This window comes from Ambystoma mexicanum, chromosome 1p (assembly GCF_040938575.1).
Source record: "Ambystoma mexicanum isolate Mex_15411 chromosome 1p, UKY_AmexF1_1, whole genome shotgun sequence".
NCBI lineage: Eukaryota > Metazoa > Chordata > Amphibia > Caudata > Ambystomatidae > Ambystoma > Ambystoma mexicanum.
The window spans coordinates 813,380,524-813,452,612 of NC_090921.1; positions in this window are offsets into that span (position 1 = coordinate 813,380,524).

The following is a 72,089-nucleotide window of genomic DNA, read 5'->3' on the forward strand; positions in this document are numbered from 1 at the left end:
GACGAGAAAAACCTGCGTCTGTGTCCTCTGTGGGGTGGGTGGGTGTTCCCCGTCTCCCAAGCAGGGGCTCACGCTTCACAACAATGGCGACGAGGTGGTCAGCCTAAATGGACCTCACGCGCTCAGGCAAGAAAGTAATTCCTGACACACCTCGATGAAGGTGATGCGATCAGGTTTTCACTCTGCTTGCTGAGCAACAACATTGCAGCGAGGCACGTTCTGGACCGCTTACTGTCTCAGAGATAGCGGCTCTTAACAAGAGTGCTTGTGCGACTCCAGGGGCAATTTTCGGAATGCCAGTTGGGCATCATATATATTTCCTACGTGGTGGCTGCACGTGACGTGCTCCCATACAAAGAACAGCACGCACATTAAGGAAAAGGTGATTTTGGAAGGCAGAGTGTTGTGTCTGCATTTGAGTGCCTACAAGTAATTGGTGGGGTAGTGTCATCTAAATGTGCCAGGAAGAAGAAATGAAAGTGCTAGCCCCAGGCACACACGCTAAAAAATTAATAAAAAGGGACACATGCGAGATGAGAAATTAGGAAAAGGAAAATAAAGTGATACTGGATTGCGGCTTCCTGCCACGTGGGGGTGCCTGTGCACCCAGTACGGATAGACAATCTACCCTCAGGAGCTGGACCCTCATAATGGATTGGGAACCAGGGCAATGTGCCAGATGGGGTGGCAGGAAATGCGCCAGCTGCTGTGGTTGCTGTCGGAGAGGCGCAAGGGTCCCTAGCGCTAATGCTTGAATTTAACATATCAGGAGCACCGGCCAGCCTGGGTCCGAGATGGAGACTAGGGTTAGAGTGCCTGGAAATGTACTTATGTTTATGTTTATTGAATTTATATAGCGCTTTAAGCCAAAGCGCTTTACAATATAACAACAGGTACAAAAGTGAGAGAAGCATATTTACAAACATGAACAGGTCATTAGAACAACAAGTAGAACTATTTACAAGGGGGGGAGAGGGTAGAGGGAGTGTAGAGCAAGGGGTAGGTGAAGGGAGTTATGGTGTAGAATTTGAGGTAGGGGCAGGGGAAGGAAGGGGGGCAGGGGAAGGGAATGGGAGTGATCTGGTGTCCTCATTGCCCTTAAGTAGTATTTGTTACCAATTTAAGGTCAGAAGGGGAAGGAGAGAGGATGGGGGAGGGAGGGGAGAGGGAAAATGAGGGGGAGTGATCTGGTGTCCTTATTGCCCTTAAGTAGTATTTGTTACGAATTTAAGGTCAGAGGGGAAGGAGAGAGGATGGAAAGGAGGGGGCAAGGGTAGGAGGGGAGGGGGGCCACGTGAGAAGTAAACAATGAAGCCACAATGTCAACCCTAATATATGCAGCCGGCCCAGCAGTGCATAACATTTTCAAGACTCTGAGGCCGGTCGATGACTCGTATCAAGATGTCAAGGCATGTCTGACTGAACACTTCATGCCATTAGCTAAACTAGACTTTGAGAGAATTGTGATGTGTGCTGCAAAATAAAAGGATGATGAGTCATTGGACAGTTTACATAGCCGCCTCAGACATTTAGCATTCACGTGTGCTTGAGACAATGAGAAAAGCATGATATGGCACCAGCTAATTCATGGGTGCAGCTCTGGAAAGATGAGGTGACAGGTGTTGAGGGAACCAGGCGTGTATGCCCAAAATGGGACATTCATATGAGCTGGCCGACGCAAGGGCATCAAAGATGGATGCAGCAATTTGCACGCTGAAACTTGAGTAGGTGTGCAGCCAACAAGGAACAAGGCCGTTCAAGAGCAATACGAGCCTTTGGAAAGCAAAAGGGCCGGAGCTCCCGTCACTGTGTTTAAGGTTTGGGTACGACCTCCCACATGCCTGGAATGTCCCACAAAGAAGAGCACATACGGAAGGTGCGGGCACTGGATCATTTTGCCCTGATGTGCAGAGATCCAGTGCCCGTAGTCACAACGAGGGGCCCCGGAAAGCTGAGTGCTCTTAGACAGAGGCGTCCCCAAAGGATGGCCCAGGTGGACCAGTAAGACGATCTGGATTGTCAAGAGGTGGAAGAAGATGATGATGTGTAGTGTTTTTCATCTCAAGTGTTTGTGCGTTGAAGTCGAGGAAACGCAGGCAGCCGAAGTGAGTGGTCAGTGTGAATGGAGCCAGGTGAATGGAACAGAAGTTCAGCTCTCCTGGCCTGCGCGTCCCCCCCTCTCTTCCTGCCACCATCTGCACTTTCCACCCACAACTCAGGCTCCGCTTCCCCTGCCTTGCACCTCCTTCCCCTCTCTTCCTGTCTGCACATGTGCTTTCCCCATGTTCTTGGGTCTTTCTCCCCCTCTACTCCTTCCCCCTTCAGGTCTCCCCTAATTGTGTGTGTGACTGGCGGAGCTTGTAGGCTGACGTTGGAGGCAGTCTGCGGTAGTCACTGTGTGTTTCCAGTCTGTCCTCTAGCTCTACTGGAAGCTGTGGGTGGAGACAATCTATAAAATCCACCCTATACCGCAGAGCAGACGCAGAGTTTGGAGGCTGGGGTTGGAGGCAGTCTGCGGTAGTCACTGTGTGTTTCCAGTCTGTCCTCTAGCTCTACTGGAAGCTGTGGGTGGAGACAGTCTATAAAATCCACCCTATACCGCGCAGCGGACCCAGAGTTTGGAGGCTGAGGTTGGAGGCAGTCTGCGGTAGTCACTGTGTGTTTCCACTCTGTCCTCTAGCTCTACTGGAAGCTGTGGGTGGAGACAATCTATAAAATCCACCCTATACCGCGGAGCGGACGCAGAATTAGGAGGCTGAGGTTGGAGGCAGTCCGCGGTAGTCCGCGGCGGTCCGGGGCAGTGGGTGCCCCTTTAAGAAATGGAGGATGCTGGACGGCGTCTCCGGAGTCAGCATTCAAGCCGAGAGGACTCTGGTTTGGATTTAAGGAGCCCTTTGAAAAATCCACCTTGCCATCGTCGCGCCATTTCAGCAACATCGCTGAGAAAACAGCAATTTGCAGGTATGGATTAACTTGGTTCTAGACCCTTAACAACGAACATAAATGGCACTGCTATTCCTCCCATGCACAACCCCCCACCATGCTAAGCATGGCAACAAACAAAACAAGTAAAATCTACAACCGCGACAACTCACGCGGTGGATATTGGCGCTAAAGAAATTTCCGAATCCCCCCTTAAATCCCCCTAAGACTTTTGTGCCCCACTTACCGGTCGAGGGAAAAGGTGAGGAGGAGGGGCCAGGCGGCGGGTGTGCTGTGGAGGAGCCGATGAGGTCGGTGGGGTCACCGCGACTCCTAGAGGGCGGGGAAGCATCCTGGAAGGTGGCCGGGCACGATGCGGGGGCGGGCCTGGGACTGACCCCCGCGGAGGCTGAACTTGAATGGGGAGGGGTGGAGGGAGGACCGCCGTCGGTCGGGGCAGGTGAGGCGCATGCACAGCGGGTGAGCCTCCCGGGAGCCGAGGAGAAGGAGGTGGGGAGGGTGGTCCCCGCTCCAGTCACTGCTGATCCGCCCAATGCTAATCAAGAAGACACAAACAGCGATGATTAGATGGATATTCCTAAAACGGCACCAATAATGCCCATAGAAAACCCAAAAACACCAATAAGTATTTCTATAGAAATCCATCCCTTGATGACAGGACCGGATCTGATGAGTCCAGACAACGAGATCTCTCTCGATGAATCTGTAACACAAGAAAATAAGAACTATTCAGAGGAAAAGAAAAAGGAAACAGTAAATTCAGAAACGGGGAACATAATTGAAGAAAACAATCCTGTTAAAACATACGCCCCACCTGTGTGTAACGAATTACAGTCTGTCTGTGGTGCGACACCAATTTTGAAAACCCCAGAAAAAAATAACACTAAAAAAAAAACATTCACAAAAACAAAGGGGAAGTACAACAAAGACATTGTCATTGATCGGGAAAGCGACCCAGAAAAAGAACACAAGTTCACAAAACAAAAGAGTGATACGCAAGATAGTCCCCAGACTAAAAACGAAGACCGGTTCTGTGAGCTCAGTGGCTAGATTCTTTCAAAAATCAATGACTAGAGAACAACTGCAAATAGATGAATTGTCGGATGCGGACTTGTTGGAAGGAGCTGTCTCGCCTATAAACCATAGTTCACAAGGATCAAGTTTTGTGTGGTCAGGAATGAGAATGGATACCCCACGAGCAGTTTTAAAAGCAGGAATTCGTTACTTTAAAGATACGGAATTACAAGCGGTTTTAGACATTTGGGCTGCGCCTGTGCAAAATAACCAACAACCAGAGAAAATAAAATGATCTGTCGCGAGGGGAAAGTAATACAAAGGATTCCTCATATGAGATCCTCCATGTGGACATTGAGCCAAAAAATATACCAACAAAAACGACTCGGGAAAGGGAATACCAGGTAGAAAAACCATCAAGGAGCAACTACTTTGGACCGAGTGCAACGACCTGTTCTCTGTTGCGATCGCCTTCACGAAATAGAAGATCCTCTAACTTGACTATCAACAATGAGAAATAAACACCAATACGAAATAGAAGATCCTCAATTCTGACCTCTAATAACGAGAAAGAATCGCCAACAAACAAATCAGACATTTTTGCTGTAATGTCAGCGATAACAATTGCCCTGGCTCCATTCTGCAAATTATATTAATCCATCTATGACACTCTAAAGGATCAGACAACTCTGTTAGCTATGCTCCACACGAAAATGATTCATGTAGAAGGGTACATCTCTGCGTTGGACATGAGGGGAGGAGGGTCCGGCACAGTCAATAGTACAGTAAGCAATACAAATGGAGAATAAAGGAACCAATATGTTTTGGACGCAGAAAAGCATACACAGCAAAAAACCTCAGTTGCATCACAGACCGAGGAGAAATCAAAAACGGTCTCAAATAAGTTGGTCAGAGATGAAGGACAAATGAAATAGAAACGGCTAGAGAAAAACAGCGCTCCAGTGAACGCTCGTGAAGAACCCAAGAAAGTCTCCCCACCAAAATCACAAAAACAACAGGGGACCAAACAGCAAACTCCAATAGAGTAACAATCAGCTAACGGTTGCGTGGTTATGACCTTGGAAGAAGATGCCCTGAGTGTGACTACTGCTGTAGGCGGAGGGGAAACAGAGCACCAAACCAAGGCTTTAAGGGGGAAAGCTCTAGAGACCCCCGAGCCAAAAACCATTGACCTACAAAGTAAGGAACAAACAGCATACCCACTCTTTGCAAATGAAAAGAGACATACAAAAAAAGTAGGAAACAGTGTGGTAATAATTGAACCCCACCGAATAAACTCAGATACCAGAAAGAATCCAAAAAATAAACAAAGCAAAGAAATTCAGACTAAAGAACAGATAAGAAGTAGAACAGTGGTTTTGCGAGATTTAGAGCCACTTGATGTAGAAAAAACAGGACACAATGCATCTCAAAATAAACTACAAATGGTGAGTGAAGATTTAGATCGTTGCGACCCCAACGGCCCCCCCACGCTCTGAACGAGCAACGTGGGTTCATTTTTACACTTTGCCTGCTTCTGGCACTATATTTCTGTGATTCCTCCCCCGACCATGCCAAATTGGCCAAATCTTAATTTGGGGCCCTGAATACCACAGATCAGCCTAGTTGCTCCACTTGCTGCCATTCCCCACAACGTGCTTAATGGCCGCCGCCTTGGTCAACACTCAGCACCTACATGGAGCCTAGCAGTGTCCGCAGCCTGTGAATGGCTGCATCTACAAGCACCCGCCCTCCAGCTCACCGATAGGCGGTAGCCGAAGGGCAAGCCAAAGGGCCTGTCTGCGTCTGTCCGCGTCGGGCAGCATAGGAGAGGAGCCTAGTATCTACTTCCTGTAAGTACCCATCCGCACAACTTCTTGGGGACATATAATCTGTCTACAACGACCACTGCCTACAAATGTACTAAGGCCCACCGTGCATAACCCTGGGAATACTAAGCATTCTAATATACACTTGTTGTCTCTCACTGTCTCACCCTCATGCTGGCTGCTTCATGTCCGCTCGGATGTCCCATTCTCAAGGAGGGATTGCAGTGCACTCCCAAACAAAACTATACGATTCCGGCATCGTATAGCTTCACATTACCTGCTGCACATCTTGACCACTACGACGGAACTATGCCATTGATTTGTAGTATGCAACATGTGCATTTCCCATATCATGCTCACTGTGCTCATCTGCATCATTGTTACCTCTTGTCATGCTTGCATGCGTTTTACCCGAACCATACCCAACAGTATTGAAAATGCTCCTACCTGCTTACATAGTGCACTCCAGCCCATATTAGGATCTCCGAACCTAGATAGTTGGAATATTCGCTCATGTCTGCTCATATACCGCATTCCAGTCCATATTGTGATTTTGATCTTAATGTGATTTTGTATTTAGTTTGGCATTGCTCTTGCTGTTACCTGGGTTCATGCCTTTGGACAGTGCACTTTAGCCTTCTTTGGGAACTCTGATACCCAGAAGGACTTAACTGCTATAACTACTCTTGTTTGTTGGTATACTGCACTTTAGGCCATATTGTGTTTATGATTTCAGTGTCATTTCAAAATTTAGTTGGACACTACAGTTGCTCTTACCTGTGCTCATGCCTTTTGGACAGTGCATTTTAGCCTTCTTTGGGAACTCTGAACCTAGAAGGACCTAGCTGCTATAATTACGCTTGTCTGTTTGTATATTGCACTCTAGATCATATTGTGATTTTAAATGGTTTAGATGGTGTTAGGGGAAATTAGCCTTAACAGAGAATTCTCCCTAACACTCACCCACCCCCCAGACTAAGGGCCAGGAGGATTTAATCCACTCCTGGATGAATCTCATACCTCTAGTCGATGACATACATCCTAGAGAGACCATCAGCATTTTGGTGGTGACACCCTGACCTGTGCTCAATGGTGAAATCAAACCCTTGAAGGCAGATTGACCATCTCAATAGTTTTGTATTTTCCCCCTTCATTTGCATCAACCATCTCAAGGGTTGGTGGTCAGTCTGAATGACAAAAGTAGAACCATACAAGTATGGCCTAAACTTCTTCAGAGCCCACACAATGGCAAAACACTCTCTTTCAATTGTTGCCCACCTTGTCTCAGGATCCTTCAGCTTTCTACTGATGAAGCAAATGGGGTGCTCCCTACCTTTCCCATCCAGTTGGCTAAGGACTGCACCTATACCTACATTTGAAGCATCTGTCTGTACAATGAAAGTTTGGTGGTAGTCATGAGCTCTCAGTACTGGAGCTTGGCAAAGATCTTTCTTCAGGTTTTCAAAGGCCTGATTGCACTCCTCATTCCATCTGACCTTCTTAGGGAATTTCGGAGAGGAGATCACATTCAGTGGAGAAGCTATGGTCCCATAGTTCTCAATGAAATTCCCGTAGTACCCAGTAAGGCATAAGAATGCTCTTGCCCGGGTTTGAGTAGTAGGTGTTGTCCTATTTTGCACAGCTTCAATCTTACTGAGCAAAGGCCTTATTTCTCCACCTCCTACCTCATGCCCAAGGTAGACCACTTTAGTCTGTCCAATCTTGCATTTACTTGCCTTTATGGTCAGATTGGCCTTCTCAAGAGCCTGCAAAACATGCCCTAGGTGGTTAACATGCTCTTCCCAGGAGTGGCTGAAAACTGCAATGTCATTCAAGTATGCCATGCAGAAGTCCTCCATCCCAGCCAGAACCTGATTTACCATGCTTTGGAATGTAACAGGTGCATTTTTCAGTCCAGAAGGCATAACCTTAAATTGGTCTAAGCCAACTGGGGTAGAAAATGCAGTTTCCTCCTTGGCATGGTCTGTCAGGGCTATTTGCCAATAGCCTGACGTCAGGTCAAATGTGCTGAGGAACTTGGCTGAACCAAGTCTACCCACCAACTCATCTGTCCTTGGCAAAGGGTGGACATCAATCTTAGTGACTGCATTAAGAGCTCTATAGTCCACATAGAATCTCAATTCTTTGGATCCTGCCTTTGGTACTAACACAACTGGGCTAGACCATGTACTAGTAGAGGGCTCTATTACCCCGAGGTCAAGCATCTTGCTGACCTCCCCTTTGATGTGGGTCCTTACATTCTCTAATATTCTGTATCCTCTGCTTTTGACTAGCAGACAGTCACCAGTGAGTATATCATGCTGGCCCCAAGGGGTCAAGCCTGGTGAAAGTGAGAACAGGGAGGCAAACTGATTTAACATAGATTTGCACTCCTCTTGTTGCTCAGGTGTCAGATTTGAAGAGAGATTCCCTCCTTCAATGTTTTCATCCAAGTATCACATAGTCAGTCACTCTGGCTGGCTTGGGGGAAGGAGCACTCTCCAACCCCTCCTTAATCAGGGCCAATGGACCTCTGACTGGATGGCCATAATGAAGTTCAAAGGGATAATAACATACTCCCTCCTGAGAGTCTTCTCTATAAGCAAAGAGAAGGCATGGCAGTAGAAGGTCCCACTTTTTCTTAAGGGGTTCTTCTAAAGCACCTATCATGCTCTTCATGGTTCTGTTGAACCTTTCTACTAACCCATATGTCTGAGGGTGGTTTGCGGTTGAGAACTTGTAAGTAACTCCACAGGTTTTCCACATGGCCTTCATGTAGTGGGACATACAATTTGACCCCCTGTCAGAGATTACTTCCTTAGGAATCCCAACCCTGGTAAAAATACCAAGGAGGGCCTTAGCCACAGCCTGAGCTGTAACAGTCCTCATATGAATTGCCTCAGGGTATCTAGTAGCATGGTCTACTACAACAAGGATAAACCTGTTGCCTGAGGAGGTTGGAGGTTCAAGGGGACCAACAATGTCAATCCCTACCCTCTCAACCGGACTCCCACTACTGGGAGAGGCACTAAAGGTGCCACATTCTTGGAACCAACACTATCAGAGGTTTGGCAGGTGTGGCAGCTCTTGCAAAACCTATCCACCTCAGCCCCCATTTTTGGCCAATAAAAGTAGAGTGAGAGCCTTTCCTTGGTCTTCTTGAAACTCAAATGACCAGCCAAAGGAATCTCATGGTCTAGTTGCAAGAACTGTAGCCTGTTTTCTTGAGGCACTACAAGTCGCTTGTAGTCTCCAGGTGCAGACGTGTCGGTTCACTGTAGAAGAGGCCATCTTCCCAGTGCAACCTATACTTCCCAGGCTCTTGCCCATCAGCCTGAGAAGCTGCCTGGTGGCGAAGACCTTCCAGAGTTGGACATTCTCTTTGTCCCTTACTGAAGTCTGCCCTGTTGGGTCCACCTTCTGCCAGTAAAGACTGCAGCTCAGGATGGTCAACAGGATCCAGATCTCCAATAAGTTCTTGGCCTTTTACTAGCTCTTCTTCAGAGTCTTGTTCAACCACGCAGGATTGTACCTCCCTCTCAGCCTCAGCTGGAGGTGGAGTTACAGGTGTAACTTTGGACAACCTAGGGGAAGTCCTTGTTGGAAGCACTGGAGTGCTTGCTGCTGGCTTCTTCTTAGAAGTCTTGTGTTGCCCCTTTGCTTCTATTGGTTTAGAGACTGCAGTAAGTAGCTCCAGTGGAGAAGGAGTGATATCTTTCTTCATCATCTCCAGAGAAGAACCTCTCATGGTTTTCTCTCTTGCAGGTCTGGGTAGCTCCTGTAACCTTTTACTAGGAGGTCTGGGGGTGTGGGACACTACTCCAAGAGTTTTCAGGTCATTTCCCTACAGAACCCTTCCTGGTACCTCACATTTTACACTGACAGGTATCTTCACAGTCATATCATTGCACTGGATGAGAACTGGTAATTGGGGAAGCATCTGCACAGGCCCTCCAGCTAACCTGGTGAGGCGTTTGGGTGCCTTAGCAACATCCTCTGCCTTGGAAAATGATTCATCCACCACAGTTATGCTGGCCCCAGTGTCCCTAATGGCAGGAGTCTCCTGACCATTCACCTGGACACTGTCCTTATAATACTCTTTAGTATTATCTGGGATAGATTTATACACATCTAAATTATGTTGTTCCCACAACCCCAGGGACACTAAAGAAACTCTGGGTGAGACTCCAATGGGATCATGAGCCAGTAGTAGAAAGTTTCCGCTGGCCATTTGTACTTCCTCTTCTGGAGCGAAGGCTAAGGAGACAGTGTGGACCCCTGATGGTTTACCCTTACATCTGGGATCCCCTTTCACATGGTCAGTAGAGCTACAAACATAGCATTTACCAAATGCTTTTTGGAATGGTGGCTTGTTCTGGCCTCCTTCTGGTTTGGCACCAGAAGGTACACTAGCCTGATTTGGTTTCCCTTGTGGCTTACCCTTATTGTTTTATTTGGGGCCCTCTTTGGGATTGGAATTATTAGAATTCTCTTTGGAGTCCTTTTTAGGCTGTTTCCCCTCATCCTTTTTCTGAGTGTCACCAGAGTCCTTGTGAGTAGCCCTGTTGGCCACCCACAAGTCAGCAGCCTTAGCTAGCTTCCTGGAATCTAATTCCTTTGAATCAGCCAAGTGCTGTCTGAGCTGAGGAGAGCAGGCATCATAAATTGACTCCAACATCAAAAGATTCTTCATTCCCTCATAAGTGTTCACCCTGTAACCCTTAATACATCCCTCTAAGTTCTTCAAACTTTCACTCACCCAGGTAGCCCAAGGGGTTCCATCATTCTTTTTGAGGGTCCTAAACCTCTTAAGGTACTGGGAAGGGGTCTTCCCAAATCTAGCTATTAAAGCTAGCTTCTCACATTCATAATCCTTCTTATCCACCTCCCCCAATTCCATTACCACATCAGATGCAACAGGGGGAGCTTAGAGAACAACCAAGGAAGTAACTCATTCCCTGAGATATCTTGGAGCCCATGATTATACTCAAACATAGCCAACCAATCTAACACATCCAACTTAGGCTCATACATACCCACAATCTCTTTAGGCATCCGGGGTCTTTTGGGACTGGAACTCCTAGAGGATCCGGAGAGAGATTCATCTCTAGCTCATGCTTGAGCTCCATTTCTCTGAGCCTTAGTTCTTGGTTTAGTTCTTGGTGCCTTTGTTCTGCTTGAGCATTACGTCTCTTAAACTTCAATTCAAGCTTCATTTTCTCTAGCTAAATACATTGAGGACTAAATGTGGGACCTGGCAAAGGTCCAGTAGATACAGCTGGTAGAGCAGACAGAGGCCCAGGGGGGACAACTACAACAGCCTCACCCTCCTCTTCTGACTCTGCCTCAAGATGATCAATACTTTGATCAATATCAATATCATCACTGTTATCTACATTTTCTGGGAGAGTAGGCTCCTCTGAACCGCTACCCAGACTTTGGTTTGCTAACAATCTTTCTATTAGCTCCATTTTCTTGCCTTTAGACAGGAGATTCTTATGCTTACAGAGAACTCTTAAACAATCAGCAGTTTTTGTAGCAAGGGACTCTTGACTATAACTTTCCATAATTGACAGGTTAGAAAATAAACTTTTTAGTGCTAAGCTTTGTGGTTAGTTGCACTAAGGTATCTAAAAGCACACTAAAATGTATACTCAATACAAATCCCACCGCTGTACACCAGTGTTAGGCAGAAACCTGTGCAGTTCCCTTAGGGACCACTGCAAAAAGTTTATGACCACAGGAGTAAGCAGTAAACCCAATTGGTAGCATTCTGCACCACCCAGATTTACCTGGTAGCTGTGGCTGAGCAGTCAGACTTCTATCAAGAAGAGTTAGGCAGTCTATAGAGTATACACAATAGGGCTAAAAATACAGTAGAACAAGCAAACACTGACCCGAGCTTTGGTATAAAAGTATATAATTATTTATTTAAAAACACACTTATAAAAATACACTGGCACTAATATATCAAGCAAGTTCAAACACAGTCACTATAATATATACACCTCCCTAGTTAATTATTCGACAAGTTGTATTGCTCTCTTCTGAAAAGTGCACGGAACTACCATAAATCACCAATGCAATTATAGAGCAAATACTTCAACCCAAAAAAAAACAGACACACAATAACTCACAGCCACACACGCTTTAGAAAATAATCAGCTCTTTACGGCTATTTATTCAAAGATTACAAGTACATAGAAATAACTCATAAAACTAACATGGACATAGATGACAGAAAAAATAAAGAAGTCAAAGAAAGAATACATCACTGTGAGCGTATTATCATTCTTCATCTCGCCCATTTACGGCTGGAAGACCCCGAGGACAGCCAGGACGAGAGTGCCACAGCTCACAGGAAGGCCAGACGGAGCATCCTTCTCTGGCTGAAGTCTCACCTGACCCCTCCAGGTTTCTGCCTATATAGGCACTCCAAAAAAAGGAGTTAATTCTCGAACCTTCTGGAATTGCACCTGCGCAGTTGAGGGACAGCCGTCGGTTGCAACATGGCTCCGAGCACTCCCAGAATGCATTGTGCTCCCACGCCATTTTGAACTAAGCATAAATTGAGCAGGACACAAGTCTAGGTTAAGACACCACTTATTAGCAAAACAGAGGTGAGCGAGTAACCTTAGATGGCACTCCAATAATTTGTTTAAAAGGGGAGAGAAAGGGCAGAGTATGGAAATAACACAGTACCAACACTTTTAAGAAACCACAGCAAGTCAAGAAAGGCAGGGTCTACTGTAGAGCGAAAAGTTCATAGGCCAGACCCACTCTTGGAGAGAGCAAGGCAGAATGTGCGCAAGATCACACAGTGGAAATGCACTCAAAGGGCCTCATCACGACCTCGGCGGTAACGGTAACGCTATTAGCGCGGGGGCTATTAGCACGACCACCATAGCCCCCGGCGCTAATAGCGCGGGATCACGACTTGGGCGGACTTGGAAGTTCCCATTCCCCATTGAGCCCATTCGGGAATGCCCCATTCCCCATTGGGCTCAATGGGGAATGTTCGCGCTCTTACCGCCGGCGGATTTCCCGCCGGCGTTAATAGCGCGAATTTTCGGCGGATTTCCCCCCAGCTAAGAGCTGGGCGAAATCCGCCGAAACCCTGATTCGGCGGACCCTTAAATCCGGCGGTAATAGCGCTACCGCCGGATTTAAGGGTTACCGCCGAGGTCGTGATGAGGCCCAAAGTCTTTGCAGAAAAGTCAAAAAGAGATTGGATCAGTTCAGAAAGGCAAAGATAGCAAGTCTGAGGTCAACCCAGTTGGAAGGTCAAGGATTTACGGGACACCTTGGACAATCCGTTGCAAGGGAGACCAGGCGGGACACAGTACCTGAAATGGTGAGAAAGCTCCAGCGGTGGCAGTTGTTCCTGGCAGCGGGTGTAAGTCGTGGCTTCGACCAGAGGAGGAGATGATCTCGACGAGGAAGAAAGACGGAGGTCGTTGCACTGCCAGGGAAGATACCAGCCGCGGAGTTACCGATTAAAAGGTACAACCCTTTTATTCGCGGTTAGTGGTGAAGCGTGGCTATCCGGCTGCCGGGGTGCTTGGCACGGGTTAGGGAGAATTCTCTGTTAAGGCTAATTTCCCAAACCTAGTGATCCCCCAGCAGCTTTGCTGGATTTTTGGGGTTTATTTTTTTCTCCTGCTAAGAGTGAGACTCTTTTTCTCCCACTCTTAGGCATGATTTGAGTATGTCCTTTGACTGTGAATGTGTTTACTTCGGCTAACCAGCCCTTGCTCTTCGCCCAGTCACATTTACGTACTATTGCCTGTACCTTTACTCTGCATCACCACTCGACATGATTGCCCTTCGCCACAGAGTTATTCTAATACCGTGGACATGCTGCCCCCGCTTCTGGCAAGCATTCTCCTTTCCATCTTAGCCATCACATGGTCCTTAGCTAAGGCATACTGTGCAACGCCCATCAGCAACAACTGCACCCCCTGCAACATCTCCTGTACATACTCTACCATAATGCATCACAGTATATCACCAACGCCCAACCCATGCACATACACACACTCCTCTAACCCTTACCTTAACAATCCCACACTATGGCTCAAACATTTCGCAACAAAGCCTACGCCCAACCAACCATGCACACTTCCACTTAGGAATGCTAGACTCAGATCCAGACCTCCTCTAATTCCCTGTGCCCAACACCATCACACCAACACCCCCTCTGCCTCGATTCAGGCCGAGCCTAAACCGCCCACAACTGCACCTAAAGAACTTAACAGAGCTCTTATCAACGCCAGATCCCTCACTGCTCACACCCTCAACATCTCGGACCTCATCACCACCCAGATCCTCGATTTCATTGCCATCACAGAAACATGATTAGACGCTGCTTCTGGCCCGCTCTTATCCCTCGCCCTTCCTGATGGATACTCTATCCTCACAAAACGACCGCATATCCAACCTATCCAAAGGTGGTGGTGTTGCCTTCATACATAGGGACAATATTAATATGAGACTGATCGCTAACACTCACTGTAGCTCCACTGAATCTTTATCAGTGAAACTGTCACTCTCACCTACTAACAAAGCGTCACTTCATCTCATTTACAGACCACCTCGTCCCCTCTCCTCCTTTACAGAAGACATTACGACTATCCTGTCCAACAACACTAAGCCAAATTCACAGGTGCTGCTACTAGGGCACCTGAATCTGGGATTGTCTGACCCTAAGGATCTCATGGCTACAGAAATTGCAAGCATTGTGTCTAACCTAGGTTTCCAACAACGCAACCTTGAACCCACACATAACAAAGGCAGAACGCTTGACTGGATCATAGACATGAATTGTAATACTACGATAAGCTCTAACACAGCATGTGCCTGGTCGGTCCGACCACCACATCATTATTTTCCATCTACCAGCCACCTTTCCCAGCACTAAACCCACCATAGCTCCCTCTATTCCCACCAGGAATAAAAAGGACATCACTAGGGACAAGCTACTCCCGCTCATCCTATCCATTTTAAACAACTGTGCCACAGCCGGTAATGACCCCATGGTCCTAGTAGACTTGTTCAACCAAACACTGCTCAAAGCTATTGACACCATAGCACCACTTAAACTCAGGAAAGCTAAACAACGAGCTCATCTGAATTCGTGGTTCACTCCACAACTCAGAGCTCTGCGTAAAGTAAAACGTAAGGCGGAATCACTCTGGAAAAGTCTCCCTTGTGCCTCTTACAAAGACAACCTCTTCATCACATCCCTTAACTACAAGGAAACGAGCATACAGGCAAAAAAATAAACTTACAACCTACGTATCTCACAAGCTGAATCCAATACAATGGAGCTATTCAAAATTCTCAAAGAATTAGAATCCCCTTCACCCATACCAGATAGCTGCAACAAAGATAGCACCTGGTGCAATAGTATCCAAAATGCTCTCCTTTCCAAAATAACCACCTTACAAGCCAAAATCAATGCCAAACAAAATTCTCTCCTCTCCAAATCACTCGCACCTCAAACCTCCACCACCTTCTCCCAGCCTCCATTTAGCTTCCTCCCTCTCACTATCCCTGAGGTTGAAAAAATTATCAGTAACCTTAAACCCTCCAACTGCCAAGGGGACTCCTGTCCGGCACCTATCATTAAGGAATCTGCACACGACCTTGCTCCCTTCATTACCACATTCATCAACTCTTCATTTCAATCCGTAATTGTCCCCAACAACCTGAAGGACACATGGGTCATCCCACTGCTGAAGAAACCCAGTCTTGATCCATCCATACCGACCAACTTCAGACCAATCACTACGGTCCCGTTCCTAATAAAACTCTTAGATGGAGCGGCCTACCTACAGATACAGAAGTATCTGGAGACTAACAATTTACTTGGCACAAGACAATCTGGTTTCAGACCCAGGCATGGGACAGAAACAGCTCTATTAGATCTGAAAACTCAAATAGAGGATTTAAAAGACAATGGCAAACTAGCCTTGCTACTACTTTTGGACCTCTCTGCAGCTTTCGATTTGGTCAATCACCAGATCCTTTGCCAACACTTGAAATCTGCTGCCCACTTTTTGGAAAATGCCACTAACTGGATCAGATCCTTCCTTGACAATAGACTCCTGAGAGTATTCTCACCCACGGCATCTGCGACCCCTTTGCTGGTGTTACTCACCGCTCCATAAATAGGTCAGGAAGGTAGATAGTTGACCTTGGAGACAATATGTACACAGGAATCGATATTCAGCCTCCAATTCCAGCTCCCCTGAGTTCAAGACTCAGGCTTCCTCAAGAGAGGGGCTCTTCTTTACAACGTACCTCTCTGCTGTTTCTATTGGAACAGGCAGAGATGTCAGTTGAATAAAAGAGCGGGGAGAACACACACCGCCAATACCAAAGCTGCAAAGGAATACAAAGATATTAGACAGTGCTGAGAAAACAAGTAAGCAATCAAGCACAGTATGGGACAGGAAATACCTGGGCTGGGATTGGAGTAGAACTTTCCCCGGAATGGACCTACAAGTAAAGAAGTAAACCCAAATGAGTGAATTAATCTAATGGATTCTTCCTATAGAGAGTTTTAGCCAAAACTACAGACCTGAATTGTGGGACTCTCAAGGGTTAACAATTTCCAGGATTGGAGAAAACGACAGGAAAAAATAATAAACAGGGAAGTTAGTACAGGATAGTAAACCCGGGCGTCACGAGGGTCGCGCTAGAGCCCGGTTGGTGCAGGATCAGGAGAGCATCAATATGCACTTTGAAAATAAGTTTGTTGAGTGTAGTAGTTCAATGAATGTCCCAAAGCCAGTAGAGAGGAATACCAACAGAGCAGTAGGTAAATAGTCAAAGATGGCGCTGGCCGAAATAGAAGAAAAGTTGGTTACCTGAAACACACACTTCCCAAACGAGGGTTGGAGCAACTGAAGTGTTCCGAGTAACTGCTGACGACTGAGCTGCAAAGACAGCAGGAGCAGGGAAGAACAATCCAAGTAATATCCCGTGTCAAATACCAGAAGATCATGACAATGATAAGGGCGTAGAGAAGGCAGTCCAGGAACAGTCCGGGTCGATACCGTAGCGGTCTAAGAAGTGCCAATGGAATAGGAGACGTAACAATCCAAAAGTTCGGGCGAGGGTCGGAACCAGAAGATCAAGTTGGAATTTCGTGACAAGATTTCACGAAGGAAAACGGACGTAACCGCAAATAGTAAGGAACACTAATTAGCAGCAACAAGCCTGCTGGAAGATGGCAGTTTTAAACCCGTAAGAGGGGCGTGCTTTGTTGTACGTCCTTCACGTACGAGACGTGTCAGCTGACAGGGGTTCCGCCGTAGCTTGTACAGACGCAATGGCAACCTGTATCTGCTCCAGAAAGGAGCCTGTGAATGGGACGTACGCCGCAGGGTAGTTTTTCTCTGCCGAAGCGTAACAGCATCCTCCCCCAAAGACACCGGCAACCCCCGGGCGGAATGAAAAGATCAGGGCAATGCAAGTTGGACAAAGGTTCCCAGGTACGATCCTCAGGCCCGAAACCCTTCCAATCCACCAGATAGAACACCGTACCCTTAGAGACTTTGCAGTCCAAAATGCGTGAGACCTCATACTCCTCTTCGCCGTCCACCAAAATCGGTAAAGGACGCGACGGTAGACGAGTAGACGGGACAAAGGGTTTGATCAGAGAGACGTGAAAAACTGGGTGAATGCGCCAAGAACGTGGCAATGACAACTTGACCGCTGCAGGGTTAATAACATCAGAAATGGTAAAGGGCCCCACAAATTTAGGCAGAAGAGAGCGTTTACCAGCAATCCGTAAGTTACGGGATGACAACCACACCTTCATGTCAATCCGATAGACTGGTGCCGGCGAACGATGAGCATCCGCGTACTTCTTTGCACGATCTTGAGCCCGAAGCAAGTGACAGCGAACATCCCGATTAACTTGGTCCAGATCTCTTACGCAATCTCTTGCGGCCGGGTTGGTATCCGGCAAGGTCGGATCAAATAGGAGTACCCTAGGGTGACAACCATACAAGGCAAAGAAGGGACACCCCCGTGGACATATGCATAGAATTATTGTATGCAAACTTGGCATAAGGGAATGAAGTGAACCATGACTGTTGAAACTAAAGACATAAACAGCGTAGGAACTGTTCGAAAGTAGCATTGGTTCTTTCAGTCTGCCCATCAGTCTGAGGATGATATGCCGAGGAATACCTATCCTCAAATACCTAGAGAAGCCGTAAGAGTCTTCCAGAATCGTGAGGTAAATTGCGTCCCACGATTGGAAACAATGACAGATGGCAAGCCAAAGAAACGAAATACGTTCGTCATGAACAATCTTGCCAGACCAGGAGCTGAGGGCAAACCGGAACAAGGAATGAACAAAGCAAATTTTGTGAAGTAGTCCACAATCACCCAAATGGTGTTGTGCCCCTGGATGTCAGGCAAGTCAACAATGAAATCCATCAACACCATCTGCCAAGGTTTGTATGGGATTGGCAGGGGCTGTAACAAACCCACAGGTTTGGCTCTAGAGGTCCTACATTGGGTGCAAACGGCACAAATTATGATGTAATCCTTTACGTTGCGTGCCATGGAAGGCCACCAAGCCCAACGACGTTACGCCTCGAGGGTTTTCTGACTTCCTGGATGTGCTGCAACCAGAGGATCATGGGACCACTGGAGAGCCAAGGTCCGGGCCTGACCCGGTGGAATAAAGATGCATCCTTGAATAAATGGCAAACCTTGAACTAGTTCCAGGTTGAAATCAGCAATTTCCGTTGGATGGGTTGAGACCCAATCAATGATGATTGAACGTAAAGACGGTTGAACAGAACATCCACAAACAACTTTGTTAGGTAGGAGAGGTAATGCTTCATTACGCTGGAACTAGTTCCCCGCATGGAGGCGGGAGAGAGAGTCGGCTGACACTTGGGCCTTGGCAGGACGGTAGGTGATAACAAACTGATATTGTGAAAAAAATAAGTGCCACCGCGCCTGCCTGGCAGTAAGACATTTCATTGATTTGAAAGCTAACAGGCTTCTGTGGTCCGAGTATACTGTTACTGGATGTTTTGCCCCCAAGAGGTGATGTCTCCATTCCAAAAAAGGGAATCTGATGGCTAGGAATTCATGTTCCGTAACGGGATAATTCCTCTCGTAAGGTGTCAACTTGCGAGAGAAGTAGGCAACGGGATGTATATCGCCGGAAAGAGGACAATGTTGAGACAAGACAGCACCAACTGCATAACCTGAGGCATCAGCCTCCACAAAAAACGGGAGATCAGGATTGGGATGTTTGAGGACAGGCGCGGAAGTGAAAGCGGCTTTTAACTGGTCAAAAGCCTTTTGGGTTTCAGATGACCAAACATATGGCACCTTGGCACTGGTCAGAGAGGTAAGAGGCGCAGAAATCTCTGAAAAGCCGTTGATAAAACACCTATACAAATTTGCGAAACCCAGAAATGATTGTAGTGATTTGATAGTTTTGGGCTGTAGCCATTCCAAAATGGCACTGATTTTAGATTGACTCATACGAACCCCACTGCTAGTGAGATCGTAACCCAAGAATTCCACCTCTGAGGTGGAAGATGCAAGATGCAAAGATGCATTTTTCATCTTTTACGGATAAATTGTGATCCCTCAGCCGTTGGAGCACCGTTTTGACATGTAGTACATGGTCCGTCTGGTTTTGCGAATAGATCAGAATATCATCCAGGTAAACTACCACGTACTGATCAAGGATGTCATAGAATATATCATTCATAAATGCCTGGAAGGTGGCCGGTGCGTTACAGAGCCCAAAGGGCATCACCAAGTACTTAAATAAACCATAACGTGTCTTGAATGCAGTTTTCCACTCATCCCCCCTTTTCATACGGATTAAATTGTAGGCCCCTCTGAGATCAAGTTTAGTGAATATTTTTGAGGAACCTAACTGATCAAGGAGAACAGAGATCAGGGGAAGGGGGTACTGGTTTTTTATGTTAGCTGCATTCAAGGCACGATAGTCAATACAAGGACGTAAATCCCCTTCTTTGTTTGGAACAAAAAAGAGCGGGGACGCAACTGGGGATTTTGAAGGACGAATAAACCCCATGGCAATAGCCTTGTCTATGTGCTCTTTGAGTACTGCATCTTCCTTGAGAGTGAGTGAATACACCCTTCCAGCAGGTATATTTATCCCTGGTATCAAGTCTATCGGACAATCATAGGCCGGATGTGGAGGTAGAGATTCTGCCATACCGTTGTCAAATACGTCTAAATATTCTGCATAATGATAAGGAATCATGGACGCGATGTTGTTTGAAATTGCTCCAATATGCATGGTAGAAGATACCAATGCCCTGGCGGGGCTATCCTGGCTGATTCCAGGCAAGGAAGTGCATAGACTATTGCAAACGTTGGAAGGAAACTGGATCTGTTATGTAGACCAATCAATGACATGGTTGTGGAACTGCAGCCATGGAATACCCAGGATGACTTTGTAGGCCGGAGCTTTGATAATATCGAATTATATCTTTTCTGTATGGCCTTCATCAGTGCTCATATGCAATGGAACCGTCTGATGAGTTACCTTTCCAGAGACAAGGATCGAACCGTCCACCGGATTAACAGTTTCAGTATGGTTTTGCGAATTAGCGGTATGCCTGACATAGAGGCAAAGCATTGGTCAACATAGTTACCGGTTGCTCCCAAATCTATCACTGCCATTGCCTGAAACGAACGATCTTGGTTCAAAGAAAACATAACAGGAAGGGGGACCAGCTGAACCGGATTCTGTATCTGAGAGTCCAAAGGTGGTCCTCCCGACGTAGGGACTCCATCTACTGTCGGGATTTGGCGTTCCCCGCCTTTCTCTTAGGTTTTTGGGACATTCGGGCAGCAGATGATCAGAGGCTCCACAATACATGCAAAGATTGTGCGATCTGCGGTATTCTCTTTGAGCAGGCGTGAGTGGACCCCTAACCACACCGATCAGCATAGGTTCTGATGCAGGAAGTGTCAAGGATGAAGCATCCGCAGGGGCTGAGGAGAATAGAGCAGGTTTCTTCTCTCCGCGCCTTTCAGCTTTACGGGCATCAATCTGAAGGACCAAATCAAGCATTTCGCCGAATGCTGTGGGAACCACTGGGACAGTGGAGAGAATGTCCTTTAGTTCATCAGAGAGACCTTAATAGAAGACTGCAGTCTTCTTTTCTTCGGGCCAATCCGTTTCCGCTGCCAGCTGATTAAAGCGAGCCAGATAAACCAATAGAGAATTGTTCCCTTGTCCATGCTTCAACAGTTCCAAGTCGGTAGCTTGAATAGTATAATGCGTATCAAATACTTTACTCATCATACCTAAAAGGGCATCGCAATTGTAGAGAACAATTGAAGAGAACATCACTATTTGATTCTAACAATGGATTTGCCCAGGCAGCAGCGGTGCCACCCAAATGTGACAAAACAAAAGCCGCCTTAGTCGTGGAAGTAGGGAACGAAGCAGGACGACACAAGAAGTGCAACTTGCACTGATTAATGAAGGTCCTGTATTGTTTAGGATCACCAAGGAAGCGCCCCGGGGGAGCCAGAGGAAACTGGGTGGTAAGCATGATAGAATTTGATTCCTGTGCGTTAGCTGGAAAGCCGGACCCCGAAGTAGTAGCACCAGTGCCTGAGGCTGGGGTAGTTACCAAGGCCTGGATAGCATCCATACATTGACATAATGCCTCTTGTGCATTGGTCAAGTCGGTTCGTAGATCCGTGACCATTTGCACAATCTGATTCAACGCATCACTGGTCTCCGTGGACATTATTAGGCTCCTAATTATGTTACTCACCGCTCCGTAAATAGGTCAGGAAGGTAGATAGTTGACCTTGGAGACGATATATACACAGGAATCGATATTCAGCCTCCAATTCCAGCTGCCCTGAGTTCAAGACTCAGGCTTCCTCAAGATCCCTTCCTTACAACGTACCTCTGTGCTGTTTCTATTGGAACAGGCAGAGATGTCAGTTGAATAAAAGAGCGGGGAGAACACACACCGCGAATACCAAAACTGCAAAGGAATACAAGGATATTAGACAGTGCTGAGAAAACAAGTAAGCAATCAAGCACAGTATGGGACAGGAAATACCTAGGCAGGGATTGGAGTGGAACTTTCCCTGAATGGACCTACAAGTAAAGAAGCAAACCCAAATGAGTGAATTAATCTAATGGATTCTTCCTATAGAGAGTTTTAGCCAAAACAACAGACCTGAATTGTGGGACTCTCAAGGGTGGACGATTTCCAGGATTGGAGAAAACAACAGGAAAAAATAATAAACAGGGAAGTTAGTAGAGGGAAGTAAACCCGGGCGGCACAAGGGTCGCGCTAAAGCCGGGTTGGTGCAGTATCAGGAGAGCGTCAATATGCACTTTGAAAATAAGTTTGTTGAGTGTAGTAGTTCAATGAATGTCCCAAATCCAGTAGAGAGGAATACCAACAGAGCAGTAGGTAAATAGTCAAAGATGGCGCTGGCCGAAATAGAAGAAAAGTTGGTTACCTGAAACACACGCTTCCCAAACGAGGGTTGGAGCAACTGAAGTGTTCCGAGTAACTGCTGACGACTGAGTTGCAAAGACAGCAGGAGTAGGGAAGAACAATCCAAGTAATGTTCCGTGTCAAATACCAGAAGTTCACGACAATGATAAGGGCATAGAGAAGGCAGTGCAGGGACAGTCCGGGTCGATACCGTAGCGGTCTAAGAAGTGCCAGTGGAATAGGAGACGTAACAATCCAAAAGTTGGGCGAGAGTCAGAACCAGAAGATCAAGTTGGAATTTCGTGACAAGATTTCACGAAGGAAAACAGACGTAACCGCAAATAGTAAGAAACACTAATTACCAGCAACAAGCCCGCTGGAAGACGGCAGTTTTAAACCCGTAAGAGGGGCGTGCCTTGTTGTACGTCCTTCACGTACAAGACGTGTCAGCTGACATAGGTTCCGCCGTAGCTTGTACAGACGCCATGGCAACCTGTATCTGCTCCACAAAGGAGCCTGTGAATGGGACGTACGCCGCAGGGTAGTTTTTCTTTGCCGAAGTGTAACAGCTGGTCCCATGCGGAGTACCTCAAGGGTCGTGTGTATCTCCCACGCTCTACAATGTTTTTACCAAACCATTGTTCAATGTGCTTGACTATCTGGGTGTTACCTACACAAACTACGCAGATGACACCCAGATACTCATCCCCATCACTGGTGACTACATTGCAGATGCCAAAGCTCTGAACGAAGTATACCAAGTTGCCCAAGCCTGGATGGCTCACCACGAGCTCTGTCCTAATGACGACAAGACAGAGCTCCTCATCCTTGGCACCCAACAAAAACTTAGCAAACTGGACCCATCCTTCAGCACCTTCAACATCGACGGCAACTCCATCAAAGTGGCCAAAGAGACCAAAACCTTAGGTATCTACCTCGATTCCACACTGTCCTTAAATCGTCAAATTAATGCAGTTGCTGCAGCCTCGGCCTACACTTGTAAGCTGATTACAGCCTGCCGCCCATTCCTCTCTACCCAGAACTGCATCATTTTCGCTAGGACGCTGGTGATGTCAGAACTTGATTATTGTAACGCACTTTACCAGGGTACCAACCAACGTAACCTTAACAAATTGCAGAGCGCCCAAAACAATGCAATCAGAGCAGCCCTCAATATTCCCAGATCAGCGCACATATCTGACACTAGGAAGAGCCTACACTGGCTCTCGGTTCCCCAAAGAATCTCGCTCAAATCACTGACTCTCACTCACAAATGTGTCAACCATCAGGCCCCTATATACTTAACTTCCCGCTTCTCTCAGTACATTCCCGCACGGACTCTAAGATCTGCCCAAGCACAATCGCTTACTACTCCTAAATACAACTTACAGACTGCCAGAGGCGTTAGTTTCCCAGTCCTTGCCTCCAAACTCTGGAACTCTGTGCCACTGACCATCAGAACTATCCCGTCCGCTACACTCTTCAAACTCAAAGCCAAGCTTTGGCTTTCCTCTACTTCCTACCTACTCCCAGCCTAGCCTTCTGCTCTACTACTCCCGTTCTACTCGCACTTCTTTGCATGAAAAGTTAACTCTGTATCTGCTTTTATGCTTATTGTGACCTGCGACCTAAGTTATGCACCTGTGAAGTTAATCTTTCCTGTAACTGTATCAATGCCATTATTGTACCCTGCGCCTTTAAGATATGCGCCTGGTTGCCCTCGGGCCTAGCGTGCTATACAAATAAATAAAATACAAATACAAATTAGAGGACAGTATAGACCTTATGGACCTCTCGGTGTACTCAGCTGGAAACTCAGACACAGAAACCCTATAAACCGTCAAAAAATCAGGTACTTCGATAAAAGAGCCGACAGTAAAAATCCAAGAAAATGCTGACATTGAGCAAACAAGTCCATACCTTACTCTGAAAGAAAGGTGGGAGAAACTGGCAAAAAGTTCACCGAAAAGAAAAATGGTCAAAACGCTTTCCATAGGAAGAGAGCAAAGGGAGACCTATTCCAGAGAGAAAGCACCAGACCTACGGGATACGAAACAGAGGAGTAGATCACCCCGTACAAAACGAAATATGAAAATCCAGGCCTGGGAGGAGGTCAAGTCAGCAAATAACCAAAAAAAAGAACTTAAGAGGAAAGTCTCACTGGAATCAAGTCAAGAACAAAATTCAAGAAAGAAAAGAAGTAATGATCAAGACATTGGAAAAGACACTCACATCCCGTATAGCAAAAAGATGGGTAGTGAAAGGTTTTTTAAACTGGAGCGCGTGGGTGATACCCGGGACCATCTGATCTTGAACAGAAAAAACATAATGGCTCCAATCAAGTGTATCCCCAATTTGAGGCAGATTAATTCAGAAGACATCAGATTTGTAGAATTTAGTTCTACAGGTAAAAGAGACTGTGTTTATCTACATAATCCCTTCTCCTATAATTAGGTCAATGATAACAAAGGAACAGGAAAGTTTCCAAATGATGGGTTATGATTTATGTGAGTGCCACATAAGAGGTGATAAAATACAGCATGAGAAACGACAACAGGAACCACAAGATAACACACAGCCGAAACAAGGGAATACATCGGCCCGTAACTATGAGCCGCCAGTGAGATCAATTAAAATGGCAATACAAAAAGAGACAGAGACGGCGAACGTGAAGCGAACAGGCACCTCAGATAGGTCGCGTCAAAAAAGTAGTCCCAAATGAAGACGAAATGGAGGAAATTCCATACTTGGATCCCTTGAATATTGGAAGATATCCAAAGGGACCTCTCCAGAGCTTAACAATTACATTTGCACAAGAAGCCCCAGACAAGGACAACGAACAAACAACTATGAAAAACCCTAAGGAGGGAGAAAAAGGTGAACTTTCCAGATGGTCATGGATTTCGAAAGCACTAGTAAGAAAGAGCTACCATGCACAGAAGCGACGGACAGAAGTAAGGAAGTTCGGGTCAATGCAGCTAAAGATCCAGGGAAAGATACCATTGTAATGGGAAGTTGGAACACCAGAGGTTTTAGCCACCTCCTGGCTATAAGTGATGTCAATTTAGGGGACTTTGACATCTTATGTCTCCAAGAGACATGGCTAACCAAAAAGCCATTTCTGGAGGGTTATGAAACCTATCTTTCCCCAGCGACCCGCCCCGAACGAGGCCGTCCATCATCAGGCCTGTTGATCGCCATTAGATCCGGAGTGGGAATACAATACATAAAAACTGTGACATCAAATACCCATTTCCAAGTATCCTGTTTAAAATGGACAAAGCAAACTTCAGAAAACAACAAAGATACCTTAAAGGACGAAACAGTGATTCTGATAAATACATATTGGAATCCTGCAGTTTTCAAAAACAAGGATTACTTGGAACAGGCGGATAACATTCTGGAAAAAATACATCTGGAATGGGCTCCGAAATTCATCATTTTATGTGGAGACTTTAACGCGGTCTGCCCCAAATTTAAAAGTTCAGAAAGAACAAAGAAAAAGTCCCACTAAATATGGTCCGAGGACATTTATGGAAGGCGGCGATGACTTCTTGGGACCTACAAAGCCTAGAAACATCAATACCTAGACACAGTCCATCAATCCCGACCTGGGAAAGAAATAATCAGAGTGCAAATCTAGACCACATATTTGTCTCACACGAGATGCTGAAGATGGTAATCGATTTTGATGTTGTGAGAACAATTAACAGTGACCACAACCTCTTAAAGGTAAAATGGACTTGTATAAAGAACACCAGACCAAATATGGCAGCAGAGATCGAGACATGTAAGGGAAGAACAAAGCTGAGTTTGTCAGCAAATGCAGTGGTAGAACTAACTAATACATATATTAGCATTTGCAGGATAAAGCAGCAAATGGGCCCGAAAAATAACAAAGATAATATTGACTATCAACCTCTGCTAAAAGCCTACGAAAAGAAAAGAAATGTTTGGCCAAATCGTGAGATAAAAATCCACCTCCACGAATTCAACAAATGTATAGTGGAAGAAAGAAAAAAATTAAGGAAACTAAAATGACAAGCAAAAAAAACAGATACCCCTGAGTTTGAGAAACAGGTAAAAGCTGCAGAGAGGATATATAAAAGCTGGGTATGACATCAAAGAGTGACTATTAACCAAGCAGACGCAGTTGCAATGCTAAAGACAGTGTGCAGTAGAAAAACAAGAGACGTTTGGACCCTTATTAGGACAACGTCAGGGATCCAAAATAACCCGATAAACAACTTTGTGGGAGAAGAAGCTTGGATGAAGCATTTTACAAATCTCTTTAAGAAAGTCGGATGCTACAATCAGCTAACCAGAGGTGTCAAACACACCATGGATGACAACCTGGGATCTGGAAGATATCAAGCGGAAACTCGTTCGTTTGAACAATTCAAGGGCCCTGGGCCCGGATGGCATCACAAACGCAGACCTAAAAGAATATCAGGTAGAATGGGCGGACTTCATTTACGAGGTAATGAAAAACTGCACAGAAACTAGATCCATTCCCACCTCATGGACAACAGCATCTATTGTACCAATCTATAAACACGGACCCAGAGACGAACCTAAGAACTATCGTCCAATAGCACTCCTTGATGTTGTTGGGAATGTGTTTGGATTGTTGCTGTTGGAAAATTTTCAAAAATGGGCAAGGACTTCTGGCAACGAAGACCCACTTCAATCTGGCTTCGTGAAGGATGCGGGAACGGCACCAAACATCCTTCTGTTAAGCGTTTTAAAAAGTAAGATCCATGAAGGAAGCCCAAAAATCCACCTGGCATTTGTTGACCGGGTCCAAGCTTTTGACCAGGTCAACCGCGAAATTCTATGGGAAAAACTAAGAACAAGAAGGTGTCCGGAAAGTATCTTGGAACCTATCAGAGTCCTCCATCAAGACACTTCCATCAGGGGACGTCTAAATCGAGAAGAGATGCTATCAGAACAAGTCCCTACGTCCAGAGGAGTAAAGCAAGGGTACCCCTTTGCCCCGACACTTTTCAACTCATACCTTTGGGATATCCAAGAATGTGAATCGGAGATCCGCTCATTTCCACCGACAGTAGGAAAAACTAATCTCTCAAAACTGCTATATGCGGATGACCTTATTTTATTGGACTATAGCCAAATTGGCCTCCAGTGCCAAGTAAACGAACTGGCGTATATAAAGAAGAACAATCTGGAAATAAATAAGGTTAAAACTAAAGTCATGACTATGGAGAAACAAAACCCCCATACTAAGAACTTTAGATGGACCCTGGAGGGGGAGAAGATTGAACAAGTGAAGGAATTTAAATACTTGGGGGTAATAGTAAGTAACAACAAACAAGAGTGCCCAATGCAAAACCATCTTTTGGATAGAGCAAGGAAGCTGGCAAGTCAGGCCAAAGCAATAGACGGAAGATTCTGTCGATTTACAGCAATTCCTTCTGATACAATTCTATAAGGGCAAGGTGGTCCCCTCCTTAATCTATGGGGCGGACGCCATGTTGATGATACCGCGAGAATTCTGGAAACGCATCGAAGGTCTCGTCTGGAGAAAAACTCTGAACTTACCAGTGTCAACACCAGCAACGACTGTTCGTCAGGAATTGTGTTTACAATCATTGGAGTCGATGGTTACTAGAAACACAAATATGCTATATATAAAGATCATAATTAGCAATTGTCCAAACGTAATAACCATCATCCATACACAAATCAAAGATCAAAAAAGTAATCTGTTGTTGACCTGCGTGAAAGAGAATCAAAAACTCTTGGAATATATGGACAGATCTGAGGAAGAACTCATTCAAAATCCAAATAAAGTAAAACAAAAACTGTGGGAACGAGATTGGATACAGACGACTTCCTTACAAAACAGAAGTAAACTAATAACTCACCAGCCACCAACAACAAGGAGCCTAGATGACTTTCCGATCTACTTAAAAAAGTTCCCTAACAAATCTCTGAGAAATATCTTCTTGCGATTTCGAATGAATCTCTTGCCAACAAATGAGATCAGAGCGATAAGAAAAATAACATTGGATAACAGCTCTCGCTTTTGCAAAAGAAAGATCAAAGCGAGACTCTTCGACATCTACTGCTGTTATGTTCAACGCTGACGAAATTGAGAACCATGCTCCTGGGGCATATATTTAAAGAGTCGACAACATGTGGAGAAGAGGATTGGTGGCATTGATTAATAGAGGGGGATAAAACCTCATATGTGATAGCGGTCTCCCAATTCTTCATGAACTTGAAACTGCAGGACTACAATTAAGACCAGATTGAGAGTTTTACATTTTGAAGTAAACTAAATCCAAGCTGAAGCCTTGTTTTCTTTCTTTTTCTTCTTTAAACTTTGTGAAGTCTGTGAGAACCTTCAGCTGGAATTGACGGACGAGCGAGGGGAAAGGGTTAACAAGGTTCATTTTCTTGTAAAAAATGTCTTTGTAAATTGAATCAAGTAAATAAAAAATAAAAAAGTGTGACTATTTATTGTATACTTGCTGTATTGTGTGCATTCTCTTCTTCTCCTCTAGGTCCCCCAGGGTTACTAGTGTTCTGCGTATTCTCTACTATATTGCATTTCCCCTCTCACTCATGTGCCCCCCCCCAGTTGTCTCCAGTGTTTAATGCATATATTTGCACTGTCTCCTTCTCGTTAGGTCCTCCCCCCTAACTGTGAGCATTGTGGTTCTGTTATCTGTGCTCACTGTACACTTCCTCCTCTTGTGCCTTCCCCTTTGTGTTCCCCTAGTGTGTGAACCCCCTCCCTCTCCTGATTGTGCTGCCTTCTCTTTTTCTTCGCCTCATACCCCTCCATTGTGCTCTCTGTCTCCCCTATCTTCTCTAACTGCTACCCTATCTCCTATTCTATCCCTTTCACTAAGTCTGGTAGAAAGAAGCTCAAAAGGGACATGCTGGTTTCCAAACCAGGCATCCATATCACTGATACCTACACAAGCGCTTCCTCCAGACAGACCCTCACTGACATCCTCTTTGTCGTTCCATCTCCAGGCCTATGGACCCCACATATGGTCTTTGTTCTCTCCCCTTTGTCCTCCTCTCCAATTAATGGTGGCACTCAGTGGGAGGTCCTCTTGGCCCCCTTCCACTCCTCCAAGACATACATGTTTATCTGAATGGCACTGTCTTGATCTTGGGCCCTCTTCCTTTTCGATAGACGCTGCCCGCGTCTTATCAACTTCCTTCCTTCTCCTGCTACCTCTCTGGCTCCTTCGCCACCTTTCTCTTCCGCCACCTCTCTGGCACCCTCCTCTGCTTCTCTGGCTGCTCTGCCTCCTCCTTCCTCTGCCACCCCACTGGCACCCTGTTCTTCTTCCTCTCTGACTACTGTGTCATCTCCTTGTTCCTCCCCTGCCCACTCTTGCGCACCTCTAACACCTCTGCAGGGCGTACCTCATGACTATCCCTCTGCGGAAGTCTTTCAAATGTTCCAATCTGCTCCAAATTGTGACCCTTAACTGTCGCTCTGCTGTCAAATACTCCTCTGACATCTGCCGACTGCTTGAAGAACTTGATCTGGATGTTCTCGGTCTCACTGAGACAAGGGTTCACAGCCAGCTCTGTCACAAGTTTCGACACTCTCCTCCCTGATGGCTACAAGATCCTCTCTGAACCCAGAACCAATCATCCAGGAGGTGGAGTAGCTCTGATCTTCCCGAAGTGGATCCCTGCTTCTGTCATTCCCACACAGGCCTACTCCTGCTTTGAATGCCTGGTCTGCAGGCTCTCTATCTCTCCTGGCTTCTCTCTTACTGTGGCCACCATCTACAGGTCACCTGGCCAGGTCGCCCTCTTCCTATCCGAGTTGGGCGACCTCTCCTCCTCCCTCCTTGTCTCTATCTCTCAACTTCTCCTCCTCTGAGACCACAACATCCACTTGGATGCCTCTAGCCTCTGGGCTCTTTCTCAATCTCAGCGTCTCTCTATTCTTCCCTCTTGCCAGACACACTCTGCCGGGCACACCCTTGATGTTCTTATCTCGTCAGACATCCCCCTTTCCAAACCTATAACCACTCCTCTCTCATGGACTGACCACTTTCTTCTCGCCTCTCACCTGTCGCTCTCTGTCCCTCAGGCAAAGCTGACCCCAACACTGCCACCCACCTTCTCGGTCACCAGGCCCATGAAGCGTGTATCAGTGGAGGCCTTTGCTGCTACTTTCACTCCACCTCCTTCACCTGTGGTTGACTCACACTCTGACACAGCCCTCTCCAACCTGCATCTTGCAATCTCTAACACTCTTGATGTCCTTTCCCATGTCATGAGGATCTATCTGAAGCCCACATATAAGTGCAATTCTGGGTATGATTCCGACTTTGCCACCCTTAAACACAAGTGTAGGGTGGCTGGGAGGAAGGGAAGGGCATCAGGCTCATCCTGCGACGAACTGGCCTGCCGCCTGCTCCAAAGGCAATATAGACTTTCTGTCCGGTCCAAGAAGAGAGGCTACATCCAATCCTGCATCTATGTGGCCTCTAACAACTGAGCGGAACTCTTCAAAATCTGCAAGGAACTGGTCAATCGTACTGCAGTCTTGTCATGATTTCTGCCCCTCGTGTCCCCAGCCCTCCAAGATGTCAGGCTGGTGCCTGGCCACGATCACCTACATGGCCCTCAAGGGCCTCTCCATCCCTCCAAAGACCCACTTGGAGTCAGACTTGGCGCTTGTGGCACCAGACTCACTCACTCCCATAGGATAACATTGGGGATTGGACTTGTAGTGCATTGATGGGGACAAGATGGATGCCCCCACATATTTCGGTTCCCAGAACTTCATGTGCATGTGCAGTCTAGTCTTTTGGGTGTGGTTCAGCCCAGAGACACCTGGGATACCCAGAGACTATTTAAGCCACGCCCAGGCTGAGAAACATGCTTTGTGTTTTCTGCACCTGCAGCGTGACACTCACCGTGTTCGGATCGGTCTCCAGAAGGCCTGCATCTTTCTTCTGCGCTCAGCTCCTGCAAGAAAAAGAACACTGTTAGGAAGAGCCTAACCTTGCGGCGCTTCTGCCCATCATTCATCGCTCCTTCTGTTTTGCTGGCATCTTCGGCAGTGTCATTCCCATCCCGGCACGCCGTTTCCTAAGGAAAAGGGAAAAGAACAGAAAAAAGGCATTAGTAAGCATTCAGCAAATCTTTGCTTATTTTTAAAGACTGTACGAGCTTCAAACACTTACCTGAATCCCAGCCGCTCTGGGAGAACTCTGTCTCCGGAACTTCTCATCCATCTGCAAGAGGGAAAAGACATTCCAGGTTAGCGTGGAAACATCTAGAGGCGCTGCATACCGCGCTTACTTAACCCATTTGTTCTTCATAACCGGCATCCACGCTGAAAACGTTGTGGCACCTAAAAGACACATGAAAAGAACTCAGTTCAATACAAATACAAAAGGGGTGCATCGCACATCGCGCTCTCACTCACCTTCAGCGCTACTCATCTCAGCAGCACGCCACCATCCCCGGACGCCGGCCATCATCTAAGGAAGGAAAGGAACGAAGTTAGAGAACTATTCAAAAGACTCATTATACTTACCTGTCGGACTCTTGCCAGTGAAGTAACTACGCAGCAACGAGCCCGCATCAATCAACACGCCCCTGCTCTGAAAGCAGGCCGGAGAGCACAATATCCAAGAAAACAAGGTGAGCTGTGGATCAAAGGGAAGGGTTGGACCCCGGGGAAGAAGGGGTTTAAGCACCCAGAGACAATAGGGAGTTAAGCTCTACCAATCCTGTGTTTCAGGCCCAGTCTCCAGTCGAATAGCCTCCAGGGAAGGGTTCAAGGTCGTAAGAGGTCAGAACAGGCTGAGTGACGTCCCCGTGGATACATGGTGAGCGTTACAAGTCTCCTCTCCTGTTCCCTCCCAGGCCCTTTGCACGCCACTGGCGTCTTACTTCACCGCTATATCTCAGGACATCCTGTCCACTCTCTCCTCTTACTCTCCCTCTACCACTCCCGGCCCCTCTCCAGCCGTCTCTCCTCCTCCTCCTTTCTCCTCCTTCCCCATGTTCACTCCCAACAATGTTTCTAGACAAGTCTGATCTATGAAAGTCTCATCAAAGCAGGTGCTCCACTGCTCCGGCAAAACCATGAAGGACCACATCAACACCCTTGCTCCAGCCTTGGCCTATTTCTGATATCACTCTTTTGCCAGTGGAACCTTCCCTTCCCCCTAAAGCACTCCCTTGTTCACCCCCTCCTCTATGGCAAACTACCACCCTATCTCTATCACTCATTTCCTGGGAAAACCCCTGCAAAAGCTGCCCATTTCCCTGCTTACTCTCCATACTGAATATGTTGGTTGTCTCCATGACCACCAGTCTGGCCTTATAGCAGCCAAAAGCACAGAAACCTCTCTCCTGAACACCTGCTCTCAAATCTCAACTCTAACCTTCCTTCTGTCCTCATTCTTCTTGATCCAGCCTCTGCTTTCGATATGGTCAACCACACCATCCTGATCAATCGTCTTTCTGACAACCTCGGCATTATGGGTCAGGCTCTAGCATGGCTTACCTCCTTTCTAACCGATCGACCCTGCCACGTCCAACTTGGGTCCTTTCTCTCTCCCCCCTTGTTCTCTTCATGTGGTGTTCCTCAGGGTTCTAACCTCTCGTCCTGGCTCTTCAACCATTACTTGGCTCCTCTGGCCCACCTAATCTGAACCTTCTGTTCTAACTTTCAGTGCTGTGCAGATGACACTCAGCTCTCCGTCAGGCTCCCCTCAGCCTCCTCTGATCTCTCGCTCATTCCTGAGTGTCTATCCGCGATTCAGGAATGGTGTGCCTCCAACGATCTCTGCCTTAACAATGGTAAGACTGAGATCCTTCTGATTGGGACCCATGCTCCCACTTTCCCTCTTGCTCTCTGACCGCCCACCCTGGGCCCTCAACCATCACTTTCCTGTGAGGCAAAGAACCTTGGTGTCATCTTCGACTCCACCCTCTCCTTCTCTCCTCACATCTCTGACATTTCTAAGAAGTCACACTACCAGCTGCACCTCCTCAGAGGTATTCTTCCTTTTCTCACTTTCCCCCAGACGCTCACTGTCTCCAGAGCCCTGGTTCTCTCTAGGCTGGACTATTGCAACAGTCTCATTCTAAATCTGCCTGCCTCGACTCTTCGCCTTTTGCAACTAATCCAGAACAGGACTGCAAGACTTTTCCTTGGCCTCAAGCCCAGGGATTGTATCTCTCTAGCCCTAACATCTCTCCACTGGCTCCTGGTGGCTGCAAAGATCAAGTTCAAGACCCTTTGCATCGTCCACAAGGATTTCTTGGGCCGGGCACCACACTACATCCAACTATATCTTCCTAAGCATCTTCCTTCTCGAGCCCTCCGCTCATCCACCACCAACTTTCTTAGGGTCAGACGCTTCTCCCGGCAGACAGTGGGGGGTAGATATCTGTCCTCGGCTGGGGTCTCTCCCTGAAACAGCCTCTCTCAAACTTGAGCAGGACGATCTAAGGTTCCAGAAGCAACTCAAGACCTTGCTTTTCGCTTGTGCTTTCTCTCGCTCTCTCTCTCTCTCCGCTGCTGATGCTCCTGTCTGCTGCGCTAACTGGTTACTTGGCCGCCCACTGAACCTCACAGGCACCAGGCTCCTGCACGACCAGTAGCCCCTTTCACTACCTCAGGGCCTTCTACCTGCTTTGGGACTGTATCTGCAACCCTACAGTCCCCTGCCTCTTTGCCCTCTCCCCTCCACCCCCTTGGCACTTCTCTTCTTCTCCCCCTCAAACTTGCGCAATCTAAATGACACAGGGCCTAATAAAATCGTTTGTTTTGGCCTCCCTCTGTCTTCCCTACCTTGTCCTGTCGCACCTAGAAACACTTGTGTACAGACGCTTTATAAATGACTTTTCATATCATTTCAATAGACACCGGAGCATCCGTCAATGTATTGTCAAAACTGCCATCCTGCTCAATCGTCTCCGTGTCAACTTGGGCATTACTAGTCAGGCCCTGTTCTGGTTGACCTCCTTTCTCACTGACCAACCCTCCTACTGGGGTGTTTACTCTCTTCGATCTCTCTCTCTACTTGTGGTGTTCCCCAGGGATCTAACCTTTCTCCCTGGCTATTCAACCACTACCTGGCACCTCTGGTCTGCCGCATCGCTACATTCTGTTCTAAATTTCAGTGTTATGCGGATGGCACCCAGCTCTCCTTCAGGCTCCTCTCAGCCACCTCTGCTCCTTCTCTCATACCAGACTGTCTGGCTGCAATTCAGAAATGATGTGCTGCCGATGATCTCTGCCTTAATGCCAGTAAGATCGAGATCCGCCTCACCTGGACACCTGCTCCCTCCTTTCCTCTCTCCCTCCGGCCGCCCACCCTGGGCCCTCTTCCTGCTCCTTATTGTGAGACTAAGAACCTTGGTGTCATCTTCAACTCCACCCTCTCCTTCTCTTCTCACATCTCCAACGTCTCTAAGAAGTCACACTTTCAGCTGCACCTCCTCAGAGGTATTCTGCCTTTTCTCACTTTCCCCCAGAAGCTCACGGTCTCTAGAGCCCTGGTCCTCTCCAGGCTAGACTATTGCAACAGCCTCTTTCTAAATCTGCCTATCTCAACTCTTCGACCTTTACAACTCATCCAGAACAGGACTGCAAGACTTCCTTGGCCTCAAGCCCAGGGATCGTATCCCTCCAGCTCTGAAATCCCCTGCACTGGCTCCCTGTGGCTGCAGGTATCAAATTCAAGACCCTTTGCATCGTCCACAAGACTTTGTTCTTCCTTCTTGAGCTCTCCGTTCATCCACCTCCAATTCTCTGAGGGTCAGACGCTTTTCGAAGCAGAGAATGGGGGCAGATCTCTTTCCTTGGCTGGGGCCTCCCTCTCGAACAGCCTCCCTGCCTCTCTTTAACTTGAGCAGAACAACCTCCGGTTCCGGAAGCAACTCAAGACCTTCTTTTTTGCTTCTTCTCCCCTGCTTATGTCCCTGATAGCTCCGCACACTGCATGGCCAGTTGCCTTTGCACTGCCTCCGGGCTCCCTCAGCACTTAAGTCTCTGTATCTGTAAGCCTACAGTGCCTTCTCTTCGTACTTATCCACCCTCTGGCAGCACCTATTGAGTTATCTGCACTACTGCTCACCCTCCACCCCCCCCCCATGGCACTTCTCCCCTCCCCTCTTCCATGCACTTGCGCTATCTGAATGACACATGGCATAGTAAGATCGTTGTTTGTCCTCCTTCTGTTTCCCCCTCCGTGTCTTGTCATACCTAGAACCGCTTGTGTATAGGCGCGTTATAAATGACTTATCATTTCACAAGGACACTGCTAGTCGCTACTTGGCCCTCTGCTGCTGAGCCAAGCGAAAATAAGAAGTTTCACATTTGGAAGAGTAGAACCAATTCTGTTGAAAGGGGGCTTTTGTCTTTAAAGTGGATCACGGATGCAAGACCATCAAGGCATGGTACTTTGTCACAGATGCAAGGGCACTCTACTCAACTGCACAGTGGCAGAGGCACTGGAAATTGTGAACTTGCTTGGCATATGGCGTTTATGTTGAGGATATTGTGAGGCTGTTGGAAAGGTTTGCAGTGGTTTTCGAAGGTCTTTGAAAATTGCCTGGTGAAACTCGACATAGAGGAGTCTGTTCGCCCAGTCGACCTGAAGCACGGAACGGTCCTGTTCCACCTAAGGGAACAAGTGAACAAAGAACTGTACCACCTAGTAGAGCTGGACATCATTGAAAAGATCGAGAGACCAACCCCATGGGTGTCCCCGATTGCGGTGGCGTGAAAGACCAAGCAGCCGGACTCAGTGCGCATCTGCGTAGATATGAGGCAGCCGAACTAGGCAGTTAAACACGAACATCACTTAACTCCCACCATTGATGATATCGTGGGGGAACTTCAAGGTGCCCGGTTTTTCTCCAAACTAGATCTGAGGGTCGGTTACCACCAGGTGGTCCTCCACCTCGAATCAAGATACATAACCACTTTCACGACACACAGGGGACTGTCCTACTAAATGAGGCTCAGCGTCGGTGGTGGAGGTTTTTCAGAATATTATCAAAGGGGTGCTGGACGATCTAGAGGGAGTACTAAATATAAGTGATGACATTCTAGTGTTTGCCAAGTCGGAGATAACACGTATGACAAGGTTGCAAAAGACTCTGGAAAGGATTAAATAATTGGGGCTCACATTCCACAGGGAAAAATGTGAATTTCTCCAGAAAAGGATTGCATTTTTTGGTTTCGTCTTTCATGAAGGGGGCGTGTCAACTGACCCATGAAAGTAAAGGGCATTAAGGAGGCGAATGTATCCAAGGTACGTAGCTTCCTCTGCATAGTGATCCAGAACTTGGCGATGTTATCAGAGCCATCGCAGAATTTGACCAAGAAATAGGCGGCATGGAATTGGAGCCCTTTGGAGCAGGAGGTGTTTGAGGAAATAAAGAAAGCACTCATGACAGAAGATACCATGGCATTCTTCGACCCCAGTCTTGAGTCGTAAATCATGGTGGATGCAAGCCCGTTTGCGTTGGGAGTGGTGCTGACCGAGTGAGACCCCCGAGGGAACATCAGAACAGTAGCATTTGCTAGCAGGGCTCTGTCGGAGACGGAACAGCGCTATTCACAAATTGAGCTAGAAGCGTTGGCTGTTCTGTGGGGTTGCTTGTACATTTTGTCCAGTGACGGTGGTCACGGACCACAAACCTTTGTTGCCAATTATGGCAGGGTCATCGTCGAAGCCGCCACCCCTCATAGAGCGTTGGATGTTGGCCCTGCTAGAGTATGGAATGTACCTGGTATACCGGCCGGGGTCACACAATGCAGCAGACTACCTGTTGAGACATCCCACCCGGAAGGACTCAGGAACTGGCAGGGAGGAGTGTGAGGCAGAGGAGTTTGTTGAGTTTGTGGTGGATGCGGCAACACCATTTTCAATATGTATACAGGATCTGGTGCAGGTGTCGGGGAAAGATGAGTGTTTCTGCCTTCACAAGGGTGAGTGAAAGGATGTTCTGATGGGGCTTCCCATGGGAGATATGCTCTGACAATGGTCCTCCTTTTCAAGGAGAGAGTTGAGTGCTTTTTCTAGCGGGCTGTGGTATACGACATCACAATATTTCCCCTGTATCACCCAGAGCAAATGGGTACGCGGAACGATTCATAAGAACACTTAAACAAGTGTTTTAGATTGCCCACGGTCAGGGGCAGGGCCTGCAAATAGCTCCATATCAATTACTGAGGGACTACAGAACCACTCCACACTCTTCGAAAGGAGTGGCACCTGCCGAAGCACTGTTCAGGAGTTGCCCCCGGGGTCTTCTCCCAGAAAGAGAGGGGAAAACACCAGGAGAGATTGATGACACCAGGGTGTTATCGGAGAGGCAAGCCCGAAATGACAGGGAGAATGTAAGGAGGGGGCTCCAGAAACATAATCTCTCTCCGGGGGATGAAGTACTGGTCCGGAACAGACACCTGGAAAGAAAGGTGTCGCTGACCTAAGAACCGAGCCCCATGGATCTAGTGGAGGTAAAGGGTTTAATGGTAACAACATCCGATGAGAGAGACACAGTGACTCGGACTTGAGTTTCTTCAGGCGACTGGGAGAAACCACACTTTCAAATGAGACAACTAGGATGGCCGAGGATGACGATAACGGAGGGGAGGAAGATGAATGGGTTCCCCAGCAGCCAGTTGACCCAGGGCCGGTAAGTGAGGAATGAATGGGAAGGGGAGGGCCGAGAAGGAACCCCCAACGATACACAAGGAGGAGGGCTTTTTCATGCACGCAGCTGGTGAAACTTCCACTGGCAGACACCTTATTTCCTGCAGACTTTGAAACTGCATCCCCATCTGTAAAAGCAGTCCAACCTTCTTTTAAATGGACGATCTCTAACCTCTAGCCTGCACCGCATGTAGTTAAAGTGTGAATGTTGGCATGACCACACCTGGATGGAGTCCTAAACATTGGCCTGCGCCGCGTCTAGATGGGAATGTGAGGGCCAACAAGTGCCACACTCAGACAGAACTGTGAATGTTAGCATGGTAAAGGTCAGGTAACCCACTAACCAATATAAGCTCAAACTCTGCATACTTATCTCACTAAAAAACTCACACAACCATCTCTCGCACAACAAGCCGCACGCACTTCACAACACTGAAACAACACATAAGTAGGAACAACAGCACACTCGGACTGACTCTGATCCGAGACCCGCACCAAAGCTCAGCACCCGGTGTATTCTGAGTTGAAGCTGCCAACAGAACAACACTCCTCTCACTATCCTACTCCCTTCTTCACCTTACTAACCCATCCCACCTTTATCATTTACAGATCCGCCTGAGCGCCTGGGGACCAATTCCGTTGGTGACGGTGCGCGGTACAAATACCTTTAACATTTAACATTCTCGTTAATGCACGCTCTAGTTGCACATGCAATACTTTGCCATGACATGCTGGTGGATTATGACCCCGACTTTATTGGCGTCATTGAAACCTTGCTGAGTGACACTTCTGGTCCTATTCTGGTGCAGCGGCTGCCCCCAATTTTGATATTCTACACTTAGATTGCCCAGCTACCCGTGTAGGGGAGGTGTGGCAATTACTTTTAAATCTGGCTTCACAGTAACAGTACTGCCTCTCAACCACCATCTTTCGATTGAATGCATTGTTGTTTCGCATCTTGGTGTGTTCTGCTTTCTGTATCCATCTGTTGATTGTCTATCACACTCCTTATCCCGATTCTACTTTCTGTGATGCCTTTTTGGAGCTTGCGGCTGAACTTCAGCTTCGTCATGCCTTTCTTCTGATCACCAGTGACTTTAACCTTAGGGTTAAAAAATCCAGTTGATAACAAAATTTGTAATTTTATCACAGCCATGAACGAGCTGACCCAAAACTGAGAGCACGGCCTTGAGAGCCCTCGTTTTCAGATGAACTCTATGCTCTTCGTCTTTTTTGTAGACAATCCAAACGCAAATGGTGTAGGGACTATGATTCTGTTATTTAAAAAAATCTTTTCAGCTAGCATCTGCCATTTATCACAGCTAAATGTGCTTATTTTCATTGTTTATTGAAACTCCATTAATCAGTCTAAGGAGCTATTTTAAACTGTATGTTCATTCTCTGTTGTTCGTCTTGAACCAATTCCGCCTTCGCAGAACCTCTGTGATGACCTGTATGTGCTTTCTTTGTTGATAAAATAAATAGGATTTGCTTGGACATCTCTTCTTCGGGGCTTAGATCATCTCCCCTCTCCAGCTTGGTAGCTACTTCAATACCCACAAGACAGTGGACAGCCTTTCCTACCTTTTTTGATGGAGGACATTTCTAGGGCAGTTTGCAATCTGAAGTCCACATCTCCAATGGATCCCGTTCCATTGGATATCTTGAAGGACATCCTGCCTCAAATCGCGCCACTGCTTGCAGTAGTAGTCAATGGGCCTCATTCCGAGTATGGCGGTAAGGGGTACCGGTCACCGTTAACGAGACCGGTGCCGGTAATCCCTTACCGCCACATTCCGAGTTCCCTTTGCGCCCTCGTCCTTAACGCCTGCTTTTAGCAGGCGTTAGAAACGAGGGCGCAAAGGGGCTTTTAAGCCAATAACGGTGACCGTAAAGTACGGTCACCTTTATTTGCAATTTCCCCATTCCCATTGAGCCCTATGGGGGCTCATTTGGGAATGGGGAAGAGCCCTGGGGAATGGGAAATTACTGCCCTGGTCAACTCGGAATAGGGCGGTAATTTCCCATTCCACCAGGGCGGTGCCGGTACGGGTCCGGCGCCGACCAAGGCGCTAATAGCCCCATTGGTTAGCGCCAGACTCGGAATGAGGCCCAATGCCTCCTTTCAAGCAGGGCTGATCCCTATGCCTCTTAAGCATGCCACAGTGATACCACTGCTGAAGAATCCTTCTCTGGAAAATAGTTGCCTCCTTGTCTATGGAGGCCTAAGTTGGGGCAGGGTGCCAGCGGCACTATTTACATCTTAAGATGCTTTGTAGGATCCTCCCCCTGATTCTTGTGCAGCTTCGGGCCCCAGTGGTTTCTGCCTTGGTCACCTCCTCCATCGATTACTGCAACTCACTGTATCTGTCTCAGTCTACCTATCTTTTGCAGCGGTTGCAAGTCCTCCAAAGCTCGGCTGCCTGAGTGGACACTTCTACACCTCAGGCTGCCCACATTATACCTCTGCTGCGGAAGCTATATTGGCTTCCAGTAGCCCAGCATATTCAGTTCAAGTCTCTTCGCCTTGTCCATCGGGCTGAATACTTACAGACAAAATTCCGCCTGTATGTCCCTGGGCAAGCTCATCGCTCTGCGAATGCTATTTTGGTTTCCAACCCTAGGTTCAAGCTGAGCCGGGTTGGTGCACGTTCCTTTTCGGTTGGAGCAGCTACTTTATGGAACTCTCTTCCCCACTCCGATGCGGGCCATTCCCTCCCATCTTTTTTTTCACCAAGTACTGAAAACGTACCTCTTATAGACTGTTGCTTTGTTTCTTTCTCCGTAAGTAGCACCAAAGTGCCTTCTGGCGGTCGTTGCGCTCTACAAGTTAAGTTAACATAACATAACATGCGGCTCAATCGCTTCATTGCAGTGAAAAAAGAGATCCCAGCTGTTGTGACCCCCAGGATGCTGCAAGACCGACAGCAGGGGCACTAGGATAGGGCTAGTCCTTTCAGGTTATGCTCTTCCCGCTCCCTGCCTACAGAGGTTTGTTGTAAATGGGTAGGTCCTAGTCCTCCACAAGAGTCATCTCCAATATGCCCTGGCAGTTTGTGGGGAGCAGAGCTTCCATCTACCTTAGAATCCTCCTTCTTCACCTCAATGGCCGAGGGCTTTAAAAGGTCAACTCTCCCAAAAGAGTTCCAAATTAATTCTTCCTTAAGCCGTGGTTGGTCCTAGAGTGAATCAGAGAAGGAGTGGGAGGCACTCTTTTATAGGCAAAGGACAAAAGAAAGTCTGCTTTAATTGGTCCAATCCCCATATTTGTGACAAATGGGCTTCACCTGCTTGCATCAGATCCAAAGTGGAAGTGGAAGGACGTGGAAGAGGAGGAGACAAGAAGAAAGTACATGTACAGAGAGAAACAAAATTGTGGAACCCTTACTCACTTGTGCTGAGCTTCCTCTAGCTACACTAACCCCACCCAATCCTCAGACCTGCAGCATTAAAGGACCTTTGGAATGCAACACCTTGATGTGAGGCATGTCTTTTTGTATAGGGTGTGCCCTTTGAGTCTTTTTTCTCAGCTCCTGCAGAGGGGCTGTCTTGCTCGAGTGGTGTTACCTGACCCCACAAAGAATCAAAAGAGAGGCAACTCCCACTGGCTCCTGCCTGCTTGTTGCAGCAAAGACACCCAGTCTAGGGAGAATATACATAGCCTGTCCATGGCTGCCCTGGCTCACAGTGTTGACCCTTTTATGATATAGATTCAGATGTGGCTTTAATAATTGGTTGAAATACCAGCCACCATACCCCTAACTCAGGTATGGCTTAGGTTTAAAGATTATAACTGCATCCCGGATGGTTATTTCTTATAATTATGTAATTTGGGAACAGAGCTGCATATTCTAAATGCACCCCCTGCACTCGAGTGAATTGGCCATCTCTGCAGCTGCCAAGAGGGCACATGTGACCTCTGAGCATGCTATGCCCCATTGGAGAGCAGGCATTGCAGATCAGGATTCTGATGCTGCAGGGCAAAGGTACATATTATTTTTATGGGTTTTCAAAAGCCGGGTAACAACTTATCTGGTGCGCTCCTCTGAATCTATATGCTGCATGTCAAACCACTGCAGTTCCCCCAAAAACACAATGGGCCTCATTACAAGTTTGCAGTTCCGGAAACAAGGGTGCCGGTGTGTTCACCGGCATCCTTGTTTCCGGATCAGCAAACTACGTGTTTGCCTGCCGTGGCCACTGCGCCCGACAGGTCTGACCCTGCCGGGCGCAGCAGCCACGGTAGGCAGATTGGTTACGGAAGCACTGGCACTTTCAAGTCCCCACTGGAAATGGGGACTTACATTTTACTGGCATCTGACTTCCCGGGCCGCTGGACTTGTAATCTCCTGGTGGCACTAGCAAGTCAGGCGCCGGTAAAATTTTACAAGTCCAGTGGAAACCCTCTGGTAGCACTGGCTGGTTTACTGGCGGACTCGTAATGAGGCCCAGTTACATTCATGCACAAAAAACATACCCAATAGTTTGTGTTGAATCATATTACTTTTATTTTTGTGGGTTTTCAAAACATATTTTGTAAGTTTATAGCAAGGTTATAGTTTTGAACATATTACTTAGCACAAAGACCCATTTGAGACTTTAAAATGCACAGGTATTGGATCCGTTAAGTTATCACCCAGTGGTGGTAATAAAGAACAAAAACTAAGGCAGCTAGAACCTATTTGGATTCATAAAATGGATTCATGCAATATTGGTCTCAATAAAGGTCATCAGAACGGCAAATAAATAAGCCGTTATTAGGAAAAATGTGTTTTTTGGCATTCGATGGAGTGCAAATTAAGCGTCACAGCAGAGAAAGGAGAGGCACTTCTGATCTCCTCCAAGACGGAACAACCAACACTTATTATTTATATTTTTCTTCAAGTATAGTGAACATATCTAGTGAAAAAATATTTAGAGGGCAACATAGCCAATAGCTTTACAGTTTTATTCTTTCCTAGTTCTCTTGCAATAGGGAAATAAATACAAATTAAAAGAACAATAACCAGAAAAACCACAATTACTAGGATGAACAATCTATACAAGATGTTTGTACTAAGGAATATATTCAGAACTATAACTTAACAAAATATGCTCTGGATGGTTTGAAAACCCACACAAATAAAAGTAATACGATTCAACAGAAAGTTTGAATATGTTTATTGTGCATGAAACAACCACTCTACAATAAAGAATAAAGGTAAACATTATGCTTTTGGCATGGAGTTTGCTTAAAGGGGTTCTGGTTAGCACGCCACCCTTTCTTTGATAAAATTACCCACATCATTGTATTATTAATAAAAAACAAATAGGCCAGGGCTTCTACATCTTTTCCAGATGGCAATCCTTTACAAGGCTCCATAAAATATACCCAGTAACATCAGAACTTTTGTGGAGGGGTTATTTAGAAATAGGTTGCCATATGTTGTGGAGTTGCCCAGTAGGGCAATCTTATTGGAATTAAATCTTAAGGAACATTCAGGAGCTAATGCGGATTAAGCTTCCTATTGGCCCTATATTTATTGTATTGGGGATAACTAGAGAGAAGGACACTTATCCATTGTCTGATCTGATAACACATTTATTAAATGCTGTGAGATTGCATAACACTGAACACTTCCTGGGGGCCCGATTATGACAAACTGGTGGAATAAAATATGGGACATATTAGCTATGTAAAAGATTATGGCACTGAACATGAGTATGTTTGCTAAATGTATGGTAACATGGACTCCATTCATAGAGTAGGTGAAAGGGAAAGAACACATGTTTAATAGGCCTCAATTACTTAAACACATCTCAATGGTATATTGAAAATTGGATAATTGAACTGATCTTTTCTTTGTAATGCTTGACATTGAATCATGAATGACAGCTCTGTCTGTAATAACCTTCGGAAAAGCAACACACTATGTATATTTTTTGATAAATTCACGCTGACATTATGTGCCTCATTCCAAGTTTGACAGCATTTTGGAGGTAAATTCACCAAAATACCACAACAATCATTTACTGGTATCGCCACTTGATCCCATAGGTTTACCGCAGGATTACAAGTGGTGGCAAGGTGGTGGTAGTGCCCGTTTGTGGAGCCTATAGAACTCCATTGGGGATTTTATGGGGAAAAGTGGAGGATTTAAAATCGGTGGAATTACTGCTCAGTAATTCCACCAGTGCTAATACCACCAAAATGTGTAGTTTGGTAATGTGAGAAAAATTGAGGTAATTCTCTTACTGCCAAAAACAAAAAAGTGGTGGTACCAGAATTAACACCGCTTTTTTACCGCACTTCCAAACTCAGAATGAGCCCCTGTATAGTTCTGTACAAATGTATAATTTAAAAAAATGTTTTGTTTCATTGTTAAGTTTATATTTAGTGTAATGGATGTTTTGAACAAATTGTAAGTCCTATGCAATTTGTTTGGCCTCTTAAAGAGCAGAATTATAATAGGCTACTGTGAGGGATCAGAAATCAGAGACGGACACAAGGTTGTTGAATTCTTAAGTAAAGGCATTTTTATTTAACATAAATGGGTTGGAAAAACACCCCTCTAGCCCTATTCGAAAGAGAAACTTCCCTACCTAGAAACTAAAACTAAGGATATGTCTGTGTCAGGATGTCAGTAACCGAAAAGCCCTCCTTGTGTCCAACCTATCCAAAACAACCTATCCTGTCCCTCACACTTATAAACAAACAAGCAGAGGTGCAAGGATATGTCTTTGACTTGATGTTAGAGAAAGTGTTAAAAGCCAAAAGTGCAAAAATTACCCCCAACAAAAATGTTCTCCAAGGTAAAGATCCTTGGATCCGGAAGGTGATTCCGTTCCCCAGGATTCATAAACAGGATGGCAAAATTCTCTTTAGTTAACAGTTCCTTGGTGTCTTTAATGGACTCAGAATTTTCTTGCTCAACTAAAAAGTTCTGTTCAAGCGTAAAGTTATGTGACAGTCTTTCTGTAAATGTTCTTGTACCTTGACAGATTCCCTGGTATACTCCTCTGCCAGAAATCTTTCTACAATTTCCAACTGCCTGATATGCTCGCGTGCTAGGACTTCTCTTTAAGGTTTCCAGATGCCTTGCTGTACTCGCCTGCCATGAATCTTTGTACAACTTCAACTGTCTGGTTTACTCACCTGCCAGGTCTTCTTATGTGTTTCACAGTTCTTAGGTGTACCACAATAGCATATACCATGTGCTGTTTTGTATATCTATTTGTGGTCATATTTTCTCAAATGTGCTTGCTTAAAACATCTCCATTTTGGCATCTCATGCTTCTATAGTTGATTAGGGTTTATACTTTTTCTTGTCTGCATTGAAAAACAATTCTTATGGCAGCTTGCCTTTGCTCTTTGACTTGGCTGCTTTCAACCAAACATTGCCTTTGTATATTTTCTGCATCAAACATTCTTCTTAATGAGTGTTGAATTTATACTTTGCCTTGACTGCATTCAAACAAACTTTGCCTTTATACATTTCCTGCATTAGCAAACGTGTACCATTCATTCACTTGTTGTCGCAGTAGTTGGAACGCCCTCTGGTTCCCAGTTGCTTTGGCAAATTCACTCGTCTTTCCCAGCGTCTCTGACGTTGCTCGCATCTCTCCGTGATGGCTTCTGCTTCAGCCTTCCAGGTTGTAGTGTGCGGACACTCGCCGGCGCAGCTCCGCTGTACCACTCCAGCTCTTCTGCTCGACCCGGGATGAAGTCTGCTGCCTCTTCGAGCGACCGTATCTCCAGGAACTCCTGCTCTGCTCTGGGCGTCTCCACAGTTCTTCTGGCTCACCCGTAGCGTTCTTCTTCCTATCCCACTTTCCTTCTCTGCTTGGCTGACTTCATCAGTGTGCTTTACGTTCTGGATCCCCGGTTTGGATGGCAACATCTCCTCCTGCACAGCTCGTTCCTGCACTTCTCTTCTCCACAGTGATGCTACCATTTTTAAATGTCACGCGCAACGAAGGTTTGCAAAAACAACTAGTCTGCATGTTGTATTGAGAGCTCCTGTCACTTTGCACAAACTCCCTTGTCCTCTTCCTCGTCTGAGTACCTGAGTGGTTATGGGAGTGGAAGTTCACGTTGAATCTTGTAACTCTAATATGTTTTTTCTTATGAAGTTCACATAAAGGCACATCAGAAACAAAAGGTGTAATATGTGAGTTTTGAGTGTTTGTGTGAAAGGTTGGAACCTGACTAGAATGACAACAGGCCATTACGAACTCGGGTATTAGAGGGTATTCCTCATGGGGAATGTGGGCACAATGTAACTTCTCCACTGGAGTCATGACATCTCCCCGGTAGTTGTCTCCTCCCATGTGATCCTCCCTCATGTAACCGCCTGCAGGGTCAGGATCAGGTAGTGGCTGCCGTCCCTTGGCCACATGGGAAGAGGTCACCTCTGGGGAATCTGTGATGGTTCAATTGGATTCATTGCACTTCCCTGTAAGGAGGAAGAAAATGGTGGAAACCATGCTGTACATTTTAAGGGAAATTACACATTTCATGCTGTACTAATAGCTCCAGTCCTGTTCCTTTGACCGGACACTGGGTTGTGATGCAGCAGAAAGACACAGGATCCTGGTATCACATTTTTTATAATGTCCAAGAATTAGGGATTACTGAGCTCATTTCAGCAAAAGAATTTAGTAATATGCTTTGAAGAAATATCAACTTATAGGGTTCAATAGCACTGCTTGATATCGGGTCTGATCCGTGCGTGAATACTCGAGAGCAGGCTCTTATTTATGTTGGTTCCCTGCAGCCAATAGCTCCATTAATACGCAATGGAACAGACTGCAGAAGCGACGTTTGAAGATTGGAGTCACAAGGTGAAGTACAATGCTTGAAATTGGGTCTGATCCATGTGTGAATACTCGAGAGCCGGCTCTTATTTATGTTGGTTCCCTGGCAGCCAATGGCTCCATTAATACGCAATGGAAACAGACTGCAGAAGCGAAGTTTGAAGATTGGAGCCACAAGGTGAAGTATATTATTGTTCTGGCGAGAGCAGTTCATTTCAGTAATAATTTGTGGGAACATTTGTTATAGCCTTATATACTGACAGAGTGGTTGTAATTGAAGGATAATGACCCTCCCCCAATGATTTCCGGGAGGGTCATTATCCCAAGCGATAACTACCCTTCTCAGTCTTCAAGTCTGCAAGTCGATTATTGATAATAGAAATAAAGGTGTTGGAGTTGGGGTGGTGAAGTAAAACATGTTAGTTTAAACTAAGTTGTCTTAATAAGGTCAGCATTTTAATTGTAAATGTGGTTAAACTACAACAGTTTTAACATAAACTTGCTTTAGGTGCAATGTCAATGTGAATTTCTTTTTAAAAAGACGACGAAGAACTGTTCCATGTTTTAGCATTCACTCTCGGGTGCTAAATTAGGTTGGAGAGTCTTGTTGAAAGAAGTTTTGCTGGGAAATTGCATTACACTTATTGGAATGCAGAGAAATGCCTTATGTTTTTCTCTGGCTATTTCTAACATCACAACAGTTCCGGTGGGCTTATCGGCACCGTTGTTACTGGTCCGGCACAGTACAAGTCTGCGGGCGGGATGTCCTCCCGCCCTCCAGGTCTGACCTGGCGGGAGTAACGGCACCCGCCCGCAGACTTCGACAGTAGTACCGGCACCATTACGAGTGGTGCCGTTGCTACTGCCCCCCCTCCCCATTGAGTCCAATGGGACTCGATGGGAATGGGGGTTTCTTTTTTTCCGGCGCTTGGCAGGAGCGGCCGCCGGGGCTGTAATGCCCCGCTAGTTCTCCATTGCCAGGAAAAAAAATGACTCTGGTGGCAGCCGTGCCGTTTATACTGACATAGCTACCGCCAGACTCATAATGGGGCCTGTCTGGAATTCAGTCAGTACCAGTATTGACTGTATTATGAACATTTTGATTGGCTGAGAGGAGGTCAATAATGACCTCCAGTGCCCCTCGTTTGCCTGCGTTTTTGGTGCAGCATGGATTTAGTGAATGGTGCAACACAATTGTTGATGGTCTGTAACCATGTTTGACATTATTAGAATTTGTAACCTGCATAATTGATTTAATTGTTGTACTGATTGGATTTGGTGACATTTTTCATTCTGTAACATTAATTAAAAAAAGCATTTTATGTCTGTTTTAAATTTAATTTTCTTTTTATTCATAACTCAGAAATGAAGTTGAAGACACCCTTGAGCCATGGTAAGAAAAGTATATAAAATTGATACCTCTTATTTTTAAAACATATGATTTAAACTGTGTTTTGATATTCAGTCTATATTCCAGTGGCGTACTAGAATATACATTAAGAGATTGAATATGTAGGCATTGTATAGATTGCTTAAATATGCGCCCTGTGGCCCTGGGGCATTCAGCGCTTTATTAAAATTAAAATAAATAAATAAAATGTTTTTACAAGAATAAAATATAGTCTCTTTTTAATGTTTCATCAACGGTTTCCCAGCTAAAAACTCTTTCTGTCTATCCTATTTTTTCAAACGTTTGTAGTAATTTTTCTTGCTTAGGATGTCCTCCATTTAAGGGCACTCTTCACTGCAACTCGTGCCCCAACACAATGCTTGCGCCTCAGACACCATTCTCCTCTGAGCGCCGGTCATGATTAAAGAAAAAAGCAAGCTTTCTCAAAGCCAATAAATTTGGCGTTCGTAGTTGTTAATTGCATATTACATTTAGCATGGAGGGAAGAATGAGGAATGACAGCACAGAGAGGAAGAAATAACAGCATGGGAGGGAATGAAGGGCAGCTACAGGGGTCGAGAACAGGCCTTTTCGGGTAGCAAGAAGAAATGAATGGTAACACGAGGAAGACTACAAAAATCCAGTAGATGAAAGGTAATCCTCCAACAGTATACAGGAGTATTGTACAACATTTGAAGGAAGGAGTGACAGGGCAAAGGGGGTCAGAACAACAGTACAAAAGGGTGCTTAATGACAGCACAAAAGTGGGTTGAGCGACAGTGCTAGATGGGGAAGGAGCGACAGTGCATGGAGAAGGGTGACAGCAAAAAAGGGACAGCAGAAGTGGAGGATGGACAGCACACGGAAGGGAGGTGTCAGGTCCAGTCTTGAATCTTCCTGCAGGACTGATGCTGGCCCACCAGACCCCCTAAGTCTGCCTGCCTAACAGTCTCTCAGCAGAAATAACTACCAAGCTGGCAAACTCAAGGGGAAAGGGGAATGGAGAAAATAAAAAATGCAGATCTTCACTGGCTCTCACTGGTACTGGATTAGATGCCTCAGTGTCTGTGATATCTAGAAGACAGCAATATGTATATTACTATCTGTTCAACCTTACTTCAATAATTACTTAATAATTTGCCACCCTCCTCCTTAATACCTGCTGCCTATGCTCGTTTGCTGATAGGCTTCCTTAATTTGTTGCAATTGAATTACAGTAGCTCCTTTGTTCTGTTGACTCTATCATCTGGAATCTTTTCTGCAAACCTTCTTAATTAATCTGCTCAAACTTGTGTCAAAGCTTTCTCTCTCACTCTTTCTTATCAGTGGTGAAATTCAGTTTTGTCTTCATTGTCTGTTCTTTCTGCTTCTCTTACTAAACTTCTTGGTATTGTCTTTTCGTATCTGTTCTTGTCAGAATCCGAGTCTTCGGATTCGTGACTCACCTGTTTGATACTTGTGTTTTCTTTCTGGTGTTCACATGCCTCTTTTTCTTGGAGGAGAGGGTCTCGAAGAGGTATGGTCTTGTTTCTGCTGAATCCAGGCTGCTGGCAAGTAACGAGCGCTGAAGTCCTAGGCTGCAACCTGCAGGAGCTCCGAGGATTCGGAGAACGTTCAGTGTTCCAGGGAGGATCCGGGAAGGGTCTGGGATAATAGAGGACCTAATTGGGATTGACTATAAGCGGCACACGCTGCTCCGGAAGGCGTAGGTAGTGGTACCGCTCAAGAAGGAATACCAGGAAGGAGGTAGGATAACGGTATTTGCTGGGCACAAGGCAATAACAAAGGTGGAGAGAGAAAGTTTACACAACTTGCCGGGACGAGGAGTACAGAATCAGAAAGACTAGACCTGCACAGTTTCCTGGTGTCGGCCATGTTAGGAAGGGTCGGAGAGAAATGATCATTGATAGAGAGACCAGGCTGACCAGACGGGTCGGAATCGTCGATTCATGACAGCATGCCCCCTTCTAAACTCCAATCCACCGGGCTCGCCCGGATGAGTCCGATGAAAACGCCGTAAAAGGCGGGGAGCATTCATGTTGGAGACTGGTTAACAAGTTTGTTTGCTTGGCGGATAACCTTTCCATTCCACCAGATATTGGAGACAACCTCTTCTGTATCTGAATCACAAATCCTGGAGACCTCAAATTCAACTTAGTCATTGACAAGGAGCGGGGGAGGCTGAGGTGTTGACTTGGTTGAAATGGTTTCAATAAGGATGAATGAAAAAACAGGGTGGATTATTTTCTAGGATTCCGGTAATCGGAGTCGGAAGGCCACAGGGTTGATGATTTCAGTCACAATGAAAGGAACGTAAAAACGGGGCGCAAGTTTGTTGGGTCTCAGGTGCCTGGGTAAGTATCGAGAAGAGACCCAAATTTGATCTCCAATAGACTAGGAAGGCCCATGTCGCCTTTTGGCATCAGCAAATTTCTTTATGTCTATTCTTGCCTTTTCTAGGCCTTCCTTGACTTGTTTGTGTACTGAAACCAGCTGGGAAATCCAAGAATCCACTGATGGAGTTAACGTGGTCTGGGGTAAGAGTGTGGGAAGCACAGACGGATGGAACCCCTGAGTGAAAAAAAAAGGACTGGTCTTGGTCATGGAGTGATCAGAGTTGTTGTAAGCAAACTCAGCTACTGGAATCAATTATGACCAATCGTCCTGGACCTTCGAGGCAAAGAACCGTAGATACTGTTCAAGGGTTTGGTTTACTCTCTCCGTGATACCATTTGTCTGAGGATGATACCCTGAAGACAAGGCACGTTGAATGACTAACTGCTGACAAAGGTGCTTCCAGAACTTGGAGATGTATCGGGGTCCACGGTCAGAGATGATCTTGGACGGCAGGCCGTGCCATCGAAAGATGTGTGTAACAAAGATACCTGCCATATCATGTGCCAAAGGTAACTTGGTTAGAGGGGTAAAATGGGCCATGTGAGAGAATAGGCCTATAGTAACCATTATGGTGGTGTATCCTTTGGAGGGAGGAAGATCCACAATAAAATTGGTGGCAATCATTTCCCAGGGTCGAGATGGCAGGTCAGGTTAATGAAGCAATCCTACTGGTTTCCTGTTGTCGGTCTTATTCTGGTTACAAACTGTACAGACCTGTATATATGCTTGTATATCTGAGAGCATTTTAGGCCACCAAAAGTTCCTCCGGATTGTTTGATATGTGGCCTTGATTCCTCGGTGCCCGGAATGGAATGTGTCATGGCAAAGATGTATGATCTTGGTCCGGGTGTTCTGAGTGGGAACAACCAGATTCTTGTCCTTGAAGAGATATCCATCCTTGGATGAAAGTGCCCAGGGATTGTCCTTGGTGTAATCCTTCCAAATGTCCGAGGTCACAGTCTCTGAGCGTATGCTATCTAAAAGTGAGTTGGCCTGGGCTATGAATACCTTGTCAGGAAACATCTTGGGAAAGGTGAGTGCTTCCTTTGTGATGTAATATGGTCTTCTGGAGAGAGCATCAGTAATTACATTGGAAGGACCAGGAACATGTTGAATGTGGAACTGATATTGGGCAAAGAAAAAAGCCCATCGTGCTTGGCGGCTGTTTCTGCATTCCATAGACTGTAGAACTTGGAGGTTTCAATGAGCAGTCCTTACAAGCACGGGATGTTTAGCACCCAAAAAGAGGTGACACCATTCTGTAAAGGCTTGTCTGATGGCAAATAATTCCTTTTCCAGGACCGAGTAATGAGTCTCACTAGGATGTGAGGTCTGTGACAAATAGGCGATGGGATGCTCATGTCCATCTTCTGCTTCCTGTTTGAGGACTGCCCCAATTGCATATTCTGAAGCGTCGGTCTCTAACAGGAAGGTTTTGGTGGTGTCTGGTTGAGCCAGGATGGTTCCAGTCGTGAATTGATGTTTGAGTTTCTGAAAGGCGGCTTCCTGAATTGTTGTCCAGTGAAAGGGGGTGTTTTTCTTCAGTAGACTGACAATGGGTTGCATGATAGATGAGAAGGTAGGAATGAATTTCCTATAAAAATTAGCAAGTCCTAGGAAGGACTGTATTTGTTTAACTGAGGTTGGTGCTGGCCAGGATAGGATGGCTTCGACCTTGGTTGGGTCCATAGCCACTCCTTGAGGGCTCAGTACAAATCCTAAGTACTTAACCGTGGATACATGGAAGATACACTTCTCGCGTTTAGCCAACAGATTGTGGTCTCGTAGCCGTTGTAAAACCAATATGTCGTCCAAGTAGACTATGACAAAAAGGAACAACATGTCAGAGAAGACTCGATCCATAAAACGGAATATAGCAGGAGCATTGGCTAGGCCAAATGGTATCACTAGGTAATCGTAGTTGCCAAAGGGAGTTCGAAAGGCAGTCTTCCATTCATCGCCTTCCTTGATGCGAATCAGATGGTAAGCTCCTCTCAAATCCAGTTTAGTGAAAATCACTGCTCCTCGTAACGCCTCCAGGATATCCGAAACGAGGTGTAAAGGCTATCTGTATTTTATGGTAAATGTATTCAGTCCCCGGTAGTCCAAGCATGGACATAGTTCCTTAGTATCCTTTTTTGGTACAAAGAACAAGGAGGCTCCAGTAGGGGATTTGGATGGACGGATAGTTCCAATGATCAGATTGGAATCTAAGTATTCGTGGAGGGCAGATTTTTCGGGCTCAGATAGAATGAACATCCTCCCAAAGGGAATGACTGCATCCTCTTCTGTATCAATAGCACAGTCTTCAGGGCGATGAGGAGGAAGTGACTGTACAATGGCGGAGGCAAAGACATCTGAAAAAGGATGGTATACCTCAGGTACCTGTGTGATGCTAAAAACAGTGATGTGTTGTGAGTTCGGGAACCTCTCTCCTGTGGACTGTTGGGATTTCCTGGGAAGGCAATGAGTGAGACAAAACTCGGAACCCAAGAACACAGATCCTGCTGTCCAGTTGATGGATGGATTATGCTTCTGTAACCAAGGCATGCCCAGCACCAAGAGGTAATGAGCAGCCCTGATTATGTCAAAGCGCAATAGTTCTTGATGGTTGTGAATAGAAAGTAATAGCTCTGAGGTTTGTTGAGTTATGGATCCGGAGGATAGGGGTTTTCCGTCTATTCCTTCGACCACCTGAAAGACGTCCTTGTTTTCTCGTGGAATGTTATGTTTCTGTGCCCATTCGTCATCAAGAAAGATGCCTATAGTCCCACAATCCACCAAGGCCAGGATGGGAGTAGTTTTCTCGTTAGATGTACATTAGGATACTTGAAGTAGCACCAAGGAATTCTTTAGGGGGGAGTCCAGGGTCAGAGGAACTTGGGAGCATGAACCTTTCTCCCGAAGCTGAGCTCTGTTCAGGACCGGAGCTGGCGTTTCCCGAACATCTTGGAGGAGCTATCGGGCAATTTCTTACTAAATGTTTGTCCGAAGTACAATACATACAAAGACCACTGTTGATCCGCCGGGTCCTCTCCTGGGAAGTGATGTGACCCCTCAAGGAACCCAGCTGCATGGGCTCTGGCTCTGCCGGGCTTGGGTTAGATGTTTCCTTTTCCTTGGGGCTGGTTTATTCAGGTAAGTATTTTTGTAGAGGACTCTGTGTCTTCCTCTTCTCAGCCTTTCTTGTATCCTGAAGTCGATCTGTAGAGAGAGAGATCTAGGATAGGAGGGCCTGGAAGGATCCAGGACGGGCTATCCTGGCCAATTCATCCTTAACCTCTTCATTTAATCTGCATCGGAACAAGGTAAACCAAGCTTCAGAGGTTCAGTCAGCATCTTTAGCCAATTGTTTGAATCAGGTCACATATGTCAGCATATTCTGGTTGCCCTGCTGGAATTCCAACAGTTTTCCCTGGGCGGAATACATCTGTTCTGGACTGTCAAACATGGCCTTTAGGGCGGTAACAAATCTGTCATAGTTGTCAAGCAACGAATCCCCTGCGGATACCAAAGGGGTCGCCCAGGCTAATGCATGACCAGATAGGTGAGAGATCATAAACCCTACCTTAGCCCTGGGAGTAGAGAAATAGTAGGGGTCATCAGGACACAATGGTCTCAATTCTCGAGCAAGATGTCAGACCTATTCCAGGTGGTTCCAAACAGGGTCGCACAGGATCTCCTGTGGTGAGATTGCAAGGACAATATTCTGAAGGGAGAACATTTTAGGCAACCAGTGGCGGAGATCATTTTAGTGAAGGACGCCTCACTCACGGGGTGAGGAGCCAACAATCTGAGAATCAGCAGACGTTGGTTTCCATCAGAGTCCAAACTAAACATCAACCTTTTGGAGCTGAAGGCAATCAGACTTGCATTGAAGGCCTTTGTGACCTCTGTACAGGGAAAGAATGTCTTGATAATGACGGACTACACAGTGGCCATGTACTACCTCAACAAAAGAGGAGGTGTAGGTTCAACACCACTGTGCAGAGAGGTGATGCAGCTCTGGTTCTGGGCAATTCAAGAAGGAATCTCCCTATCAATGATTCACCTAGCCAGAGAGGAGAACACAGCGACGGACACTCTTAGCAGGCATAGCACAGTCTCCCACGAGTGGGAACTAGCTCAGGAAGTCCTTCAAGATATCTTCATCCTTTGGGGAACTCCTCAAGTAGACCTGTTCCTGACCAGTGTCAACCGGCAGTGCGAACTGTTCTGCTCCGGGGAATTTCCCCCAAGGGAAGCTCTAGGGGACGCGTTTGTAGTAGACTGGGAATTTCCACTCCTGTGCGCGTTTCCTCCAGTCCCCGTCATTCCTCAGTTGATCAGGAGGTTGAGAAAGTTCAGGAAATCCATGATCCTAATTCCTCCGGATTGGGCCAGGACGACGTGGTACCCGGACCTCCTGGACATGTCCATCTGCCATCCAATGCGTCTTCCACGAAGAGAGGACCTTCTGCCGCGAGAGGAGGATCGGATTCTTCATCCATACGTCAAGACACTCAGCCTTCACGCATGGTTTATGAGAGGTTGAGTTATAAGGATTGGGGCCGCCCGGATGACATGATGGAGATTTTGCTTTCGACCAGAAGACCAGCTATGAAATCCTTATACCGTTGTCGTTGGAACAAATTCAGCAGCTGGTGCAGGAAAAAGATTGTGTATCCTTTTCAATGCGATACACCTATGGTGTTACCCTTTTTGTTACATTTACCGAATCTGGGACTCCAGATTGTAACCATAAAAGGATATCTGACAGCAGTTTCAATTGTCAAGAGCTCATCTGAGGAAACTTCATACTTTGAAATGCCATTAATCATACCATTTCTTAAGGGACTCACTAAGGTGTACCCACCTTTTGAGGTCCCTGTTTGGGATTTAAATCTTGTACTAACAATTCTAACATGTATTCCATTTGAACCTCTTCATTCATGTCCATTAAGGCTGTTGACATTGAAAACCATTTTTCTAGTTGCAATTACATCAGTCAGCAGGGTGAGCGAGTTTCAGGTACTTTCTTCTAAGCCTCCATTCACTTTATTCTAGAAGTACAAAGTGGTTCCCTTGCTTTCTGACAAAGATAGTCTCTGGCTTCCATTTGTCTAAGAAAATAGTTTTACCAAAGTTTTTACGCGCCTCCTCATCCTGGGAAGGAAGAGGAGAGGTTGCATAGACTGGACCCTAGAAGGGCTTTGAGTTTATATATCTCACGAATGTCTAAATTTCGCCCGGATGATCAATTATTTATTGGTTATACAGGTCATAAATTAGGTTTGGCAGTAACAAAACAAACCCTATCCAGATGGATTATTCTGGCTATTCAGGAATGTTATAGATTGGCCAGTAAAGATCCTCCTGAGCTTCTTAGAGTTCCTTCTACGAGGGGAATGGCAACATCTTCTGCTCTACAAAGATGTGCGCTAATTAAGGACATCTGTGCAGCAGCAACTTGGTCTACCATTTACACTTTTGTAAAAAATTGTCTGGACTCAACTTCCACTCAGGAAGGGGGGTTTGGGAAGGCAGTCCTTCAACCTGTCCATGATCATTCTTAAGGACATGTCTACATTCTTTCTCCGTCCTGCAAGACCAATACTGCTTTGGGAGTATATCAAAAGATGGGGAATACGTGAGAGGACACAATCCATTTGAAGAACAAGTTACTTACCACTGATAACGTTCTTTCGACTGGATGTTCCTCCCACATATTACTCATCACCCCTCTCAGCCTACCCCACTGTACAATGTATGTTTGTTTACACTTTACGCACGTTAAGAGTCTATTAGGGTTTAATACAATTGCCAGTTATTCCTCAAAAATGGGAAGAGACAGAACTGAAGCCAATGGGCGCTGTGCGTGCTACATATACTGGTGATGACGTCGAACCGATGCCCTTGAGGGACATCAAGTCGATGAGACCAGTGCACTGTGCTCTCTGTCTGGGAATTATTTTTTTCCAAACAGCTGAAGCTGGAAAGGAAATATCAAAAGATGAGGAATACGTGGGAGGAACATCCAGTCAAAAGAATGTTACCAGGGGTAAGTAACTTGTTCTTCTGTCTCATCTCCTCTTCCTCTCCCTAGATATGGGACCCCTTCTGAAGGCAATGCTTAAGGTTTTTGAGCAGGCACTTGAGGTAATCAGATCTCTACCCCTGCACATCTCCTATTATGACTGCTCTAGGCACAGACAAGCCACTCCTGCATGCCTAAGAGCTTGGGCCTGGTTGATCAGTCAAAAGAACCGGCGCAGCACAGCTCATGCCTTCTTTTGGCTCCAGTATCTTTCAAAGCCCATGCCTTCAACCCTGACACCATCAGCGTCTACGATCTTGACTTTGGTAGAGTTTGAGGAATCTTGGTGTTGTAGTGAAGATATGCTGACACAATTCTGGAAGATGCCAAGACTTTTTTTAGTAGAATATCAATGAGTAGGCGGATATCCCATAGAGCCTTCAACACTCTCGTGATCTTAAGAAAACAGATTGGCCTGAGGAGCTTTTGGATGACCTGAGAATGTCTTACTGCAGTTTTGTAGAGAATCAGGACCCATACTTTCACTGACCTATCCACCCCAATCATCAGAAATAGCATTGTGTTGGGATGCATTCACTACCAGTTCACAGAGCTCTCCGTTGGCCTCACTTCAGATTAATAATTAAGGTAATGACAGTGTGGGTGGCCCCTCTTCACAAGATGAGAGTGCACTTTTTTCCCTAGCTCGACAACTGTTTTCTACAGTCCAGATAGGAAAGCGCAGCCATGGAGGACCTCAAAATGATGTGTACTCTTCTCGACAATTTAGATTTCTCCATCAATATAAAGAAGTTGTTTCCAACCCCCACCAAATGTTTGCAGTTTATAGTGGCAATACTGAGTACAGAGTGAGGAATGGCTTTGCCTTTCCCAGAGAAAGTGATAAGCTTTCAAAACAAAATTGCCCTCTTCCAGCTGAAGGTGGGTATACTAGGTGGGGTAATTTTGAGTATGTGTAGACTCTGGGACATGAGGGACATTATCCTCCCTCCAAGGGTCTTTGAAGGCCTGGTTTTGATGGGCATCCATGACCAACCTCCTTCGAGGGGGCCCATTTTGGCACCCTTGGCCAGCCTTCATCCTGGTCATGGATACATGCCTGATGGGATGGGGAGCTCACTGATGGGATAGGAAGATCATCTGCAGGATCTTTCAGTCAGTGGTCTGTGGAAAGGCTAGCAGAAGTCCTTACACATTAATGTCTTGCCATTCAGGGCAGTTTTTCTGGCATTGTACTTGTTTCTACCATCTATTGGATGGTAGAAACGAGTCCAGGTCCTGATGGACAACTCTGAGGAAGTTAAAGCAGAGTGAAAAAACCATGATCTTAATAATTTTGGATGGTGCTCAGAGGGCCTCATACACAGTCGTGCTGGACATGCTTCTATCCCCACCTTGAATGATAAAACAGGGGGTGTATCTGCTGGTGGGGTTGCGGCGGAGTGCTCCACCTCAGTGCCAGGATGCTGAAACTACGGACCTGGCTATTGAGAGGTTGAGTTACAAGAACTGGGATCTCTCAGAAGTAGTCCTTGGTGTGATGCCCTCTTAAAGGCACCTGTCCACCAAGACTCATTGCTTGTCGCTTGTGCAAGTTTACAACTTTGTGACTTGATAAGGAGGTTGACCTTTTGTTGTGCTCCACTTGCTCGGTTTTGGAGTTTGGGTTATTGTTGGCCAAACCAGGTCTCAATATTGGCACAAATAAAAGGTTACTTAGCTGACTTTACCATATTCCAGAGGATGCGTAGCATAGACATAATTGGTATTGCCTATTATATTGAAATGTCTTAAAGGTTTTACCAATGCCTACCGTCCTAGGCCTTTTGTTGCCCACCTCTTGGGACCTTAATCTAGTCCCTACATTCATGATGGCAACCCCATCAGTAAGCCCACCAGGAAGTCCCTGAAGGCCTCTCTGCCCATTCAGCAGGAAGGGCAGGCAGCGACCTCTACATTGCAAAACGGCATCCATTTAGGGGAAATCTGACAGACTTGAGAGTTGGGCTTCCTTTTATATCTTGACCAAACATTACCAACTCAGGTGGGGATGGTAGAATGGGCAGTTCAGTCTTGCAAGCTAATTCTGTAGATGCATTCTCCTGTTTCTCCCTCCTGATAGTAGCGTTTAGTGTATTTTCCGGAGTCTTGCACAAGATGAGGAAACTGTCTATCCATTAGATGAACGCATGAATTACCTCTGATAATGTTCTTATGGTAATTGTGATATTCCTCCCACAGATTCCTCATCACTCTAGCATCTTGCCTGCTAAAATACTCAAATTTAATTATTTGTACATTAATAACTTTGCATATGACAGTTTTTCTATTGCAATTGCCCAGGGTAAAAAGGCAGAACTGACCAAAATGGTGCTAGCAGCTTTGAGTGTATATATGTCTGTACGTGAATCCTAAATTGGTCAATGTACACAATTTACCTTGTTTTTCTATGCATCTTTTTATGGTGTAAGCAATAGAGATGTGGCCTTATGTGTTATGTTATAATTTTATAATGCCTAACTGTCTTTGCCATGACAATAAAGTGCTTTAGGTTGTCAGGGTAGTTCAGTAGAGTTTAGTCTGAACATATGTGATGAACAGTATATTGCATTGCACGAGAAAGCCTCATTACCAGTCTGGGCCAAAATCAGCAGAATTAGCGTTACCACTGTGTGGATCAGCAGAATTACTGCCATATTCCAACCTGGAGGGCGTGTGCACACACCACTGGTGTTAACAGTAATTCCGTCCAGTGGAATTAGCACCAAAACCGGGGAAATCTGCCAAAATTCAGCAGAATTACTGTTACTGCCCAGTCATGTAGTAGAAATTCCACTGGCGGAATTACCGCTAGCGGAGATCTGTCATCACAGGAAAAGGAAGCATGGCGGCATCCATTTTGAAGCATGCAATCCACTGAAAATCACCATTAAGGGGTTGCCATCCAAACCTACAACACACCCCAAACATGTCCTCAGGAAAAGGCAATGGGAAGGTGGCACAAATGCAGGAAATAAAGCTAAAATTCAGTGAGTGGGAGCTCTCTGTGCTGGCCGAGGAGGTGGTTGCTAATGCAGACGAGCTATATGGGCCACACCACAGAAAGATGTCCCCCCCCAGCGCAAGACTGCCATATGGTCCATAATAAGGGACAAGGTGGCCGATGTGGAAAATAAGAAAGCAGTGGAAACACCTGAGAAGCAGGGTGTAGATGCTCGTCAACAACCATTGCAGGGACACAACAGCCACAGTTGGAGGTAATATGGCCCCACTACAGCTCACACCATGGGAGGAGAGGATTAAAAGCATCCTCCACATGGAGGTCCAGGAGGGCCTCGGTACGGTGGATCCAGAAGCCAGCTGCCAGAAAGATCCTGGTGAGTACATGAGTAAGTGTATCCTGTCCCACATGCACAACAACTACAATGGAATGGCAATAGACACAATTGCAATCACCCAGGAAATTGCAAGAACAACAAATGAAACACCTTGGTACAGTGCAATAATGGGCATGTTAGGTATGAATCCCATCTTAGATACACCATTAGCAAGGACATGGCCCACATGTAGGACATACACAACAACCATGGCACCTTAGCACCATGGACATTCACCCATTTACAAGGTATAACGCTGCCATCTTGTGGAAACGTGTCCAACACCCTTGTAACCCAATCTCCACCAAAGAGTTGCCACACACTGCACAAATGGCATACATGCAACAGCTGCAGATGTCAGGATAAAACACCCACAAAACACCACAAAGCACTAGCGGGAAGGTCTCAGTTAAGAGTTGATCCCAATAAAAGTCACACAAACACCATCATGGCTAGCAGGGCATGCTTCATGTGACAGGGGAACAGGATAATCATGAAACAAGGTACCAATCCTACATTGACACACATTCCCTTGCACAGTCACCAAGTACATGCCGTTACCACCTATACAACATTCACAAAATCCGTCCCTCCCTCACATTCCATGCAACCAAACTCCTTATATCCTCTCTCATCTTTTCCCGACTATTCTACTGCTCCCCCTTATTCTTTGGACTTCCTGCATCCCAGCTTGCCCCCCTTAAATCCATTTATTACTCTGCTATTCGTACTCTTTGTCTCCTTACCTCCTGTGATTTCATCTCCTCTTCGCTTTCTCACCTTCGCTGGCTACCTTTCCACTTACAGTTAAAATTCTGCTTTCTCTGCCTTGTTTTCAAATCCCTACACGGTCTTGCTCCTCCCTATCTCTCCTCCCTTCTCACCTTTTACTCCCCCTCTCGCTCACTTCGTTCTGCTGACCATTTCCTCCTCACTGTACCTCCTTCCCCCTGTGCTTCCTCCCGGTTCCGCTCCTTCCAACTCCTTGCCCCTCTTCACTGGAACTCACTCCCCCTCTCAATCTGCTCTTCCACGACCCTTCCCTCATTTCGCATTTCCCTTAAATCCCTTCTCCTCCACTCTCCTCCTTGAAGACCTCCCCTGTTCTCTCTTCCTCCCCCTCTTTCCCTCTTCTAACTCCTCTCTCCCCACTCCCATTTCATTCTCCCACCCTATTCATCACTCGTTCTATCCTTCTCTGTTTCCCCTCACCAATCCTACTCCATCTCCACTCCCCACCCCCCTCAGTTAATTGCTTTTTGCACTGTTTTGTTGTCGAATGATTCATTTTGTAATTTTGCTCCCAAAGTTTATTGTTGTTCACTGTATGAGTTGTTCCATTGTACAGTGCCTTGGTGTAAGGCGCTCTATAAATAAACAAATCAATCAATCAATCAATCAATCAATCAACACGGCCGAGGTAAGGCACACATACCCAACACATGAGAAAAACAGAAACATGAGGTCACTGATTCCATCAATCTTCCTGTCACATGAAGCGTACCACCCTGGGGTGGTGTGTCACTGTGACCCCACTGCACATTGCATACATTGCATGTGAGCACACCCTACAACCAACTAACACGTTAAATTAATGCACTGTTTACTGTCTCCCAACAGGCACATAAGACACCCAGAACTCCATGGAGGACACCAGTGGGACTGGCACACATGGACAACCAAGTGCAGGGAATGTAGCTAGGCATGCCACACCCATGGAGGACATTCCCCAGAAGGAGATCTCCAGGACTCCCCAGCCCAAGGGCCATGCTGCTCGCACCTCAGGGGAGACCGGCACACCAGCCACAGTTGTGGCAGTGTAACAGCAATCCACTGTGGACCCCAGCACCACAACCGCTGTCACAACTGCCCCTGACACTGGCGCCCCTGGCTCCTCCTCCCCATCCGCCCCTCTAAGAGAGATGTTCCAGAGATACTCCCCCCTGTCCAGTCACTCTCACATGCAGTCCTCTCCCTCCCCCTTGTCTTCTCACCGTGCCCTCCATTGGCTCAACACTGAGGACACAGATCCACAGGCAGATAACACCACCATGCATCACTAAGGCCAGTGCAACAACACGCCATGGATAACATCTGGATCAGGCAGATAGAGCAGCATCAGAATGCAAATTGTTGTGTGGCAACAGTCTGATGCAGGGGTACTGCATGATCTGGTGCTCAATACCGCCAGCAGGGTGTACAGTGCCCTGGACCGACTGTGTCGTTGTGCTGCTGCAGGAACTGCCAAATACATGCCAACATTGCCAACCATAAGGTAAGATACGGTAGTTGTGTGCACAAATGTTGGCCACCAATGAGAACATCTCCAGGGCCCTCACCCTCACCCTGCAGCATGTCCGGTGCAGTTTACCGGGCCCTTGCATATCAAACACCCCTACAGACGGATCTGTGACGAGCATGCCACCAAGGCGGTCTCAGCGATGCACCTCACGTGATGGCATTCCCACAACAAAGGGTGCCAAGAGGAGGTGGTAATGTACACATCTGTCACAAAGACTGCAAAGATATGAAGTTGGGGATGAGGGTGGGGGACGGCATCATGTTGGGGATGTTTTACACTTGAACAATAAATGGTAATTTGCTTATAGCTATGCTGGAACATCGCTGCTCCAGCATGGGGTCTGACATGGATTCACATGCTCATGAATATTTCCCGTCAGGCTGGGAATCCTTAGTAAAAGAAAAAAACAGTTTCACTTTCACTTACCAACTGTATTTCTCCTTTAAACCAATCACTGTCCTCTGGGTCTGGGTCATACTGCCCTCATCAAATGACAGTCCTCTCCCTAAGCCCCTCCTCTGACAGCCTTCTCCGGATTGTACCGCACGCTTCAGTGTTGGGAGTCCTTGAGTTTGCTCTCAGAGCTATTTTTTTTACTTTTTGTCTATACGGAGCCTGTATGCTCTATTCTCCAATTGTCGACAGTGGGGATCCGTTGTCTGTGAATTTCAGCGCCCCGAAAATCAGCGAATATTCTAGAAGGCCATTGGGCCTGCTTAGCGCCCTCCGACCATGACCGAGGAGAAGAAGGAGGCAACGTCCCTCTTCAAGCTCTGCACCAAATGCGGGCTACGGAACGTGTTTGTGGAGGACAAGCACCTACAATACCTCTACTGCCTGCACCCTGAACACAAGGATGTGGAGTGCAAAATTTGCCTTGGGTTCTTCAAGAAGACGACAAGGGACAGGCATGGCTCAACACCAAGGTCTCTGGCCTATGCGGCAAGCAGGGTTATGCCTCAACCAGGACCGGCAGGTCAGAGGAGCAGTCTTCTAAGTCCTCATCCGTGAGGGCCCAAGATAAGGCCAAGAACCACAAGTCCGAGTCCACTGGGTTTGCCGCAGAAGCAGGTCCCAAGTTGGATAGGGCACGATGGACATCACTATCCGCCTCCATTGCCAGCCGGCAATCAAGCTGCTCCTCGAAAAGGAAGTCATCTACCCCGGCTAAATTCTGAGAAGCCGCGGACGAAATAGAGGAAGGGCGAATAGCCCAAGCAGCACAGGCTAAGACCTTGTTGCCGACGGAGTTGGCAACTGCTACCACTAAGGGCGCTGACCCTGCGAAGGTAGCCCCTGCAGCTCAGAAGGTGGCAAAATCTGGTGGAATGCTTTTACGGGGGAAACAGGCTCAGGCCCTGGTTCAAGACCCTCAGGGGGAAGAAAGAGGGGTCCAAGGCAGCCCGAAACAACCCTCCAGGCTGTGAGCCAAGCCATGGAGGTCTCATCCACGGATGACGAAGACCAGGAGTCCTTACACACAGGGATGGATACAGCCACAACGGCGACAAGCATATCGTTGCAGCAATCAGCGAATCCCCACATTTGGATGCCCCACATAGGGTGTCTGCGCTGGATGAAGTGGGATCTCTAGAGCCTCGGAGCTATTCTAGCTAGTGCCCAAGGAAACTAAGAAGTAGGGCTTCTTGTATCAGAGGCGTGAGGACAAGAGAAAGATGGTCATGGCGGTACCCCTTCTGGATGATATTTGGGAAGAGGGCCTGGCCATCATGAAGAACCCTTGCATTGCTCAAGCCAAACGGGATTGGCTGGAAAAGAAGTATTGGGTACCGGACGTCGCACCCAAGTGCCTGAGGCCACAACCATCGCCGAATTTGATGGTATCGGTGGCCGTGAGGAAACGGTCAGCCAACCCGTCCTCGTAGTCTTCGGTCCCTCCTAACAGCAAGGGGAAGAGGATGGATGCCATGGGAAGGATGGTGATTTACACCGCAGCATCCACTATCAATGCGGCCAATGCACTGCCTATCTTAGCCAGGTACGACAGGGAGTTGTGGTACAAGCTGTGGTCTATTTTGGAGTTCCTGCCGATGGTAAGAAGATGGAGGCAATCGCTCTCTTACAGGAAGGGGAGGTGGTGTCTGATCACGCCATCACAGTGGCATTGGATGTCGCTGACTTGGGGTTCCGGCAAATGGGGAACGGTGTTTGCCTTTGTTGATCAAGGCTAGCTGAAGGCCACAAATTTCCACCAGGAGGTGCAAGCGAAGGTGCTGGACATGCCCTTCGATGGAAATAACCTATATGGGAAGGTCGTCGACAAGTTCCTCCAGCCCATCAAGGCAGACATGGAGATGGCCCGTTCCCTGGGCAGCCGCCTGCAGCATCGCTCTTCTTGTCGCTCCTCCAGGGGAAAGTCAAGCAGGGCATCAAAAGCTTTCTCCTCCTCGTACCGCCAGCCTTCTAGATCCACGACTTGGGAAGCTTACAGAGGCCATTCCCAGGCCTACAGTAGCAGAGGACAGCGTCGCCGTCGCACACAGTGCAGGTTCCCGGCACCGAAGCAAGCCTGAACCGACTGGGACGTCGGCCCCCACCCGTGCGCCCTGGTGGGAGGCCGGCTGACGAGGTTCACCAGCAATTGGAGAAAGATCACCACCAACAGATGGGTGCTGGACACTCTCGCCCAAGGACATACCCTGGAGTTTCAAATCAGGTGTCTGCGGATCCCTCCGGTTGCCCTTCAAGAGCAGCACATCCCTCAGCTCCTGGAAGAGGTATGGGCCATTCTGCAAGCGAAAAGGGGTGATAGAGCTAGTTCCACAGCGACTCTGGGGCTCCAGAGTCTACTCCAGATACTTTCTGGTCAGAAAGAAGACAGGGGGCTGGAGGCTCATTCTAGACTTACAACGTCTGAACAAATACCTCAATTCCCAAAAAGTCGTGATGGTCACATTGGAACACGTGCTCAGCCAACTGGAAAGAGGAGACTTCTTGACATCGCTGGACCTGGAAGGACGCCTACTTCCACGTCCCCATTCACAAGAAACATCCAAAATGTCTACGCTTCGTGGCGCAGGGACAGCACTACCAGTTCAAGGCCCTACCTTTCGGCTTGAAGTCGGCCCCAGAGTGTTCACTAAATGCCTGGCTCCAGTGGTGGCCCATTTACACCTAGAGGGCATACACGTATACCCATAACTGGACGACTGGCTGATTTGCACCCACTCGTGGGAGCTGGCCAAAGGACACACACAAGCGACCGTCCGGCTGCTAACAGTTCGGGGAATCTCCATCAGCTATCCAAAGTCCTGCTTAACACATCACAGAACGGGCTGTTCCTAGGTGCCAGACTCAATATGGTGTCTTGCCTGGTGTCTCCCTCGGAGGAGAGGATAGCAGCCATTCTGGGGAAGGTGCAGCGACTGTCGTCGACAAAGACGGCCACGTGCGGACCATCAAGTTGTTGCTGGGCATGATGTTGTCCTGCATCTACCTCGTCCGGCTCTGCAGTTTGCAGAAACGATCCTTCCAGGAATTCCTGGACACCCACTGGATATAGTTGTCCGGAAGCTTCACGGACAAGATATTGCTCAACAACAAGTTCCGGCGGGCGATAGTGTGGTGGGGCGTTCGCTCCAACATCGCCCAAGGCACGGGATTCCAGAACCCACCATACTAGGAGACGTTCACCACATAGGCCTCCCTAGAGGGATGGGGAGCGCACACAAACGTCTGCATGCCAAAGGCCTGTGGCTTCTTCATATCAACATCCTGGAGCTACGGGCAGTGTTGCAGGTTCCACCAGCAGAGGAGCCTGGGGGATGCGTTGTCCTTCCCGTGGGAAGGACTGTTCCTGTACGCATTCCCCCATTCCCTCTCCTGCTATGAGTCATCAACACAATCAGACAGTGTCCGTGCAAGATGATGCTCATCGCCCTTGCGTGGCCGAGGCAGATTTGGTATCTGCACCTTTGCAGTATGTCAGCGTCACCTCCGCTGAAGCTGCCAGTGGTTCCGGATCTTCTCACCAGAGAAAGAGGCGCAGTCCTGCATCACGACCCAGGATCGCTGAACCTGAGGTCTTGGCTCCTGCATCCCTAGAGTTTTGTGGATATGAATTACCTGCAGACTGCAGGGAGGTCCTGCCAAGTCCAGGGCGTCGTCGACTTTGAAGTGCTACGGTCAAAGGTGGAAGCGTTTCACTACGTGGTGCGGGTCGCATGAAGATTACCCCGCTGAGGGTCACGGCCCTGCAAATTTTTCCATAATTGCTATCCATGGCTGAAACGGGACTGGCACACCCCTCTCTCAAATATGCATCTGGCAGCTATCTTCCGCTACACCAGGTCTCCAGGAAGATCTTCATTTTGGTCTCACCGACACATCAAGGAGTTCCTCAAAGGACTTTATTGATCTTTCCCACCAGTCAAGACTACTGCCCCGGCATGGGAACTGTTAGGCAGAATCCTGTGCAGTGCCCTTAGGGACCACTACACACAATTAAGACTACAGGTGGCAATACAAGTTTACCTTTGGTACAAGCCTGTACTACTAAGTTATAGTGGTAGCAGTAGCAGAGCAGCCAGGCTTATCTCAAGAGTATATGAGCAGTAGCAGAGATTACACAAAGGGACCACAATTACTTTGACTCAAGCAAACACTGACTCAAGGTTTCAGGTAAAAAATATAAGTACATTTATTTTTAAACCATCAGTTATAAACACAACACCTCTATTAAACTTTAAACAAAACCACACGTTAAATATACTACAACTAACCAATTAACTTTGTACAGTATGTCTCAAGGTAAGTACCCTGTGTTTGAATGAACCGGTGTTATGAACAAAACACGATACCGCGGATACAGTTGCGATCACTTTTTGACAGTTCGGTCTACTCAATAAACGCGTATTTGTGACATGAAATGCTACCAGGGCAAAAGCACACTTAGCACCTGAGATACCCAGAGGGAGTTGGAGGCAAAAATCACAGGCAATATTTAGGTTAGGCAGACAGTATCGAGAAACACTCAGAAACAGGAGTTCAAAAGTCAAAGTGTCGGAGCCAGGTTTAAGTGACACCGGAGACCTGTGCTGAAGATCACACCATTAGACAGTTCATGATTCAGCATAGCCCAAAAGTACTTGGATATTGTCAATGTTCGGAAGCAACAGTTATAAGAAGGAGGGAAGACAAGGACGAGCCTTGAGGATGAAGAAAAGGGATTCACCCAGTTTCCTCGAGTAGAGCACAGTACCTTATTACAACGATGCAGCTGGTGCCCTGGCAGTTGTTCCTGTTGGTTTTCCGCAGACCCACGATTCCTGGAGCTTCGTTGTGAAGGAGGACGTCTGAAGGGGTCTGCACCACACAGGGATGAAGCCGGCAGCAGCGACAACGAAAAAGGTGTGCTCCTTAAAAAAACAGGAGAGGCTCAGCAGGTGGCTATCCGGACCACTACAGCAGTGTGCAGCGATTTCGACCACAGCGGAGATCTCTGGCTGAAGAAGATGAGCTGGTTATCCCCACCAGGCTCAAGGGAAGAAGAATACGGACTGGATCTCTTCTTAGTCATTGAAGGGAAGATAGCTCGGGACTGGAGCAGGGCTTCACCGGGACGGGGTAGTTGCAGCAGCCGTCGTTCTCTATGCTTCTCTTCGGTTCCTTGTAGTTCCAGAGGCTACTCTGACTTCTAGCCCAAGAGACCTGCCTTTTCACACAGCCTGGCTGTCAATCACGTAGCAGGGGGGTTGTCCAGCCGGGACAACCACCTCAGCCATTCATGGCAAAGTGCGACTTGGGTTTCCTAGGATACCCTGTGCAGGGGGTGACTGCGCCCCTTCCCCACATTCAGTCTACCTAGACACCCAGGTGCCAAGAGGAGGGGTTCTCTGCAGAAGCCCGCCAAAAGACGGTGAACAAAGAAGGCGAACCCAGTTTGCCGCGCAAAGTAAAACACAAGAAGGACTTTAACAAAAAGAAATGGCGAATATACCCAACCGGAGCCAAAAGAAAGACGATTTGGTCAAGCGAGTTTATGTTCGAGGCTAATATAATATCCAAGAACAGTACCACGTATATCTAATATAATCACGGTAGAAAAGTTAGGGTAGATACCACTGCCACCAGCCAAGTCTAAATGTTAAAAGAGCGAAACAATGCTCAGGGAGGTACAGACAGAAAAGGGGTACAGATTAGCCCTTTCCAGTACTCCATGTAAGATGGGGTGTACTGGGTCTGTGGTAAAAATGAGTATGTAAAGTAAACAGCAACTTTACCTTTCTCTGGGGGACAGTAGTCAGCCCCAGCGAAATGGAGTCAGAGGGAAGTCTTAAAGACAACCCTGGGGTACTACACTAAAGGTGCTGTGTAACCCGTACAAGAACAGCGGCACCTGGAGTGGTGTGCTCCAGTGCCCAAGATCACACAATGAGTAAAAACACAGGCCAAAACACATGTAAGAGTGGAAAAAGGATGTACACTCTTATCAGGTAGAAAAAATAAACTCCAGAAATCCAGCAAAGCTGCTGGGGGACTCACTAGGTGAGGGAAATTAGCCGTAGAAGGAGAATTCTCCCTAACAGGAACTCAACGTGGTTCTGACAAGGCTCATGGGGGCCCCCTTCGAGCCTATGCATCAGGCCTCTTTCAAGCTCCTCTCGTGGAAGACGGCTTTCCTGTTGGCCATCAACTCTGCCAGGAGGGTAGATGAGATCCAGGCCCTATCCTGCAAACAACCATACCTGACTTTCCACGATTCGATGGTGGTGCAGCGATCGCACCTCTCTTTTATGCCGAAGTTTCCATCGGAATTCCACCTCAACGAGCCTTTGGTGTTACCTGTTTTTTTCCCAAAGCCTTCGTCACTGGCTGAAAGGGCTTTGCACTCGCTGGACGTTGCTCGTGCCCTCAAGTTCTACGTGTCAACCACAAAGAGTTTTCGGAAGACTTCACAACTGTTTGTGAACTTTGGTCTTGTGAACCATGTGAAGGCCTTGTCCAAGGCTTCTGTCTGAAGGTGGGTCTCCAGCTTCATCATGCACTGTCATCGGTTGGTGAACCCACCGCTGTCCGCCTGTCCGAGAGTCCCCTTCACCAGACCGATCGATGCGACAAAGGCATTCCCGTCTGGCGTGACCATGCTGGACATCTGCAGTGCTGCTACGTGGAGGTCCACGTACACCTTCATGAAGTTCTACTGTGTCAACAGGATTCCAGGGAGGAGTCCAGAGTCGGCCAAGCAGTGCTACACAAACTGTTTGCTTGAGGCGAGTCTGTTCCAGAGGTAAGAGTTATTTGCTTCTGTTGAGCCTTGCCACCTCTTGTGGTTGTGTAATGTTGTACTGCTATGTATTCGTTATTCATAAGCATGTGAATCCATGCCAGACCTCATGCTGTAGAAGGAACAATTTACTTACCTGTAACTATTGTACTCCAGCATGGGTTTGGGCATGGATTCACATGCAAACCCTCCCTCCGAACCTTGGTCATACTGCCACTTTATGTGCTTACCAAATCTGAAGATGGCTGCCAGAGGAGGGGCTTAGGGAGAGGACTGTCATTGGATGGAGGCAGTATGGGCCGGAGGACAGTGATTGGTTTACATTAAAGGAGAAAAGGAGAAATACAGTTTGTAAGGGACAGTGAAACCTTTTTTTTCTTTTAGCGAGGATTCCCAGCCTGACGACGGGGAATATTCATGAACATTTATTTATTAAACATTCTTATAGCATCGCGCCACACGCCCATTGGCCTCAGAGCCCGCACACATAAGAAGACAAGACAGACGACCAAAACAAATATCATTAAAATATTGCGAGAAGGGAAACCAGGGACAAAACTCAGGATCAACAAGGGGCGGCCCATAATGAAAGAAAGAAGATCCTAGGCAGGTGGCAGGTTAAAAAGAAACGTCTTCAGCTCTGTTTTTTTTAACTTAACTATTGTCTCAACAGTTCTCAGAAACAGAGGGAGCAGGTTCCACAAATTAGGGCCTTGTATGCTGAAACTGCGCCCAGTGGCCTTCACCAACCTGAATCTGGGTTTAACGAGTTCAAGGCAGTGTTGGGGTCTGAGAGAGCACGACGGAACATGTAGTTGAAGGCACGCTGTAAGATACACCGGTGCTGTGTTTATCACACATTTATGAGTCAGGGTTAGAATTATATGCCTGATTCTAAGTTTAACAGGCAACCAATATAGGTTCCGCCTGGCCACAGTTACATGGGCTCGCCTGGAGAGACCAGAGTCAGCACGCATTGCGCCATTCTGTGAAACCTGGAGAGCAGCTATGATGGTATGCGTACAGCCACTGAGCAAACTGTTACAGTAGTCCAGTCGTGTGTTAATGAGAACCAAAGCCAAAGTGGTTACGTTCTCGTAAGAAAGAAAAGGGCGAATGCTACATTAGAGCTTTGTAATCAACCCGCAAGAAGAACTAATGGAAGCCACATGATGAGACATAGACAGTTCAGCATCCAGGATCACCCCCAGAGTTTTGACCTTCTCTGCCACCGGGATCAGTGTGCCCAAGAGTGAAACATGTTTGTACTCTACTGACAAAAACCTCAGCTTAATGGGAGAGGCTACAATTAAGATCTCTGTTTTACTAGCATTTAAGGCCAAGGAGTTGGCTGCCATCCATGCATGGATGGCCTTATAGATAGTTTCCAACTTGGCTGCATCCTCAGTATATGAACCAGACAATTTTATGATCACCTGCGTGTCGTCTGCATAATTAGCTACTTGGACACCCGGGCTCACCAGCAAGAGCAAAAACGGGATCAAGTAGACATTAAACAATGTCAGGAGGGATACAAGATCCCTGGGGCACCCCACAGGTGACTGGTGAGTGTTCAGAGAAGACTTCACCTAAGTTCACCTTTGAGATCCTGGGACCCAAAAAAGAATAAATCCACCTAGCAGCTCTAGAAGTAATCTGTCCTCAAGTAAGGCAAGGTTGAATGCTGAGGATAAATCCAACAACATGAGGACTGATACTTGTCCTTGGTCCATGTTCTGTAGTAGGTTGGTCTGAAGGTCGAGCATAGCAGTGTTTGTGCCATACCCTTTTCGAAAACCAGACTGGTGGGGCAATACAATCTCATTGCTCTAGATAAATTTAAAATTGTGAATGTGCCACCTTATCCAGTATTTTAACAGGAAGGGCACATTCGTAATGGGACATTAACTGTCCAAAACAAAAGGATCCAGTGACTCCTTTTATAAAAGAGGGGTGACCCAAGCCTCCTTCAAGAAAAGGGGAACCCTGCCCTCTGAAAAGGAGTAATTAATAAACTGTGTTACCCACGGGCCAAGGATATCCTTGCACTTTATAAACCAACTGGAAGGGCATACATCACTCTGACAGGAGGTGGGTTTCATCCCCAAGATGGTTTCTACAATAAATGGTTCAGAACTTGGGGTAAAATCAAAGACAGGAGGCACTATGTTGGGTGGCCCAGCCTCTTTGTCATTCATCATTATATCTAGGGAGGGGCAGATATCCTTTATCTGTAGAATCTTTGCCTGGTGTGAAGTGACCTTGTTAGAGAAAGCATTCTGAATGCGCTGACGTGGGTCCGGTGTTGATCTTGAACTCACAGAGAATTGAGAACAGTTCCTTTGAGCATGATTTTGTGTTCAAGATCCTATGGTTGTAAACGTCTGACTTGGCCTTAATCAAAGCCTCCTTGTATTTTTTAACCAGACTTTTATAGTTGGTTAGCGTTGTACTGGAAGGGTCCTTGCACCAACAACGTTCTGCTGTACGTTTCTCTCTCCTGATAGCACAGATATCCTCATTAAACCAAGATTTCTCCATAGTTTCTGTTTTTATGTGACGAG